The sequence below is a fragment of the Olea europaea genome, chromosome 10 (assembly GCF_002742605.1).
Source record: "Olea europaea var. sylvestris chromosome 10, O_europaea_v1, whole genome shotgun sequence".
NCBI classification, from domain to species: domain Eukaryota; kingdom Viridiplantae; phylum Streptophyta; class Magnoliopsida; order Lamiales; family Oleaceae; genus Olea; species Olea europaea.
The window spans coordinates 34,360,652-34,413,140 of record NC_036246.1 but is presented as its reverse complement, the minus strand read 5'-3'; the positions used below and the strand labels follow the sequence as shown (position 1 = coordinate 34,413,140).

The 52,489-nt window shown below is 36.3% G+C and overlaps 3 protein-coding genes across 4 annotated transcripts; 2 read left to right on the top strand and 1 right to left on the bottom strand.

Moving 5' to 3' along the window:
* The first annotated feature begins 8,065 nt into the window (after positions 1–8,065).
* LOC111401952 (thioredoxin H-type) lies at positions 8,066–9,369 on the top strand. Its single transcript, XM_023029943.1, has 3 exons — positions 8,066–8,251; positions 8,873–8,995; positions 9,083–9,369. The coding sequence occupies exons 1-3, from the start codon at positions 8,159–8,161 to the stop codon at positions 9,218–9,220; spliced, it is 354 nt and encodes a 117-aa protein (XP_022885711.1). The 5' UTR covers positions 8,066–8,158; the 3' UTR covers positions 9,221–9,369.
* Positions 9,370–9,977: 608 nt separating this feature from the next.
* On the bottom strand, positions 9,978–16,883 carry LOC111400572 (beta-galactosidase 3-like). The gene is made up of 16 exons (XM_023027981.1): positions 16,548–16,883; positions 16,345–16,440; positions 16,112–16,224; positions 15,947–16,013; positions 15,681–15,773; positions 15,268–15,411; positions 14,515–14,603; positions 14,324–14,429; positions 14,143–14,230; positions 13,152–13,270; positions 12,903–13,067; positions 12,250–12,428; positions 11,784–11,893; positions 11,578–11,687; positions 10,244–10,354; positions 9,978–10,166 (listed from the first exon to the last, which is right to left on the bottom strand). The coding sequence occupies exons 1-16, from the start codon at positions 16,716–16,718 to the stop codon at positions 9,978–9,980; spliced, it is 1,950 nt and encodes a 649-aa protein (XP_022883749.1). The 5' UTR covers positions 16,719–16,883.
* Positions 16,884–30,345: 13,462 nt separating this feature from the next.
* On the top strand, positions 30,346–33,328 carry LOC111401951 (ribosomal RNA small subunit methyltransferase, mitochondrial). 2 transcript variants are annotated; one of them, XM_023029942.1, is made up of 3 exons: positions 30,346–30,885; positions 31,256–32,052; positions 33,054–33,328. In XM_023029942.1, the coding sequence occupies exons 1-2, from the start codon at positions 30,355–30,357 to the stop codon at positions 32,018–32,020; spliced, it is 1,296 nt and encodes a 431-aa protein (XP_022885710.1). In that variant the 5' UTR covers positions 30,346–30,354; the 3' UTR covers positions 32,021–32,052; positions 33,054–33,328. The 2 variants fall into 2 exon arrangements, with proteins under 2 accessions (XP_022885710.1, XP_022885709.1); XM_023029941.1 differs by lacking the exon at positions 33,054–33,328 and having other exon boundaries at positions 31,256–33,053.
* The last annotated feature ends 19,161 nt before the right edge of the window (positions 33,329–52,489 follow it).

Here is a 52,489-nt window from a genome sequence, read left to right as displayed (position 1 = left end):
AGTGAAGATGAAATTCTATTTTATTCTCATCAAAATGGTGACTTTGAATCCAAGAATCAATGGTATTTGGATAGCGGTGCCAGCAATCACATGACAGAAAATAAATATATCTTTGTAGAGATCAATCCAAATATCACCTTACAAATTATTCTTGGAGATGGAATACAAAGAAGCACAGAAGAAAAAGGTATCATTGCAGTCCAAACTAAGGGAGGTAACAGAGAACTTGTTACTGATGTTCTTTGTGGGCCAAATCTTTCATATAATTTCTTAAGTATTGGACAATTTTTACAAAAGAATTTTTCGGTGCACTTTGATGATGAAAGATGCAAGATCTTTGATAAAAAGAAAAATGTTATAGTGGCAAATGTTGAAATGAAGAACAAAACCTTTTGTCTTCAATGGCAAAGTGTGTGAAGGCTGTGTATATGGGAAAATGCATAAGCTTCCATTTCCTAAAACTTCATGGCGAGCACAAATGCCATTGGAGCTTGTCCAATCAAATATTTGCGGACCAATGCAAACTCCCAATCATGGAAACAAGAGTTATTCATTATCTTTGTTGATGAATACACTATGATGATGTGGATTTTCTTTCTCAGTAAAAAATCTGAGGCATTCTCTACTTTTCTCCAGTTTAAAGCACTTGCAAAAAGACAAAGTGGATCTCTAATAAAGACGTTGAGTACCGATCATGGAAGAGAATTTCTCTACAACAAAATGGAGTTACTGAGAGAAAGAATCGCATCATTGTTGAAATGGCAAGAAGCATGCTAAAAGGCAAAGGAATTCCAAATCTTTATTGGGCAGAAGCTGTAAACACGGCAGTATATATTCTCAATCGATCTCCTACAAAAGTTGTAAGAAATAAAACTCCTTTCGAGACATGGCACAAAAAGAAGGCAAAGATAGATCACTTAAAGTTTTTTGGTAGCATTGCCCATGCCTTCATTCCATCACAAAACGGAGAAAAGTTTGATGAGAAAGGACAAAAACTTCTATTCATTGGAAAGAGTGACGAGTTTAAAGGATATTGTTTGCTAAATCCAAAGACAAATAAAATAATAGTTTCTTGAGATGTTGTGTTCAATGAAAGTGCAGCTTATGCTTGGAAAGGAAAGCAAGTCATAGATTCCAGACCCTATCAATTTGATTATCCATCGACATCTCAAATCTCCAACACTGAACAATATACAACTCCAAATATTCCAACAATTGAAGAAGAATCAGAAACCCCTCCAAGAAAAACACCTTCACTAAGAGAAATTTTTGAATCACGGGAACTCAGATTATTCTCTTGTAAACCTCAATCATATGAAGAAGTTTCAAAAGACAAAAGTTGGACAAAAGCAATGAATGAAGAAATATCCGCCATTGAAAAAAATAAAACTTGGGAACTCGTTGAGCTACCAGAAAGAAAGAGGACCATTGGTTTGAAATGAGTCTATAAAATCAAATACAATGAAGACAGGTCAATTCAAAAATATAAAGCTCGACTCGTGGCCAAAGGATATTCTCAACAACTAGGAGTCGACTTCATAGAGACATTTGCTCCAGTTACAAGAATGGAGACAATACGTACAGTTTTGACATTAGCAGCTCAATTGCAGTTAAAAGTTTTTCAACTCGATGTAAAATCAGCATTCTTAAATGGTGAAATTCAAGAAGAAGTGTATGTTGAATAGCCTGAATGATTCAAAATCAAAGGCAAAGAAGATAAAGCTTATTGTCTTTGAAAAGCATTATATGGGTTAAAACAAGCACCCCGAGCATAGATAGCAAAATCAATAGCTATTTCATTCAAAATGACTTCAATCGAAACGCAAGTGAATCATCACTCTATGTGAAAAACGTAGAAAAAGATTTTCTTATCATATGCCTCTCGTGGATGATTTTATCTATTTTGAAACAAATGAACACATGGTCGATGAATTCAAAAAGAAAATGATGAAAGATCTTGAAATGTCTGACTTGGGACTTATGAGATATTTTCTTGGGATTCTAGTAAAGCAAAGGCCAGGAAGAATTCTTCTTTCTCAGGAAAAGTATATTGATGATCTTCTAAAAAAATTCAAAATGAGTGAGTGCAAGCCAGTCTCTACTTCGATGGCCTTAAATGAAAAATTGTTAGTTTATGATGATGCAGAAAAAGTTGATGCCACACTCTATAGAAAAATTGATTGGTTCATTGATTTATCTTAATACAAGGCCAGATGTTACATATTCAGTCAACTTATTATCCAGATTTATAAATGAACCAAGTAGACTACATTTTGCAGCAACAAAAAGGATTTTGAGATTCTTTAAAGGAACCAAGAGTCATGGCATAAAGTTTAAAAAGGAGAATAATTGCAAACTTGTTGGTTATACAGATAGTGATTGGGTTGGATCAGCTGATGATTGGAAGAGCACTTCTGGATACATTTTTTGTCTTGGATCGAATGTGATTTCTGGAGCTCAAAAAAGCAGAAGTTTGTTGCTTTATCATCAGCAGAAGCAGAGTACATCGCTGTTATAGATTCAACTAGCGAAGCTGTTTAGCTCAGAAGAATTTTAAAAATTTTGAAATTTGAGCAGGAAGGACTAACAACAATTTATTGCGACAATATGTCGACAATTGAGATGACAAAAAATTCAGTCTTCCATGCTAGGTCAAAGCATATTGAACTTCGACATCACTTTATAAGAGATTTGGTAAATCAAGAAGAAATTTGCATGGAGTTTATAAATACCAACTCTCAATGGGCCGATATGATGACAAAGCAATAGCGATTGATAAGTTTGAGAAATTCAAGAAGCATTTGAAGATTACAAATTAAAAGTTCTAGAGTAATTTGTAATCTTCATCCATTCCAAATCCAAATTGGAAACTTCAACAACAAAATAAGATTCAAAGAGTTCAAATCCAAATTGAACACTACAACCAACAAAGACTTTATTCATTGAATGGTCAAAGGATAAGATTTTCAATCCAAGTTGTATACTAAATTTATGCAAGCTGGAAATTAATATAGACAGCAATCAATTTACATTCTGATGTTCTGCAATCTGGAAATTACATCGGGCAGCAGCCATTTGACACTTACGATGTTCAAACACATCTGCAAATACATATGTTCCAGCTGTAAATGATGAAGAAAAAACAACTTTTACCTAGTTGTAATTGTAGAGAATTACTAAGACTAGTTTGCTCGATGTTTTCTATAAATAGGGAGGTATCCATCTAGTGTTATGTATGTAGAAGAAGTGAGAAAAATCTCTCAAAAAATTAGAGAAAGAGTGTGTTGTAGCAACTCCTTTATAATTTCTCAAATTCTGCTTTTGGCCACTTTCTGCTTTCTCCTTCTCCCACCTGTATATTTATACGGATCTCATATTCATATAACAGTAGTGGTTACTTGTGCTTCGGGATTTCATTTACATTGTTATAAATTCTATGCAGTCTTACTCATTTGGTGGTATCTTTATTATTTTATCTTTTTTGTTCTTTTTCTTCTTTCCAGTAAATTGAGTTTCTAGTCTTCTCAGTGCTGCGCAAGTTGTCTGTTTGGAATACAATCGAGATTTATCACCTTTTTTATCTAATGATAAATATCCCTTCTGTGTTTTTTGAATATACATTCGTGCATTTTTTTTAAAATAACAAATATTATCCACCTAAATCTACGTTAATACTACATACATAGCATTTTTACTCTTTAACTTTATTCTTTATACGGTTTAATTTGGTTTATCAAACGCAACTTGATATTGTAATTTATAATAGAACATTTTTACCAGATGACTAAAAATAAATACAAGAAAAACATCAATGTGACATGATGCAAAGCTTCAAGCTTGTTTGATTTTAACATTGTTATTATTGGCCTGTGTATTCATTGCAAGTTTAGTTTTTCTTGCTTTAATATTAATTGACACGTGGCATGATATGTATTGCCACATTTTACTCTGTTTGCTTTTTCTAAAAATCGTATCTTAAAGTATTTTCAAGAGATTTTTTATTTTTAAAGAGTATATTTTATCATTTAAAGGACATCCATAAATTTAGAGAGTAAAAATTTTGAAACTCTCCAGCAGGCTCATATTTAACATTTAATTTTACTACTCGCAAATTTTTTTTTTATCTTTTATTTTAACTAACTTTTCTCTAAATTATTATATTTATTTTTCTGCATTGAAGACTGAAATACTTTAAATGCATTTAATTATAGAGAGCGAGTCGCTAAATTAAAATGTTAATTTAAAGAGTCATTTGGAGTATGACTTTAAATGTTCAATTTTTTAAAATAGAGAGCATCTCTTGTTTAAAGAGCTACTTGGAGATGCTCTTAGTAGATTTTAAAAAAAGTTAATGAAAAATATGATTAAAAAGTTGATAAAAAATTATTGATTCATAAAATACGTAATTAAAATGAGTTTGAGAAAAAATTGAGTTTTAGAAAATGGTCTCAAACATGAATTTTATAAGTTGGAGTCAAGATGTTTATGTCACATTTGTGTTGTGTGTGGACTATGAATGGAATTTTCAGATGATGCACAATTGTTCTTGTTTTCTCTTTTCGACTTTCTCCACAATAAACTACCTTTATGATACAATATTTTAAATTCAATTATGTTAATATATTTTTTTTTCTATTCAATTTTATTTAAGAATTTGAAGATTTTCACAAATTATTTGTATTTTCTTAATCTCTTGATTTTCTAATTAAAAACTTAGGGAGTTGAGCATGTAGAGTGCTAGCGTAAATGTGGGTTGTAAAATTGGAGCTATCTTCTTATCCTCAAAATCTCTACATCATAACACTAAAAATAAGAATTAAAAATAAAATTAAATTGCTTTATTCTTAATCAACACATACTAGCATAGAATATAGGTCTGTTTGACATGATTTTCTTTTGCTTCTATTTATTGTATGTGAGCTTTTTGAGGGAATTACATCAGATCAACTTTCTCAATAAGCTCTTCTAATTAGACAAAATATTTTTAGAAAATTATTTAAATGCGTTCGAAAATAATTTTTTAATTTTAGAAGTAGCTTTTGATTTTTCAACAATCTTGTCATACAGCCCTATGTTTTTTGGTTTACCTTTTGTGGAAGATGCTTCCTTTAATTGAATGTCATTTTTGAGTGTAAAATGAGTTTCATAAAAAGTAATATTCCAATATAAATAGATAATGAAGCTGGCTGTCCCCCACTCTTGACCCTCTCTCTCTCTCTCGGCTCTCTCTTCCACATGCACACACATACCATAAACAACTGTTGGGAGGAGATGGATATATAATGGTTATTAGGTTACTTAATTGGATCAATAATAGTTAAATGGGCTACTTAAGAATCAAGACAAAATGACAATTGGGTCAAGACTTACATATCCATCGACAACAAAATCAACCCCAATTTGGACCTTCAAAAAGTGTCAGTCGTATTTGAGTCGAACTAATCGTATTTGAGTCGAACTAAGTCCATGATGTCTATAAATTATCCCATAACTGTTTTAAATCATCGCTGAAATTTATTGGGTATCAAAACCCAACAGTACTATTTTTCTTATTCGGCTTAAGTTCATCTCATTGCTCCATATAAAGTTAATCTGATTAGCTTAAGAAAGATGGTGCAAATAATTTTTTTTAAATAAAAAATTAAAAAATATTATCCACCTAAATCTATGTTAGCATTTTTACTCTTTAACTTTATTCTTTATCCTGTTTAATTTGGTGTATCAAACGCAACTTGAAATTGTAATTTATAATAGAACATTTTTATCAGATGACTAAATATAAATACAAGAAAAACATCAATGTGACGTGATGCAAAGCTTCAAGCTTGTTTGACTTTAACTAAAATTATATTTTAGAGTATTTTTCAAGATGTTCTTTATTTTTAAAGAATATATTTTATCATTTAGATAGTATTAATAAATTTAGAGAGTAAATATTTTGAAACACTCCAACAGACTCTTTATATTTAACATTTAATCCATCAATTGAATCACTCTTTTGAGAAATACGAGACATCTAAGTCATACAAGTAAAGAGATTTTAATACTTGCAAAAAATATTTATTATTTTTCTCTATTTTTTTTTTATTTTAGCTAACTTTTCTCTATATTATTATATTATTTTTCTACACTGAAAATTGAAATACTTTAAATGAATTTAATTATAGAGAGCAAGTCTCTAAATTAAAATGTTAATTTAAAGAATTTTTTGGAATATGATTTTAAATGTTGACTTTTTAAAATAGAGAGTATTTCTTGTTTAAAGAGTCACTTGGAGATACTCTTAGTAGATTTTAATAAAAGTCGATGAAATGTACAATTAAAAAGTTGATAAAAAATTATTGATCCACAAAATGTGTGATTAAAACGTGTTCGAGAAAAAATTAAAATTTTAGAAAATGGGTATCAAACATTAATTTTATAAGTTGGAGTCAACATGTTTATGTCACATCTCGTCAACTAGAATTGAGCATTAGATTCACATCATCTTTTCTTTTATGGTTCTTTGTGTCGTGTGGTCTATGAATGGAATTTTCAGATGATGCACAATTGCTCTTGTTTTCTCTTTTCGACTTTCTCCGCAATAAACTACCTTTATAATACAGTAATTTAAATTCAATTATGTTAATTTTTTTTTCTAGTCAATTTTATTTAATAACTTGAAGATTTTCACAAATTATTTGTATTTTCTTAATCTCTTGATTTTCTAATTAAAAACTTAGGGAGTTGAGCATGTTGAGTACTAGCGTAAAAATGGGTTGTAAAATTGGAGCTATCTTCTTATTCTCAAAATCTCTACAAAGCACATCGTAACATTAAAAATGAAAATAAAAAATGGATTGCTTTATTCTTCATCAACACATACTAGCATATAATATAGGCCCGTTTGGTATGACTTTTTCTTTTGCTTCTATTTATTGTATATGAGCTTTTTGAGGAAATTACATCAGATCAATTTTCTCAATAAACTCTTCTAATCAGACAAAATATTTTTTGAAAATTATTTAAATATGTTCGAAAATAACTTTTTAATTTTAGAAGTAACTTTTGATTTTTCAAAAATCTTATCATACGAACTATATGTTTTTTGGTTTACCTTTTGTGGAAGATGCTTCCTTGAATTGGAAGTCATTTTTGAGTGTGAAATCAGTTTCATAAAAAGTAATATTCCAATATAAATAGATAATGAAGTGGGTACATTTAATATTATTTTTATTTTTTTGGGAAGGTTTGGGTATACAAGTTGAATACATTCTCACATTTTTTATAGTAAAAACCAATAATCAGTCGTGCTTTATAAAAAAAGATTGAACCCCAACCTTGAGGGCTCTCACCGCCCCGCCCTTAGATCTTTATGAGGGAGGTAAATCGCGGAATGTGCCTCAACAGGTCAGAGAACAAAAACTAGCCGTGCTTTATAAAAAGACAATTAAGTCGTTCTTGGTGATTTAGAGTAGTTGAGCATGAAGTAATTACAAGGATTTTTAATAACAAAAAAATTGCAAAGATTAATCGAACAATTTAAATAAGTAAATAAAATAGTGGAATTTAGGTAGGCTCTTTAACCTTTTAATTAGTGTGGTTTTGAGTTTTGACTTCTCTCGCCCTAAAAGTGAAGTTTTGAATTCTCATTTCTCAATATATTCAAACATGTGATGGAAACCGTCAATGCATGTTAAAATTCCTTGCAACTTCCACGTTCATTTTAACTATGCAAAATCGTCGAAGATTTAACTTTGAGTCCTAAATTCACAGCCTTTACGTGAATCGAGTAATATTACGTATTATAATATTCCTTCAATTCTTGCATATATTTAAAAAAAGATTTCAATTTTAAATAAGTCCTGCCCGTGCTAAATTAAAATCTTGGTTCCGGCCATGCTTTTACATGCATTTTTCGTTGCATGTCCACATTCATATATATTCGTGCAGCTGGTTACTGGTACCACCTAAAAATGAAAAATAACCTAGTTTGATCTGATGGTAAATTTGTAATTAAATGACAATTGAAGCCTATTTCCTATATTGCTCTCCTATATATTTGGAGGCCCCTGCTAACAAGAAAATCATTGAGGCGTTTCTTGTGTGACAAGTTTCCATATATTTTATTTTCCGTAGAATCATTATTTTTTTTCCCCTTAACGTAAAAAGAGAAGAAATGGCAACGGAGGTAGAGGGACAAGTGATCGGCTGCCACACCATTGAGGCCTGGAATGAACAGATTGCGAAGGGGAATGATTCCAAGAGTTTGGTAAATTTGTTTCCTTATTTTTAATTTTTTAGGTAATTTTTTCAGATTCATTGTGGGTGGATTTCGACTTTTATTTTATGGGTTTGCTTTATTGGTGGATTTCAGATTCATAATTTATTTGCGTTTTTGCATTACTGTATACGATCTTTTCTAATTTCTTCTTCTTCATTTATTTTTAATTTTATTTTTTATTTTTGCATTGGTTTGAATAAACGGTAACGTTTTTTCTTTGATCTGATTGGAGTTTCGTTGGATCAGCTTGTTGCATTTGCCTGACGTGCAATTTTTTCTGATTGAGGCGATATTAGATGTAATCGAATTCGTAAACATTTTTGAACTATATTATATTGGTGATTGAACTTGGTTTCAATTAAACCTGATATATTTGAAGCATGAATTTTTCCTTTCTGTTTTATATTTGAGGGTGAATGTCATTTCATTTTTCCTGGATATTTGATTTCCATTTGTAGTTCGATTTGGGTTGATTTTATTCTGAACAAAAAATTAAATAGAATATATTCGAACTGCAGATTCAGTGTATTTCTTTTTGTTTTATTCAATAGTGACCTTAAACTTCAAATTAGTCTCTCCCCGGCACTTGCTCAATTGCTTCTGTTGCAGATAGTTGTAGATTTCACTGCTTCATGGTGTGGACCTTGTCGTTTCATTGCTCCATTCTTTGCAGAGCTGGCTAAGAAATTGCCCACCGTTACCTTTTTGAAGGTGGATGTGGACGAGTTGAAGGTCAAAACATTAAAATCTTGTTTATTATGCCGTTTGATACTATTCAATATCGCAAAAATCAAACATGTTTTTGCTATTGTATTGCAGTCGGTTGCTACTGATTGGGCAGTAGAGGCGATGCCAACCTTTATGTTTCTCAAAGAAGGTAAGATTGTGGACAAGGTTGTTGGGGCCAAGAAAGAAGAACTGCAGCAGGCTATTGCTAAACACATAAAAACTGCATAATGTCTATCTTATAACCAGTAGGCTATAAACCTATATTATGTTTTTAATTTGTCTTCTTTAGACCAAAGTTTTAACCAAGTCTTCTACTCTTGGTTTGAATAAATATTGAAGTACTATATAGCTTGCCTCTCTACCAGTTTTGCTGTTTCTCCCTCGTCCAAAATTCATGCATGTATAACTCTGTTCTGAGATTCTGCTTTTAGTCGTGGTTAACATTCAATATCAAATATTGATGGGCCTAATACTTTGGATCTTTCAATAAATCATTAATTTTCAATAAGAATTACAATCCTTTGAAGATACAGAAATTACTGGGGATGAAATACAGAAATTCTAGTTAATCTTCACCAACTGCACAAAACAGAGATAATCAAGGGGAAACTTCACACTAGGATCCATTCCTACCATGAAACCTATTCAGGGTTTTTACATCCCTTGACAACACAATCAAGCTAACATTCAAACAATCAACTCAACAATAGAAATTGCAGCAATCCCGTTTCACATTTCCTGTTAAAATGGAAAACAGACCCAGGTCGAGATCCATAATGGAACTCCGTTTGGGATCCCTTGAATCTACAAACTGAACTATCTAAAGCATAACAATGTAGGGGGGTATCCTTGGGCACCCCTATAACTTAGCAATACCTAAACTTTGCTCAATAAGTGCACTCGTAAATCTAACATACTTTCCTGTCTTTACAGTTTATTCTCTTTCTCACTTCTTTTCGTCTTTCTTTAGCTTTTAGTGTGCATGTTAAGTCAAAGGAGCGCATATTGCTTCTACTGATAACCGTTTTAACACGTTGGGGCATGGATCTTGCCCAAAGTTACTATTTGATATGGCTACTGTGCANTTCTGTGCAATCAGTGAACCCTGCATCCAGTCAACTGCAGAAATACCATTTGGAGAGTTGAGGTTCATGGCCTCTCCCTTAAGACCAACCTGCTTAGGACATTTTCATGAGAATATTTTCGAAACCAATATTGATCTCTTGGTAATAGAAATGTATGATAAACAACCTGGTAGTTCCATTTTGCCCAGGACAGGTCCCATTTTCCCTGGTCAAGTCCATGCAGCGCAACTGGACCCAATACGCCAGTGTTCCATTGCTCGTAATGCCCTCCAACATTCTTTAATGAAGATCAATAAAGAATATCAGAAAGAATTTTTAGCCAAAGTACCAAGGGAAAGGACATTCTGAATTCTGAATGAATTTATGAACTCAGATGTTCAGGTGGAATTTTTTTCCGAGGAAACCACATTTAAATGCATTTCCCATTCGTATCTTTTAAAGTTTCATAAGGCGATGCTAAAATATACAAGACTGGAACTGAGTTCAAGTAAGAAGAAACTTCCGCATACTAGATAAATAAATTTCAGTAATATACAATAAATGCCTTTGTTACCGATGCTGACACCACCACCCCGCACTACACACACACACAAAAAAAGGGAAATAGTTTATTCTCAGGAAATTTCGCGAAGTAACTAATTTCTGTCACTCTGTTTGGTTGCGCTGTACAATTCCTCTGGAAGATAGCAACAGTAACAATGCAATTACATTTTTTGCAATCACAATAGACGATGTCGATTTTGATATCTCCACATTCTAACTTATTCTAATGGGACTTGCTTTATATATATATATATATATATAACCATCAAAGTCCTCCATCCCTTAATTTATCCTCCATTGTCACTTCCTCCAAATATATCTCATTGCATAACTTATCTGTTCTAGTCTGGCATCACACTATTCTTAAAATCCTGTTTTTTCTTTATTCATCTTATATTTTGTCCTTCAGTGGCCTGCGGAGAAATACTAGGCATCCCAAAAAAAAAAGGACTAAATAATCATTATGAAGAAATTGCCTTTTCACATTATCAATATCTTTCTATCATCCCTGTATTGTTTCTCCATTTTATCCAACTTGCTTCAATTCTAACCCTTTTGAAGTCCTTCCTCTTATATAATTGAACTTAAATACCAAAACTGTAACTTTTTGGGATAACATGATATCCTCTAAAGTGACTTCGAAAGCTTGATTTTATATTTTAAAGGCATTAAAAGCTACTTAAACATTGATTATCCATAAGCTTTTGTAGAGCTCTTCAAAATACAACTTCAGACTTGCCCAGTTAGAATTATACACCTCTCGCTGTAGGTGTCCTATTTTCATCTTTTGCTTGTTTCAGTTCATAATTTTTGCTTTGACTGCTCTTCCTTCGAATTGTTTTAAATTTGAATTTTCTAGGTTCCATGTAATCAAATCATTTTCAATATATATGATCAATTTGTCATACATATATCCACAAACTATAAACAAGATTAGAGAAAGGGGTCGGAACTAACTGGCAGTCCAACAGCAACACTGAGTAATGCAATTTTATTTGATCCAGCACGTAGGTCGACCTTCCCTTTAAATGCAAACCTCCTGCTTTGCCTGGTCCCATAAGCAGAACCTAGACAACATATGAGTAGCAGTAGACATTAGCTTAAACAAGAAAATGGGCAATCCATTATCATCTTAAACCCTGAGAATAGATTGGACTGGCAACCTGAAAGTTGTCCATTGACAAACACATGCAGAGCATGTCCTGTTGATTGAACAATAATTGTTGGATGATCCCCTCCATGCAGGAAGGACTCGGATGAACCAATATCAACACTGTTAACTCATTGAAAAACATGTGATGACTGTTATATAATGCTATAATTTTTGCAGTAGCATATCAATGTCATGCAGATAAATCCAGGTCAAGTAATCTCGATAAATTTTGCTTTAACCACCTTATGGTGATTGTGATAGAAGACAAGCAGACTGTTGAATAGTGCTAGGACAACGATAAATGTATTCTAGGCAAATTAGTTGCAAAGTTTAGAGATAATTTGCACAGAGAGTAAACAAAGTCGCAAGAAGAGAAAATTTATGAAAAAGCAGGAGATTCAATCCATGGAGACAAAATAATTGGGATCAAATGCATAGCAAGTTGAAAGACACACAGCTGGCTCGGTTCAACTCACCTAGTTGTGTACCATAGATAATCACTAGTATCTCTCGTGACATTTATCTGCTCCAAGAGGCCGTGAACAGAGAATGATGAGCTGTCATCAGAAGACGACAAATCTTCGTTAAATGTTTCCCATGAGAACATCTTGGCATTACTTGGTAGCATTTCCATTTGTGATGTTTGAACTCCAACCTGTTGAAGAGAAATGCAAACTAATTATTGTTTCAGGGAGAGAGATAATATTAAAGAACAGTGGCATGACGTGTTGAGGAATCCTGCTTTTGAAAATTTGCCTAAACTATAGGGTTTTAGACAGTATACTCAACCGGTTAAATACACAGTGGTAACTTAACTTTTATTAGTGACATTTCATACTAATCATTGAACACCAATGTTTTCAAATAAGTCACTAATATTAAACTATTGCAATTTAGTGACTCCGTCAATGTAGTTGACTAGCGGAGGAGTTGACCTGGCAGTCTACTTGTTTTACAAACTAATCTGTCACGTCAGCCTTTCCAGTCAAACTAATGGACATGAAAAGAATGATCAAATTGTAATAAAACTCCAAGTTCAGTGACCGGCATGAAATTTCACTAAAAGTTCAGTGAACATCAGTTTTGTGCTTTTAACCCATAATCAATTTATTTGCTAACATTTACATACTTTGGCTGTATTGAAGACTACGTTCCTGCAGTCTGGAAGGATGCTGATTGACCAAGGAGGAAGATTGTAGTGCATGTTATTGAACAACACTCTCACTGCAGATTTTGTATCATAATTTGCAAGAAATGCTGCACAACCTCCTGATTCTGAAGAGTATACATGAGCCTGGGAAATGTCGGGCGTTCAAGTAAGAAAGTGCTATAAAATCTAACTGCATTAGCTAATAATTTCAAGGGCAAAAGCAGAAACCTGTTGAAGGCTTCCTAAAGAAGTCACAGTAGGATCAGCTGAAACTAGAGCTTTCTCACATAGTTTAATAGATCTGTGGAGCTCTTTCAAGTGCCCATATTTTGGTTGCCGGACCAAACCTATCGAGTCAAAAAGGCATAGCGTGTAGTCAGTTATTAGGTAAAAAACAATTTAATAGTGGAGACGTGATCTTATATTTAAGTTATTATTAATTACCTTTCTTCAACATCAGAAAGTCGCTATCTCCTGTATCTAATAACTATGACTTTTTTCGAAAGAGAAAGTCTCGTACAAAATGCTATACACACACACTCACATTTATAGCAGTATAGGCCTATCGTTCATTTCGAAGTTTTACTGCATTTCATCAAATCATTTCGAATACACATTTTAGTTAGGTGTCTCTCCCTTCATCCCTTCTACACCTTAAAAATAGTCTCTTTGTTCCCTCTAAGTGCATAGTTGCTATTTAATTGAAAACATGAGAAAATGTTGAAACCCATATTTCTGTACATAGACAAGAAGATTCTTTTAGTGTATAGTGGCTAATTAATTAAAAAGATGAAATAATGTTGTCTAACAAAGAATTGCTTGGTCTTGGAAGTGAGACTAAAGTTGGAGATTTTGATCATAATGACACGTGGCTTATGAACTTAACAGCAAAAGGACAATTGATGGAAATAAACACATTTGTTGTTCTGCTATGTGATGAAGATGCTTAAGAAATTTATCTTTCTTATCAATTACGGAAAATTTGAAGGAAAATTTCCAAAAGATACCGTGTAAAACTCAAATCCTTTACAATTTGAAGTATTTATAATCGAGTGTACGATCCACTTTCAAACTACGTATTTTCCATGTTTGAATGTATGTGATTTGTTATAGATATTTCCATATATTGGCCTCAGAGAAAGAATGTTTTCCATACATTCAGACTAATAACATTTTACAACAGTGAGTGCAAAATAAAGCAGTATAGATTAATAATCACCATATTCATCAAGTGGGGCATCATAATCATAGCTTGTAGTAATGAAAGGGCCTCCAGCAGAGCGACCAAAATTGGTGCCTCCATGATACTGTATCAATAGCCACATTAAACATGTTTTTTTTTTTTTAAATATGAAATATGTATACAAAATAATAAAAAATGATTGAAATTGGAAACAAACCATGTAGTAATTTACAAATGAGCCTCCCTTTTGTATGAATCTGGCCACAGCAAATGCTAAATCCTGAACTGGCCTCTGGTGAATTGGACCACCAAACTCTGTGAACCTAATTGTTTGGTTAAGGATATGATTAGAAGGCACCCAGTAACTAATTTTACCGCAGTAATTAGAGAAACCCAAAGTTCACTTACCAACCACTCCAAGCCTCAGTCCAAATTATTGGTTTATATGGTTTGTTGGGGGAGAACGAGTCACAATAGAAGCCATTGCATGTGTTAATCTGGCAGCAGTGAAGAGTTATCAAGGGCAATAGAACATATTCTCACACTCAAGTTAAATTTAAAGTCCAACTTTTCAAGACAGAATTAGTTTTCTCTCAGGTTTTGGTTCTTAGCAATGAAACGTTGAAGCAATTGTTCCTAACCACAATTAATGCTAGTCTAAATCTTGTTATATATGAACAATAGGATACTGAATTTGAAAGGCTTAAGAAATTCCAATGAAACAATACTAAGGGCCCGTTTGGGATGGCTTTTGAAAAATCAAAAGGAGCTTTTGAGAGCCAAAAGCCGCTTTTGGACCGTTTGGCTATTTTTGTACACTTCCGGAATGGGAAGTGATTTTAAATATTAATTTTCAAACAAAAATTAAAATAGCTTTCTCCAAAAGCTCTTCTACAAGAAGCAAAAGCCAAAGTAAAAGCCGTGCCAAACGGGCCCTAAGTGAAACAATGTAAGAGCTTGTTTGGTAGAGGTTTTAATCCAATTAAAATCAATTTTTTGACCGTTATTTCACTATTAAAGCCATCATTTTTGAATTATTCTCTCACAGGTAGGATACACTTTATCTCTAACGATTAAAAAATCAATTATCATAATCCTACCAAACAAGTACTAAGGCAGCAAATGTATACTCTTGATCTACTGAGTGTAAAATGTGCTCACCACGGGATCTGGGGCATCATCTTCCTTGCACATCACCCATGGCACCCCAGTATCCAATCCAACTGCCATGTTTGCAGCCCAAGTTACGTACTGATGGCCAGGAGCACCAAGAGCCTTGGCTTGTGACCCATACTCATTCTCGATCTGTGCAACAATATTTATGGCAGGTTTTGTAAGGAGGAATGGCTAGGATAGTAGAAGCTAAAATTTTATTGCTCTTACTAGCCGGTCTTGTTGAGTACTACATACCAAACATACACTTGGTGGACAGTAATACATAATTAAGTTAATTCAGAGCAGGAGAGATGCTAAAACAAATACATTCGCGTGTGATTCGACAGTAGCCCAAAGCAGCAGATAATGAAATTGTAGAATGCAACAAAATGTAAGTGCCCAAGGCCCCAAAATCACACCTGGGAGAGTATAATGGGGCCACCCTGAGACTCAAATAGATGTTTGCTCTTCATCAGACTAACAATTTTCTCAGTGAACCCTTTCATAGCGATCTGCAAACCATAAAATAAAATAAAATTTTCACAGATAGGTTATACTAACCAAAAAACACAACTCAGAACAAAGATTTGTTCAATTGTAGAGCAATTCCATTAAGTGGATTTCTTAAGTTGCTTAAAGCAGATGCATTTGCTGAAGGAACTAGAAAAGGGAGGGAAATTTTTACCTTGAAAGGCTCATTGTCTGTCCTGAAGCTAATTCCTGGTACATATTTCAGCCAAACTGGAAATCCTCTACAAATAATAAAAGTGGAGAAAAAAAAGTTGAATTTTTTTTTCATATCATATAACTTTTTGCGATTAGACACTGGCAAAAGCACAGAAATTATTACCCAAAATTCCACTCTGCACAAACATAAGGCCCAATTCGAAGATGAGCATATAGACCTGCTTTCTGGATGGTCTTTATGAATCTCACAATATCATATTTCCCTTCAAAATTGTACTGAAGAACCCACAAAGAGCATACCCAAAAATACAGACATTCAGCTCAAAAAAGGCGATAAAAAAGAAGGAAGCAAAAAACAGTTTAATTGAAAAGTAAATCCAAGAGAAAGTGAAGTACATTGCCAGGAGAAGGCTCATGAACATTCCAAAATACATAAGTTTCAATCACATCTACGCCTCCTTCTTTGGCCTTGTTTATCAGATCTTCCCACATCTAAAAGACACAACATTTCATTGACAAAATGAAGTCAAATTCTTCAAGAAAAAGCAAGTAAAAAGACAGATTTCTCTTTTAAAAAATAAAATAAATAAATTTAGTACCTCAGGAGTGCTTCTTGGGTAATGTATGGAACCAGAAATGAGAATTCTTCTTTGCCCATTGATAACTATAGCCTTTCTATCATATGTCACACGACATTGTACCAGTCCACATCCAACAGACACCGACAAGAAGATGAACAAAACCCACTTAGAAACTGAGTTCATTTTCATATTTCTCTCTCAAATTTGCCTTAAGAACATATATAAATCGTCAAATTGAAAACCCAAATTCAGATGAATGTGTGTGTGTGTGTGTGTGTGTCGGCTAGTTGGCGTGTGGGAAAACTGAACAAGTGTGCATTTCTACTTTGGAGTAAGAGCAGCAGTTTTCGAGAAAAATATGTGAGTATATATACACACACAATTGTATGTATAGCTTTGAATTACCGCTTGACTTAAGTACAAACAAGAAAAGCAACATGGTGCAAGTAATTTTTTTTTTTTAATTCTTTTTGTTGAGTACAGAAAATAAAATTAAGAAAGACACAAACAGATAAACAAACGAGTGTAAATCTAAGGAGCTTCACCTTTATTAAAAAATAGGGTTGAACCACAACCTTAAGGGTCCTCATCGTCTCGTCCCTAAAGTTTTGTGAGGGAGGTAAATCTCGAAATGTGTCCCAACAGACCACGGAACCAAAGCTGTCTGTACACTGCGCCTACAAGGAGTCCAATTTCATATCTCGGGAATCGAATTCTCATACTGCGACTACCAGCAAGGCGTGAAATAACCCCACTCTTATCATTTACACCACTAGACTATGCCTCGAGGGGCGAAGCTTCACCTTTATTAGTAATATGTGCGATTACTCATTGTTTAATGTTAAGCTCCCGTTTAGTACCTTTTTTTTTTAAAATGCATTTTTCTCTCTCTTCATTTCAACCACACATTCTTTATTAAAATAATATAACATGTAAATCAAAAATTTTTCTTTATTTTTCAATCACATATTTCCCATCAATTTATCATTCAAAAATATATTTTTACATAAAAATATCTCCCAAACGGGCTCTAAGTCTGTTTGAAGTCTCAATTCCAGGATTCTTGCTCAGTTGCGAGGTATAAATCTAGCTGTGTTTAAAAGTAATTAGGTCCACTTTTGATAGAAGTTTTTCAAAATAGATTTTGTGAAAATATTTTTTTTTTTTAAATATGTGGTTAAAAGTAGAGAAAAATTATGGACGTACAAAATATTTTAGAAAAATAATGTATGATTAAAAATAAAATTTAAAAAATGAGGATCAAATAAGGCAGTGGAAGAAAAAGTTAAAACTAGTACATTTAGGTCATCTTCCCCTATCTAACATCTACATAGGACTTAATAATAACAAATTCTTTTGCCTTTTACAATTAATTTAAAGTTAAGGTCAATAATTAATTTTTAATTATTAATTTTACGAGATTAAAATTTTTATCGACTTTTCAAGCATATATTTCATTCATTTTTATCAAAATTTACTAAAAATTCATGGTTTTTAAGCAAAACCAAACATTGGAATTTGGATTAATGTGGTTTTGTATTTGTGTTTTGAAGTTGACAGGGAGTTGGTGAGACTAGATTAGGATTTCTTAGCTGTCACTACGATTGGTCAAAACTTCACACGTGGTTTTCTGATAATGAAGAATCTCCCAAGAATGGAAAAAAACAATTATTTTTGCATTTTAATCACTTAATTTTGTGTAATATCTTAGGCTAAATAAACTAGTTGTAGTCATGTAAATTTTATTTAACAGTGAGATTAACTTAATTAGGGGTTCTTAAGTTTTAAAAAAATTGCATGTTACCTTTATATTTTGATTTAAACATATTAAATCTTCATATTCAGTGTCTACGTGACTAATTTAAATGTATATCAGTTAACTATTTATCAAATGTTTAGTACAAATACTAAATGGAAAATATGAATTTTCAAGTTACAATGAAGAAATTAATTTTTGTAAATTCTATTTTTAAACAAATATGAAATCTTGTCGGCCATATTAGCTCAGCTCCACAGGACTAGAGTCATGGACTGAGCGAGGTTCGTCCAACAAGCCTAACCAAGCTTGAGTGGCCAGTTAACTTTATTTTTTGCCACCCTACAAGCACATAATCTCCCCTATTAGGGATGGACATTTTTATATTGGAATTGAACCTTCCGAATCGGAGGTTATGGTTCGGTTCCTGAAAAAAAAAGGAATCGAAAATGGATTGGGTCCAATTATTTTGTTCTTGAATTGTAATCGTGGATACTCAACTCTGAAATCGAATTTGTTCGATTTATTTACCTTGAAGCAATGACTCGATGAGATAGTAGGAGGGAATGAAATTGTGTTGTTTTTTAGTTTTTGATTTGCTCTTTAGTGATGCAACTTAGTGTTTATACCCAGTTCAATACTGGATGCTATTTGATGGTATATTTACTCGGCTAGATATTGGATGCTATTTGATGTCATATTTCGTGACATATTGAAAAGATAATTAGTATTTTCAACTCACGATTTAATAAAAATAAAATAAGTATAGAATGGTACATTCAAAAAATACCTAAAGTATGATGGGTGATTTCGTATATTAAAATATTCGGACAAACTCACCCGACCATGAGGTCTATACCCCTATGGCCAATTTAATGTATTAAGCACTCCGACGACACGCATAAAATTTGTTTGATTAATGAGAGAGATATTTGCCTAATAAAATGTATGATGTACCCTATATATGTACTAATTTAATCAATCTAAAACTGAAAAGTAGTAATACATTTGGTGCTTTTATGTAGAGTGGAAATGCTTTTGGGCAAAAAAACAAGACACTCCCACTACGACTTCCATTCCATGTGAACTTTGGCCTTCTCTTTTATGTCTGTCCCTTTCTTTTCTTATTTTTTTCATAAATCTTGTGTCCTGCCTACTTCTACGTCTCAGAATTAATGTCATCTTCCACTTTTGCCATACTCTTCACGGGTCTACGTTAAATCTCCCACCCATTCTTACATGGCTTTAGTAACCACTCGATGCTCAGATCTAAAAATACGTATATCTATACTTGTGTCTAGAGAAGAGCAAGTATGATCTCTTATCTTCAGTGGAAAGAATAAAAACTTATCACTGTTGATATGGCAATAAAATTTCAATAGTAGAAAGTGTTTATCATATTCAATGGAGACGTGAAATCAATTTCATAGTAAAAAAAAACTATTAACCGGGCCAATTTTTGCTAATAATATATACCATACAAATGCTACAAAGATAAGTGGACAAGAAAAATATTGTGCTACATGTACATCACCACTTACAGATTTGTTTATCATGAGAAAACGTAACAAATATGATTGAATCAAAATTTCACAAACCAGCTCGAAATATAAATTGCACCTACTTTCTTTTTGCCACATCACCGGTCGATAAAAAAATTTGTAAATAATAATGTAATGCAATCATTAGTTTGTAGTTGAAAAAAGAAAACAAGAACACAAGTCAAGTTTTACATAATTAATAATTTATATGAAAAGGAGGATTATATTAGTTCACTTTAACATAATTAATTATCCGTTGAAAGGGCATTTCATCAGTGAAGAAAACGGTCATTTAATTTACTTTAAAAATTGTCTAAATTGGGCCTTTTTCTTTCCCCCCTTACGCCTTTTAAGGGTTCAACGGCGCGATAGACGGGGAATTGGTGGCAGCCATTATTGTTATCTTAACAACTCCCACAAAAACGGATCTTGTAGTTTAAATGGCCTACTAAACTATATTTTCTACCCTATCTTCAAATTAAAAAAAAAAAAAATCATTTTGATAAGAATAATGTTATTCGCAGTGAAGACTATCGACAGTCGCCCTATGTGACGTACATTTGGCAGTTTTTCATTTGATGTATAATTCAAAAAATAACTACCTTATCAATGTATCAAATACCAAATTGTCAAGTGTATGCCACATAGGACGATTACTGACAATTTTCACTACAAATGGCATTACTCTTTTGATAAATAACTATTAATAAACAAAAACAAGTTACAATCTTATATTGTTGATATATACATCAATAATATTTAAATATCACTTAGCTTCTTAGTTGAAATCCAAATATCGAATAATTACTTTATTTAAGAATTTAAGTTAAGACAACCGAGATATTATATTTTAAATTGATTCGGGGGCTCGATTTATTTATATTCTATTCAATTACGTAAAAGAAAATTTAAATATTGAATAGTATGGATCGGCAACATTGACAACATTATCGATTAGGTGAGTCCATTATGACCCTGTGTTAGTCTACAAAAAAGTGCATAATAATTAACTTCTGTAAATTCATGTTTTGTGTTTGCCTTAACGAAATTATATAAATTTTTCTTCGTTTTTCTTATTCATATATTATTTATATAAATAACAAGATAAATTAAATATATTTAATTCTATGATCTTTTCTCGTGGCAAAGAAAAATTAAAAGTTGAAATTCTAAAAATGCATGATATCAAATTAAAATCTCATAAAAATATAAATGCGTCTTACTTTGTTATGTGTTATTATTATACATATCAAATTAGATGTATGACACGTATTTTGTCCACGTGGCATGGATGATTCATGAATATACATTAAAACGGTCATTTCTTTTGAAAATGAAATCGTTTAAAACGTACGAACTTGTTCAAACGAACAAAAATTCAAAAAGCATGGTCGTAGTCCCTTCAAATAAAAAGGAATATATTTTGATAGAGAAAGTTGATGAGGCCATATTTTGGACAAGATGGAAAGATTTTAGGTTAATTTTAAATAATATTTATACATTGGATCTTTTTCGGTGTCATCATTTTGTGAAGGTGAAGTGTCTTTGGCAACATAATAGAATAGCCACCACTATCTTTCGCATTCATTGTGTTTGTTGTGATTAGTCCTTTGCATGAGACAAGTATAACTTGCATCATTGCATATGCAAATTAATACTCTCTTCACACACCTCCACATCACCATATTAACACACACGTATATTTATATATCAAGCACTTGTTTAATACCCTTTAATTTATTTTAAATTTTGTTACGAGATTATTTTCAATAACATATTTACACAATCGAATATTCTATCCATAAACTTAACTTTTTTTCTACTTTTTAATCACATTTTCTCCTAAAAATACTATTCAAAACTCTCTCTCTCTCTCTCTCTCTCTCTCTCGTTTAATGGGAACTAAACAGGGGCCAAATTACCTTATCATGATTGATTAAGAATTGTTACTTTCACAATCAGGATGAAGGATTCAAATATTGACACATCCCCTCTATCATGAAAAAACACAATATATATAGTAATTAGTAAAAATATTTAAAGTTTTGATTCAGCATATCACGACAAAGTAATTTTCGACTAATATTATAGGTGGGTACACTATAAAAACTATCATATATGAATATATTAAAATGAGTTACGGAGTCTTTAATTGAATGGTGATGATTAAAATCAAATTTATAATAAATTTTGGTAAAAGTTGATAAAATATGTGGTCGAAAAGTTGTGAATTCCAAAAAATATGTGATTAAAATTAATTGTTGACTTTAACTTGAATTAAAATCTCGATTTTTGTCCCTACCAAATAGAAGCTTAGCTATACTATACCAAAAGGGTAAAAAGAAGAAGATAAATATCATTGTAATTTTACACTTTTAAGGATATCATTAGGAAGTGGAAGAGTTGGTCAAAAATAGAAAATTATGGTTCAATATCAATTTTGAATCTTGCTTGGTGTATAGGAAAATTCTACCAAGCTTTTTACTGGGGATTAATTGTCATTTTTACATTGGTTATTTGACCAAAAAAAAAAAATCACCATAAAGGCACTACCATGAATCTGTGACAACTTGATTGCGCGATGTATTATCCCATGTGTAGATTCACTCTTTTACTATTCCTTTTTATCCAACGTGTAGATTCACTCTTTTTACTATTCCTTTTCTATCCGTTGTGTTTTCCTTTAAGCATTTGTTGGGTGAAAATTCGTTCAAAAGTATGCTTATTAAAAAAATTTCAAATTTATCAATTGATCAAATATTATTTTTATTGATTTTAGTCACACATTTCATAAAATTTATAACTTATAATATACAATAATAAAAAATAAAAAAATTATCAAATATACAAGTAAAAATTTAAAGGGAAAATAGCAAAATTTCTTTTATTCATATTAACAGTGTTAGGCTTAAAAGTGAAGCGACCAACCAAACTAACTTTAGCTGGAAAAGCGTGATTGGCTCTTTGGTAGTGACTGGCGGTGAGTCTGACGCACGTGATTAGGCCAGATTCAGATACAGGTAGGGTTGTTGTCAAGTCTCTATTGGGCTCCACTTGAAAAGCCCGTCGCACGTGTCAAACATAATTGCCGCCAATTATTAACGCCGTCAACGGTCACATTAATTTCTAGGTGGACGTTACTCTCCCTTTAAAATACTGTTTTGCTTTATTGCTCTCGAGATCCCAATTCCGTTAATGTCGGTGCGGAGCAAATATTCGTCTTTTACTTTCACTCAGGCCTTTTACGGGGTTGAAATTATTCCTTACGATGTATGTATAAGAATTGAAAAACAATACCCTCATCTAAGGAGCGTTCACCAATTCGCTCCCTTAAAATTAGGGATGACGAACTAAACTTGCTCAATTAAAATTAAGGATTACAATGAATTGAACTGCTCGTGGATTCACTCAGCTCATGAATGACTCAGGGCTCGTTGAGACAAGCCATGAATCAAATTGGACACTCTTCTTTACGAGTTGGCTTGTGGACCGACTCATTTTTTAATTTATTTTATTAATTCTTCTTTTTTTAATAAAAAAAAAAAACTTACTCGACACACGAGGCCCTCATGCCAAAGGTTTGAATAAGCCTAATTTGTTGACACAATTCGAGCTTGGTGTCTACGGATTGAACTGACTCATTGTCATCCTAGTTGTAATGTCGTATTAATCTTTTCTATACTGTTTCAATTTTATCATAGTTTTTTAAAAGATCTAAAGAGCTTTTGAGTTGAAAATTAATTATCAAATTCAGTTGAATAAAAAAAAATTGAACTTTGTCGGCTGCTCAATCTCTGGATACGATTAATGGGAAGACAACTGTCACTCTTCAAAGTTTATTGTCAAAATTGTGTAATGGATGAAAATTGTGAATCTCAAGATTTTTACTACTCTGGGTCAAGTTAGTCTTGTCTTGTCCAAGTTGTCAAAGTTTTAGCACTATTTCTAGCTCCAACATACTATGAACTCGGTTCGAGCTTTGAATGTTAAGCACATTCTCTACTCGGACTTAGAATTTTTACGATATGCACCGTATGTCAAGAAAAATTCACTATGTATCGTAGTAATGAGACAAGTGAGCACGCAAATAATATAGTCTTGAATTTGAACATTGAGTTTCGGTGGCTTTTATTTGTTCAAACCTTTTTGCATTTCAAATAAAAAAAAGTCGCATCTCCTAATTAGCTAATACGAATTAAATTAGCAAGGAGTCTCCTCTCATTGGGCAGTATCCAAAAAATGCAATATTGGCGGCCAATGCAATGTTATCAACATTGCATTTGGCACTTGTACAGGGTGAAGCAAAATCCAATTAGCAAACCATCAATCTTATAATTAGTACCATTAGAAAGATTTTTGAAAAGTTAAATATATATTTTTAGTCTAGAAATCAATTTTTGTATATATTTGGATAATTTTTTAGAAGTGTTTTGTCTACTTAAAAGAACTTTTAAAAGGAAGTTGATTTAAAATAACTTTCTCATGAATTTTTTTTTTGCAAAAAGCAAAAACAAACTCTACCAAACGAGTCCTTAGTGAAAAATTTTTAAATCAAATAATTACAAGGGTCTTGCTGCTCTGCCAGGCCCACTGACTACTCACATACAAGGAGGGTGGTGCATTTTTTGGTGTATTATTTTAATGATGTTAGGACCCACCTCATGTGAGTAACCTGTACAAAATTTGGTAGAATGACCATGGTAGAGTAGTTTTAATCTAATTATAACTTCGTAAAGTCAACTATGGAGTAGTTGATAGAGCTTAAAAAATAAAAAAGGGAAAAATAAAATTTCGTTGCAAAAATATTACTAGTTTTCTTTTTAATTAAGCAAGCTTGTTTTTGGCAAGTTAAATTACACAGTAGTTAATATTACTATTAATAAAATAATTTGTCTATTAAAATTTAATATTATATATCCAATGTTACTCATAATTTTCTAATTAATTAAGCATGCTTAAAACAAACAATTACATTTAGAACAATCATAAGAGAGTGGCATTAAACCATATAAATAAAATGAGCCCCCAATTTTTTATTTTTTATTTTTCTTTATTATTATTATTTTTTAATGAGCTCCCAATTGTTAAAAGAAAATAGTAGACGGATAATTCATTGGTCTTTGCACGCCAGCTCTTGTCATTCCTTAATTCCTAAGATATATTCATGCCTTGAACATATTTTAACCTTTTTATGCATTCTTCCCACATCCACATGCAAGCGAATGTTCCAAAAATCTTGTGGGCCAAAAACTTATCACTTCTATAAATTTTATTTACAATATTCTTTATACAGACAAAATAATTTGTCTAGCAAATGAAAGAGAGCATCTATTATTTTTTAAGTATAAATACAAGTAAAGGCAATATGATAGTCTTGTATATCAATACTAGATCATTAAGGGTCAAGCAATAAATACTGATACACAAGCCTTTGTTCTACGTTTAGAAGGAAAGCGAATATTAATAAACATAAAAATATTTAGAAAATAATTTCACTCGATAATCTGAATCCAACATGTCAATAATTATGCCTAGAAAGCGGTTGTGGAAGTTAAAGTATTAAACTTGTGTACGATTAGGGCAAAACTAACATGACTTTGAGTTTATTCTTTCTATTCTTTGTTATAACTTTAGAAGGAAAGCGAATATAAATAAATAACAATAAAAATACTTAAGACAATAATTTCACTCGATAATCTAAATCCAACATTTCAATGATTATGCCTAGAATGAAGTTGTGGAAGTTAAAGTATTGAGCTTGTGTACGATTAGGGAAAACTAACATGACTTTGAGTTTATACTTTCTATTCTTTGTTACAACTTTAGAAGGAAAGCGAATATAAATAAATAACAATAGAAATACTTAAGACAATAATTCCACTCGATAATCTAAATCCAACATTTCAATGATTATGCCTAGAATGCGGTTGTGGAAGTTAAAGTATTAAACTTGTGTACGATTAGGGCAAAAACTAACATGACTTTGAGTTTATACTTTCTATTCTTTGTTATAACTTTAGAAGGAAAGCGAATATAAATAAATAACAATAAAAATACTTAAGACAATAATTTCACTCGATAATCTAAATCCAACATTTCAATGATTATGCCTAGAATGCGGTTGTGGAGGTTAAAGTATTAAGCTTGTGTACAATTAGGGCAAAAGTAACATGAGTTTCAATTAATATTCTCTAGTTAATATGAAATGTGTTGTGGAAAAGCTTAAAATATAATCAGAATCGAGCTTTGAACATGATTAATTATTGTAGGCTCCCTGAAACCAACTCCATAACGACAGAGATTAGTACTATTGTATAATTAGTTTGCAACTTGTGTATTCCTTAAAGGCAGCGGACCATACAACTTGCCCAAGGAGGGGGGTTCATGTCCTGGTTTGGAGCCGACAAGAAATAAAAGCTTCAATTACTTGTTTTCTAAGTGTTGCCATAAAATCTCAAAAAATGTACAACATCATGAACAAGTAATAGAGTAGTGAAAAAATATCGTTCACAAAGGATTGAGAATTTAAAATAGATTTAGTTGAATCTAAATCTAGTCAAGTCATATAGAATTCGAAGTTTTGGATGATTTTGTTATCTATTCTATGAAAGTAAGCAAAAAGCGTACAAATGATTTTTGGAGAAAAATTCAAAGTTAAAATACACTAGGAATCCGACTACACCTAGTAATCCATCATAATTCTCCAATTTCGTTATTAAACTATTGATTCTAATGTTGACAATCCATGATCTTATAATACCTAACAATCTCTCTCGAGTAAGTTATACCTATCTTTACATACTATCCTTAAGTATATTGTAATGAATTTATCCCTCAAGGATACATATCGTAAACAAGTAATGAATGATTAGTAGAGTATCATTCACAAAATTGATTGTAATTTTCACTTTTGTTAAAAAATAATCCTAACATTACCACACAAATTCAACAAATTAGTTTTGAATTTAAGTTTTTTTAATTAACAATTAAAATAAGCAATTTGAAATGTATGAGTCTTAAGGTGAAACACAATCGAGTAAAACACTAGGATCCCAAATCCATTGCTGTAATCATATTTAAATCCTCAATTATCTGTTGACGATTAAGTCTTATTTAAGTTAAAAATTAATGATCCATTTTTAATTAATAGTCTTCTCAAGATGAAAATAATTCTATCCTTAAACATAATAATCTCAAATCAAATTATAAACATATAAGCATGTATTTAATCGCAAAGATCATTATTTTACGATATAAATGGTGCTTAATAGTCAGGGTCGAACCTGAGGAGAGGCCCAAGAGGCTACTGCCTCAGGCCAGAGAGTTATGCATAAGTCATGGAAGATGAACATAAGATAGAGTGGGTTGAGGCCATACAAGATGAAATGCAGTCATTTTATGATAACCATACCTTCTAGTTAGTGAAGCTACCTAATGGTAAAAGAGCTTTAAAGAGCAGATAGATCTATAGGGCAAAGCAAAATGAGTCTACTTCACGGCCATGATATAAAGTTAGATTGGTTGTAAAAGGGCTTGGTCAGAGAAAATGTGTTGATTTTGATGAGATCTTCTCTCTACTTGTAAAGATGTTATCTATTCATATTGTTCTCGACCTAGCAGCTAGTCTTGACTTAGAAGTTGAGCAAATAGATGTAAAAAATGTCTTCCTTCATGATAAATTGGAGGAGGAAATTTACATAGAATAACCAAACAAAGTGAGAGGGAAAGATGATTATGTATACAAGCTTAAGAAAAGTCTTTATGGTCTGAAGCAAGTACCGAGACAGCGGTCCAAGAAGTTTGAGTTTGTTATGAGATCATTTTATTACTCTACATTGACGATATGTTGATTGTTGGTAGGAATGCTTGAAGAATTGAAATGTTTAAGAAGCAACTTAGTAAGTCTTTTGCTATGAAGGACTTGGGACAATCAAAGAAAATCCTTGGCATAAGAATCAGTCGTGATAGGCACATTAAGAAAGTGCTTGAGAGGTTCAATATAGACAAGACTAAAGTCGTTAGCTCTGATCTTGCTACCCACTTCAAATTGAGTATTGAGCAATGTCCTTCTATATATAAGGGAAAGGAAGATGTGAAAAGAATTCCTTAGCCTCAACAAAAGGAAGTTTAATGTATGCAATGGTTTGCACAAAGCATGATACAATTCATGCAGTTGGTGTAGTTAGCCGTTTTCTATAAAATCCATGAGGAGAACATTGGAATATAGTTAAGTGGATCATGAGGATAACTTCAAGGCGCTTCCAATTTGAGTCTTAGTTTTAGAAATGGACAACCATTGTTAGTAGTTGGCTACACATATATAGATATGGCATGAGATTTGGATACTCGTAAGTTTACTTCGGGTTATCGGATTACTTTTGCAAGTAGGCTTGTAGCTTGGCAATCGAAACTTCGAAAGTGCAGCAATAAAGGCGACTAAAAATTGCTGAGTGCTACTTATCTTGCTAGAAATTCTAGTTTTGATGCAAGATCGAAGCACATTAATATACGGTACCATTAGGTTAGAGATGTGTTGAATGATGACGAACTTGAGAAAGTTCATACCGATCATAATAGTTTTGATATGTTGACGAAGATACTACCAAAGAAAAGCTTGAAGATTGTTGTTCAATTATTGGGATGGCGAACGCCTCCCCATAGTTGGAAAGGGGAGATATGCTGGATTATTTTCCTCTTATGCGGAGGAAAGCCCATGTTTGGGGTCTTATATTATAGCTCAAAGCCCATTAAGATGCTAACCCTAATGATGAATATAAATACAAGAAAATTGAAGAAAGTAGAAGTCCAACCCATTTTTGAAAAAAGAGGAAATACGATATTTTTTCCCTATGCCCAAATCTCATCAAAGCTACGATCACTAGTCGTCTGTAGTTCGATCATTTGGAGAGGTTCACAAGATATAGAGCTACAAAATCTGAATGGTGAAGATCGAATTTTGAGTTCGGGAACATTGGTTAGTGTGCATGAATAGTAACCAATTTTTATTATTATATATTTTTCTATTTTTATATTGTTCTGTCAAGATTGTTGTTATTTGAAAAAATGTACATTGTAACATATAGTTGAGAGTAGAGAAGACTTAATATACCCATTATTTGATTTATAATGAAAATTTTGACTAGACGAGGTCCGGTAGGTTTTATTCCTCACATTGAGAAAATTTTTTACGTAAAATAATTGCTTGTATTCTTGTAATTTGGTGTGATTGATTTTTTTTAGAATATTTTTCAGCATATATAATTGTCAAAAATGATATTTTACTTATTTTCTGTTGGGAGAATAATTATTCCACTTCAAACAAATTGCACCATCTTCGTTTTCAATTTGCGCTAAATATGGAGAGAAAATATGCAAACGATGATGTAAAAATTAAAATACAATTTTTGGGGCCTAGCCCAAATGGTGCAAAATATAGAACGCGCTTGAGATTTGCACACACGAGGCGACGGACTAGCGCTTATGCGTCTGGTCCCAACTGCTAGGATTTTGCACTCCATGAATTACTACAATATTCAGGCCCTGAACTTTTGGTCCTCCAAATTTTGATCCTTCAACTTCTGATTTCTTTGATCTTGGTCTTTGAACTTTTCCAAGTGTCAATTTTGATCTCAAAATTTTATGAATTCTTTCAATTAACTTTTAGATTCTTCCAAATGCGTCCTAATACTTCTGGGCACTTGTACAATTCCATCATGTTACAGAGATTGACAAAGCAGAATAATGGAATAACTAAGAATTCAAATATATATTTTTTATTTTGAAAAAGATATGGGTTCATCTGGCTTCGTCAACATGGGTTAGATGGATTGGGCAAGTGGGTAATGTAATATTTAGCCCAACTTGCTTGCAAGGTCTACTTTATATCTAATACACTCTAGTGTCTATCCATATCCACTTCCAAGTTTATCCAAAATTCAAATGTTTAGTAAAATAATTAACAAAAACGGATATTACCTATTTATTTTCCAAAAAATAATTCACTAAAACATTGGAACATATTTTGATAAGCTAAGCCCTCACCTTTTTCCCATTCTTTCATCATTAAAATAAAAAATATGATCGTTATTTATCACATCTAGTCATCAATTTTGAAATTCTATCTCTTATGTGGACTTGTAAATATATATATATATTTATTTATTTATTTATTTATTTACTATCACTCATTCTGCCCTTTTTCCCATTCTTTCATCATTAAAATAAAAAATATGATCGTTATTTATCACATCTAGTCATCAATTTTGAAATTCTATCTCTTATGTGGACTTGTAAATATATATATATATTTATTTATTTATTTATTTATTTACTATCACTCATTCTGCCCTTTTTCCCATTCTTTCATCATTAAAATAAAAAATATGATCGTTATTTATCACATCTAGTCATCAATTTTGAAATTCTATCTTTTATGTGGACTTGTAACGACTATATTTTTCATTCTAATTCTTTAAAAAATGATAAACAAAAGAGGCTAAATTTAATGAATGAGTGGTACCGGCGGTGCATGGGTTTGGGAGAAGTAGACGTAACTTCGGCAATGTATCTTCCCGCGCCTCTCTTTTGTAAGAAAACCATAAAAAATAAGTTCCTTGCAATTTCAACTGAATTCCGTAAAAGTTTCATTCAATTCCCAGAAAACCCAATGATCCGTTGTCATAATTCGCTCTCAAAGGATCTTTGCAATTCCAAATTTATCGAAATTTTTTTCTCACGACGCCTTCGGACAAAGTCCAGTCATGAGGACTACTCTCAAATACGAAAGAACGGTGGAGAAGGAGAAGAAAAAGGGCACTTACACCTTCTCAAAAGCAGAGGACAGCACCTATTAACAAACCCTCGAGTCCTGGATTCCATTGTCCGAACGTCTAGCATAAAACCAGACGATACTGTTTTGGAAATAGGGCCTGGAACCGGAAATCTCACTCTCAAGCTCCTTGAAGTAGCCAAGAAAGTCGTAGCTGTCGAGATTGACAAGCGCATGGTGGAGATTCTTTGTAAACGCGTCGCTGAAGGAGGGCTCCAGGATCGCTTGAATGTGAGAATTTATACATTATATGGCGTCCGCTTAAATGTATGATGAAATGTATCACCGAAATTTCTAATTTCAAAACGCGATCCTAAATGTTCTGCTGGCTAAAGAATTGTAGAAAAGGTTTAATGCAAACCTATTACATGGAATTCCTTTGAGATTCTATAATTATTTGAATTTTAAATGGTGTTCATTGGTAATAGACTTTCAATTAATAAACTGTCCATCTGAATGGAAGGGAAATCATTCAGAGGACTTAAGGTTTCAGCATAGAGGAATGGATTTCTGTCCATTTGTGTGGACTCTAATACCAAATTGAACATTCAATGGACTCATTGATGTTAGGGATCAAATTTACACCTTTTTTTCTTCTCAGGTTATCTGCAGTGATGCATTGAAGACTGAGTTTCCAGAGTTCAATCTTGTTGTGGCAAACATTCCATATGGCATATCTTCACCCCTGTTGGCTAAGTTGGTTTTTGGGGCGAAGCTGAACCCATTTAGGAGTGCAACACTTTTGCTTCAAAAAGAGTTTGCAAGGAGGCTATTGGCAAAGCCAGGTGATTCTGAATTTAATAGATTAGCCGTGAATGTGAGGCTGCTGGCTGAAGTGGAATTCGTAATGGATGTGAGCAAGAACGATTTTCTACCACGTCCAAAGGTAGATTCTTCGGTGGTAAAAGTCTATCCAAAAAATGTGATTCCAGACGTCAATCTTGAGGAATGGTGGGCATTTACGAGGACTTGCTTTAGTAAGAAGAACAAAACGCTAGGTGCGACGTTTAAGCAAAAGAGGAAGTTAATGGAATTAATGAAGTTGTCAAAGGCACAAGGGCTTTGTCAAGGTAGTAGGCACTGCCATAATTGTGATGCCCATGAAAATGCAGATGAAGAGAGGGTGAGTGGTGAAGGGAACTCTGATTTGTCTTCTGCATCTGGAGTGTGCATGAGCTTGTTCAGAGAGAAAATAATTACCATTTTGGAATCTGGTGGATTTGCAAATAAAAGGCCTTCAAAATTGTCTAACAACGAACTCATGCAAATATTGTGTTCATTCAATCAATCTGGGATATATTTTCATGATAAGACAAAGCCCGAGGTTGCACTTGCAAGTGATGCTGCTTATGACAACCTGTTATAACAAAAATTCTCTAGTGTAAGCCTGTATTGGTGGTAAGTTTTTTCTATTTTGATCAATCATATATGTTATTGCTGCAAATCCTGCTCATGAAGCCATATAAAATGATCTTGTGCAGTTAAAGAATATATCTACACTGGCGAGTCAATGAAGTTAGTACAATCACTATGTTGAAATTAAGGGTAACATAGATTTAATCTGCTGATTTCATAGCCTAATCGAATTAAAGAAAATTATATTGGAGAATTTCCTTTTTTGCATGATGGCTGTTTTACAGCTAATGGTAGCTTGCAAACTCGCTACTCTTCTAAAGCTATTGCTAGTAAATTTTGTCAACTAACGATCATGGCTTTAAGAACGTGTTCCTGCAAGTTAAAGAATTTTGCGGCTAATATCTGTTTGGGGATTAAAGGTAAGATAATTCTAACCCAGTGATAGATTTTTTTGGTGCTTTTTGGGCATTAATCTGTGCTACGTACAAAGAAAACTTTTCCCTCTTCCAGTGAAATGCTGATTCTAGGAGAACCATATCGAGGACAAGTGGACCACAGACCCACCATGATTGACTAAAAGGGAAGTAGAACGGTAGCATTAGATCTTAATTTGATTTTTAGGAATACTTTCAACACAATCAAGTTAGATGAGACCTCGATGTTTTGACGGTATTCATATCTAGCAATCCTTTATTATGAATGAGATTTTTTACTGAAGAGTTGGGAATTCTTTGCTGTCAGCGAATCTTGAATGAGTATAAATCAGTAATCATGTCATACTTTTCATAGGAAGTATGCTGCTAGCTGAGATATATTTTTATGCACTTAGAAATTGTTATGATTCTATAAATAAATAATTAGTTGTACGTGTTCAATACAATTTACCATTGAGCAATTATTAAAGGTTTCAAGGTTAAATGTAAATTAATGAAATATGCACAGATGCATGGAACACCTGATTCATAATATATAAACAAAATACTTGTCTATAACTATTCGATAGGGTTGAACATTTTATTCTAATTGTTTGAGAGGAAAACCAGGATGCAGACGCTCTTGCCGCAGCAGGCTGGGATCATCGGCGACATCAAACGTATGGATGAGTTGACCTTCCACGTCATATTCGAGCACTCACACAAATTGATAGACATGGACGGCCGAACTTCAGAATAAGAATTGTAATTCTATTTTAATTTTTAGTTTTAGTTGTTTTTGCTTTTTGTCATTAATTGTATCAAATCTTATTGTAAGGGAAGTAGTACTTCCTATTTTACTGCTTAACATATTTTCATAAGCATTTTCATTAATGCAAGGGAAGTAGTCTTTCTAATTTACCGCTTTCATTTTTTCAAATGTAACCACAGTATTCTTCTGTCATAAGTGAGCAAATTAATAAAATTTCGGAGGTACTAATAAGTGTATTCTATACACTTATATAGACCTAAAAATATAGACATTTAATAGTTCTTTAAAGCAATTATAGCCTAATTTATTGTATATTTCATTTATTAGATAAAATTTGATGTTGGAAGTTAAATTGAAAGAAAGAAGCGAAAAATGACGAAATACAAATTTGAGGACTAAATTGCAAATATCCAGTGGTTGAATTGGACCATAAGAGATATTTTAAAGATTGATAGGAGTCAATTGGATGCAATTAGAAGTAAAAAAAAGGAATGGAATATCATCACAATATTACCATAAATCGACTTCCAATTACATTATATATTTTCCAGATTTTTTGTCAAGGATTGCGACCAAATTTAGGCATAGTAAACGTCTGAATTAGAAAATATCTATCTCTAGGAAAACTGTAGCCCTTTTAGTTAACTTTCCAATGCATTTTGAATCAACTCAACCGATTATCGGGAGACAAAGTTATGATCAAAATACCGACTGTTGTGCAAAGACAAAAAATCCGCACGCAAGTGTAACTTTCCTTATTCGATTGGAACTCTTTTGGAAACCAATTTGGGCTTGATTTTTTACCAATTTTCGACCGCTACAGATATCCAACAGGAGAATACATGAAGGGGGCTTTCATACATATCTCTTTTACATAATATACTCCAATATTTGTCAATTATCATCATTAAATGAGGAGAATTCATTGTTTTTGTGAGAGAATTGAAAGGGACTTGCAAGAATTTAATCAAGTAAAGATTCAAACTTGGTATTGGACAAAGAAGAGAGAGCGCAAGTGAAGATTTATTAAGAAACCATTGAAAAGATTCAAGATTTCAAGATTTATCTTCATCTTCTCAATTTATCAAAAATCCGGGTTATGTCTTTCCACTAATATATGATTTCTTGTAATTTCAATATATTAGGCTAGTTTTATACATTGTTAGGATGAGATGAACCCTTGTTATGATATTTTTAGCTTTTAATTAATCATTTTGACTTTAGTTTGATTTTATTTGTGGATGTTTATTATCGTTTTTATCGTTCTTTTTAATTGTTTGATCACCAATTGAATTGTTAGTGAATTTTATTGTCATCGAGAGAGACAATAGGATTTAAGCACAATATAATAAACATTGTAAGGTTTGATAAAGGATAGAGATATACATTTATGCTTTATATGGTTTCAATAGGTGTTCTAATACTTATTAATGCATTTATCATGTTTGCATCTTTCATCGAGAGATAAGAGGATCACATGAGGGGAATATATTTGATTGTTATCGAGAGAGCTTTCAATTAAATTAGGAACATTGACCAACATGAATGATTTCAAATTGTCAATTTAATTGTTACACTAAAAATGGAATAACAAGGGGATTCTACATCTTAGCAATATCTCTTGCAAATTTGATAAACTTTCTTACATTACTTTTAGGTTAGTTGATAGATTTAATAGTTTTTAATTACAACTCGATTTTGCTATTCGATTAAGGGTAGTGTTAGCTTTAACTTGATCAAACATATAGTTCTCGTAGGTTCGACACTCTACACACCACTTTATTACTTATTCACGATCCCGTTCACTTATGAGTAATCAAACGATTAAGTTTTTGGCGCCGTTATCGGGGAAGTAGTACTTCCTATTTTACTGCTTAGCATATTTTCTTAAGCATTTTCATTAATGTAAGGGAAGTAGTCTGCCTAATTTACTGCTTTCATTTTTTCACATGTAACCACGATATTCCTCTGCCATAAGTGGGCGAATTAATAAAATTTCGAAGGTACCGCCATCCTTTAACAAATAAAATAAAATAAAAAAATCTTAACAAGTGAATTTGGAATACATTGAAAAAGACCAAGTGAAATTTATCATACGATTAAGTCAATTCACTCGACCAATAAAATAGTCCATCTTAATCGTGATTTGGTAGTGAATCCTAATTCGTAACTTGCACTTTTTGTGGTATTAGTAAATTAGATTATAATGTCATAATTACTGTTACGGTCCGATCTTATACACCTCGGAACTCGTAGCACCACATATTTCGACCTGATAACGACCCATCCGAAGTGTTTCCGAAGTGATATAGCGATTCCCACTACTGACCTGCCGAAGCACCTCGCCTCCGAGGTCGAGGTCAAGTAGACCCTGGTTAGAAGATCCGCCGCCAATTTCAAAAAGAGATTTATGCCAAGATCCTTCCTGCACCTAGGGTTTAAATTGATTTGACGCCTCCATGAGGCTAGTTGATGTGACTTATCAACTTTATGTCAATTCAACTCAAAAGAAACAAACTGTCCACCCACTCTACAGACGCGGCTGATTGACGCCTATGAGCGGACGCTTCATACCGTCAGATGTATACACGCGTCCCACATCCAACGGTTCATACCACCTATAAATACCCAAGGTTTGGCAAGAGGCAAGGGTAAAGAAACTCTTATTACATAGCACTCCATAGCAAGCTTATATATTTTCTCCTCCCCCTTTATCATTGATTTGTATAGCCTCTGGGTACTGTTCCGACTACTTAAACCTGACTTGGCCGTCGGAGTGTATACGGCCGACACCACCTCTGTTGGTTCCGGTCGTGTACGTCTGACTATTCGCTGATTGTGCGCAGGGAGAAACACGTGGAGTAGCTTTCAGTTGGCCACGTGGAAAGACCAATTTTCGAGGTCAACAGATTGGCGCCGTCTGTGGGAAACACTCCCCATTCGAAGTTTTGCGTTCTCCATTGGAGAAGTTACCTGAAAACTAGCGACTAACCCTGAAAAGGGGGCATTCTTGAAAAAGAACAAAGTCGAGTTACAATCCAAGTTCTCACTATCCTTGAAAAAAGAGGTGAGATGAGCTACAGCCACCCCATGAGAGAGGCCTCTGAAGAAGAGGTACTTCATAACAATGTTACTCATCAGAGACCACATCACCGGCGTCGCCGAGGTGGAAAAACAACCATACTCACTGAAGGAATGGCTCAGATAGCTGCAGGTATGAGAGACATAGCAGCTCAGAATATGGCGATGTAGGAACTCCTCATGCAAGCCCAGGGTCATCAAGGCTATCAAATGCCCCAAGGATCTTATCAGGTGCGGGAAGCCCCTTTATCTCACTTCCAAGACCACATGAGCCGGCACACAAAACGCCCCCTCGAAAGGGAGATGAACGCCGAAGCAACATCTTATGTGCAAGGAAGTCAGCCATCAAAACCACGCTTGGGGGACAATTTTCCTCAGGAACACGAGGACCAAAGGTCGGTAAACGTCTTTGACCTGATAGGGGAGGATCCTAGCAATAGGGTCCGCCCAGCAAGAGGATTAGTTCGTCCGGATCATGAACAAGAACATGCTCCCCCTCCTCCTCCTAGAAATAGGAGAGAGAGGAGGAACCTAGTCGATTGGGGAAGTCGAGGAGAAGCACCTCCACCTTCCCAGGACATCTAAGATGATGAAGGGTCAGATGGGCCTTGTCGATCTTATGAGATTGACGGTAATGATGATAACCTCCCTTTCTCAAGGGAGATCCGAAGCTTCCCAATGCCAACGAATTTCATGCCCCCTAAGATCCCCAAGTATGAGGGAAAGAGGGATTCGGAGAAGCACCTCACCAAGTACATGACACAGATGAGCCTAAGGGGAGCCTCGCCTGCTCTAAAATGCAAGGCCTTCCATTTAACACTAGGCGGGGCCGTCGAGGTATGGTACAGCAGGCTTCCTCCCCTAAGTATCAGAAGTTGGCCAGATTTAAAGAAAGCATTTTTGGACCAGTACTTCTCATGCAGGGAAGGAGAGGCACCAGTTCAACGCCTGCAAGACATGGGACAGGCCCCTGGGGAGACGCTGAAAAGCAATCTCGTCAGGTTTACAGACGAAATTACTTACTGCGAATAGGTCACTGACAGAGAAGCCCTTTCAGCCCTGAAAGGTGGGCTCAACATGAACACTTTTGTTCTGAAGGGACGTGTGCAGCAAGAATCCCTCCACATATGACGAGCTGGTGGAAATTGTTAGTGAAGAAATGATTGATCATCGCAACCGTGCTGCGCAGGGACTCCCTCCTCCTCAGAGGCAAGTAGGTCGACGACCCGCAGCACACCTTGTTACTTAGCAATGGACCCAAGTAGGACATACCATAGCTCCCACATCCGGACAAGCCCTAGCTTCTGCCACATTGAATGCAGTACCGATGCTGGCATATGATAATGCCCCTGCCGAAGCGGGACCATCTGGAAGAACTGATAACAATAAGAAGAAGAAGAAGAGGTCAAGCAGACCCTTGGCAGGAGCAAGGTTTTATACATTCTATCAACTATATGGACATGACACTAGTGAGTGTTGTGACGCCAATCGACGCCCTGATCGAAACAACCCGCACACTTCCAGCAGAAACGAACACCCTCGTAGATCCACCTCCCCGATGAGGAAAGGGAGAGGTCACCGAGAACAATCTCCTCAGAGAAGAGAATCGAGGGACCGAGGCCAATCCAGACAGGGAAACCAAGCCCAATTTTCTGGAAGCCAAGTCATCAAGGAAATCGATACTATCATTGGGGGACCCCACGTCGGTGGCAACACCAGGAATGTCCAGAGAAATTACACAAGAGAAGCAAAGGATCCCCCAATGATCACTTACATTGTCAACGAATCGAAATCAGCAAACAAGATGGCCCCAATCACCTTCTCCCAGGAAGACTCAGAGGGAGTTCACCACCCCCATTTTGATGCATTGGTTGTAAGAGCCGTAGTAGCTAGAAACGGATTAAAATGCATGCTCGTTGACAATGGCAGTTCCGTGAACATATTGTTCGGCTCCACTTTTGACAAAATGCAGATTGAACATGGGTTGATCCCCATGACCGACCCACTATTCGGATTCACTGGGGATGGCATCATCCCACGAGGGCGGATCACCCTGCCTTTCGAAATGGGTTCGGCACCCCTAGTGGCCCAGCACTTCATGAAATTTCTGGTGGTAGATCATAGATCGGCTTATCATGGAGTATTGGGCAGACCCGCTCTGAAAGATCTTTGGGCTGTGACGTCCATTCACTATTTGTGCACGAAATTTCCAACCGAACATGGGATTGCTACGGTCCGAGGCGATCAGATGGGCTCCAGGGCATGCTACCTAAACTCGCTGCGAAAGTCCGAGCCCTGAACTGTTAATGTAATCCTAACTGAGGTACCCGCTGAAGTTGGTACGGACGTGGAAATGGTCGACGCCCCTGAACAAAGGCATACCTCTGAACAAGAGGGAGACGTCGACATGGAAGAGACCCCTGAACAAGGACACCCTCTTGATGAGTTAGACCCTCGAATAATTGACTCTGAACCAAATGCGACCCCAATGGAAGAATTAGAGACTTTCCCCGTCAACTCGGAAGACCCCAGTCAGGTCTTGCGTATAGGGAAGTCATTCTCACCTGAAGCAAAAGCTGAGATGATACGCTTCCTGAAAGGGAACCTGGACGTCTTCGCATGGAAACATGAAGATATGGTGGGAATAGATCCTAGGATCAGTTGCCATCACCGTAACATCAACTCCTCTTATGCCCCCTATAGACAGAAGAGGCGTGTCCTAAATCCGGAACGGTACGAGGCACTGAAAGATGAAGTAAGCAAACTTAGCCGCAGTGGTTTCATAAGAGAGGTCATCTATCCAAGGTGGATATCCAACCCGGTTCTGGTAAAAAAGCCCAGCGAAAAGTGGAGGTTATGCGTGGACTTCACAAACCTAAATAAGGCGTGCCCCAAAGACAGCTTCCCACTTCCAAGAATAGATCAACTTGTGGACTCTACTGCTGAGCATGAACTACTGAGTTTCATGGATGCATACTCAGGGTATAACCAGATACCCATGTTCCGACCTGATGAGGAAGCTACATCATTCATTACAGACAGGGGTCTGTATTGCTATAAAGTCATGCCCTTCGGATTGAAAAATGTCGGAGCCACATACCAGAGGTTAGTCAACATGATGTTTGCCGAACTCATTGGCAAAACCATGGAAGTCTACGTAGACAACATGTTGGTCAAAAGCCTCCAGGCAACCGAACACGTGAGTCACATCGACCAAACTTTTCAGATACTTAGAAAGTATAATATGAAATTGAATCCCCTCAAGTGCACCTTTGGAGTGGCATCGGGCTAGTTCTTGGGGTATATTGTAAATCAGAGAGGAATTGAGGCGAATCCAGTGAAAGTAACGGCCTTGCTAGAAATGAGGTCACCTTAGAAACCGAAGGAGGTCCAAAGTCTCAACGGTCGGATAGCCGCACTCAGTCGCTTCATCTCCAAAGCCACAGATAAAAGTTTGCCTTTCTTCAATGTGCTGAAGCAAGGAAAGAAATTCCAATGGACTTCGGAGTGTGAAGAAGCCTTCGAGGCTCTGAAAAAGCACCTTGGGGAAGCGCCCCTCTTGTCGAAACCTCAACCAGACGAATCTCTACTACTGTATCTAGCGGTTTCGAACGTGGCAGTCAGCGCAGTCCTAATCAGGGAAGAAAATGAGCGCCAATTGCCAGTGTACTACATCAGCAAAGCACTTCTCCCAACTGAAACACGCTACCAGACATGAAAAAATTGGCACTCGCCCTTATCACAACCTCAAGAAAGCTGAGGCCATATTTCCAAGCCCACTCAATACAAGTTCTCACCAATTTCTCTTTAAAGCAGGTAATGCAGAAAACAGACGCATCAGGATACCAGCTAAAATGGGCAATCGAGCTCAGTGAGTTCGATCTAACATTCCGACCTTGACACGCCATCAAGGACCAGGCCCTTGCTGATTTTATGGTTGAGTTTGCCAAAACTCCAGAAATGGAGGCGATAATGGAACCAGCCGAGCCCCCCACATGGAAACTATTCGTAGATGGGTCCTCAGGAGAGGCTGGCGCAGGGGCAGGGATCGTATTGGAGAGCCTGGAAGGTCACAAGCTAAATTGTGCAGTAAGATTCGGCTTCAAAGCCTCGAACAACGCCGCCGAATACGAGGCCCTTCTGGCAGGTCTTAGACTCGCTAAGGAGATGCGGGTCAGGAAGCTCCTGGCGAGCAGTGACTCTCAGCTCATGAGAAAAAATCGGGTCAATGGAAATTTCGCAGCCAAAGATGGTAACATGATTGCGTACTTAAAGTTGGTTCTGGACATAAATCCTTATTTTGAAATGTTCGAACTGACTCAAGTCCCCCGTCTAGAGAATGCACATGCAGACGCCCTCTCAAAATTAGCCATCAGCATGGACTCGCAGCTGCTAAACATCGTCCCTATTGAGCACTTATCGAAGCCCTCCACCTCCGAAGGTGAAGGGGTACTGTGGATAGAAGGCACCCCATTATGGATGCAGCCCATCATCATTTACCTGAAGGAGCAAACACTGCCTGCTTCCAGAGGCGAGGCGAGGAAATTAAGGAGAAGGGCTGCACACTTCGTCCTACAAGAAGATACCCTTTACAAGAGAGGCTTCGCTTCGCCTCTTCTTCGATGCGTAGGCGGCGAAGAGGTCACATACATACTCAAGGAAATCCATGAAGGAATCTGTGGAAACCACTCCGGCGGAACGGCTCTGGCACACAAGGTTCTCTGTCAAGGCTATTTCTGGCCGACCCTGAAAAGGGATGCTTGCCAATTTGTCCAGAAATGCGACAAGTGCCAGCGCTTCTCGAACATACAAAGACAACCTGCTCAGAGCCTCTCTGTAGTAACCAGCCCTTGGCCGTTCGCCAAGTGGGGCATTGACTTCATTGGTCCACTCCCAAAAGGAAGAGGAAGTGCAACCTTCGCTATTGTCGCCATTGACTTCTTCACTAAGTGGGTCGAGGCTGAACCCCTTGCCCGAATTACCGAGGCTAATACTACCAAGTTCGTTTGGAAAAACATTATTTGTAGATTCGGCATTCCCCACACCTTAGTGTCTGATAACGGACGGCAGTTCGACAATAGGAAGATGCGAGACTTATGCGACGAATTGAGCATAAAGAAGGACTTCTCGACACCTCATCACCCCCAGGCAAATGGGCAAGTTGAAGCAGTGAACAAGACTATCAAACACACCCTGAAAAGGAAACTTGATACCTCAAAAGGGGCCTGGGTTGACAAACTCCCCCACGTCCTCTGGGCTATCAGGACTTCTTACCGGACTGCAACCGGTGAAATCCCATTTTCCATGACCTAGGGAGCCGAGGCAATGAGTCCGGTCGAAGTTGGGGTCCCATCACATCGACGGATAGATTTCAATGAGATCAGCAACGACGAGGCCCGAATAAGCGAACTACACCTCCTTCAGGAAAAGAGAGATACCTCCTAAGTGATCTTGGCAAAATATCATCGAAAGATGACCCGCTATTACAACTCCAAGGTCAGAAATAGAACTCTCCGCTTGGGCGACCTCGTCCTCAGAAGAGTTTTCCAATCTTCAAAACCAATCGAGTCAGGAGTGTTTGGCCCAAACTGGGAAGGCCCTTACCGCATCCGTTGGGAATCCCGGCCTGGTACCTTCGAAATCGAAGATATGTCAGGAAAGGCGCTGCCTCATCAGTGGAACATCGAACACTTGAGGAAGTACTACCAATAATGAGACTTTGTTCCGATCCGATCTCAATATGTTATAGTGAATCGATCCGATCTCAATATGTTATAGTGAATCGACTGTTCTGATTTGATCTCAGTTGTAAAATTCCCTAAGTGATGGAATCAGCTTTGTAAAGGGTGATGTAAGTAGTGAATCTTCGGTTTCAAGCCACATCAGTTAGTGAATAGTTTCCTCAGTCCTTCAGAAGGTTCATTTAAGCGATCCAATCGTCAATTATTTGCCGATTAACGTTAAGGCGCTCTTCATGTTTGCTTAAGTGGTCCGATCTCAAATTATTAACAAGTTGGCATTAAAAGTCACTTCATACTCACTTAAGTGCTAAAACTTGTGTTAACTTGAGTGGTCCGATCCGCAGTTATTAACCGGTTATTGTCGCGAGACAATTAGTCTGACGTTTGCATTCATACAAGTATAAACAGATAGAAAATACAAAGAAGCAGAAGCCCAAATACTTAGCAAAAATTTTCATTTCATTTAATAAATTTAAGTACAAGGGGGCCGAAGCCATTACAAAAGGTAACCCTAATCTGCTGGAGGGACTTCTACATTGGCCGCCTCCTGGGCCTCCTGAGCCCCCTCGACAAACCTATCAGGCCGACCTCCAGTTGGCCCCCCGGACTTTGCCTCTAATGAAGAGATGTCCAGAGTGGGATGCACCTCCTTCAGTCGACCCAGTAAGCTTTGGGCACTCCATGAGGCCCAGAAGTTGGCGAAGTCGTCATACAGGGGATGGTCTTCGAAGTGGTCAATGAAGTTCTGGACTGTCACCTCCCCCGCAGACTTCAACTCCTCCTTCAAAGAGGCAATCTCTTCTGATTGAGCCTCTGCCTTCTGCCTCAGCTCCGCCTTTTCTTTGTTGGAGGCCTCCAGAGCATCGGTGGCGAGCTTGTGGTGCTCATTGGCGTGATCAAGTCGTCGAGTCACAGCAGCCACTTGGCATTCCACCTTATACAACTCCTTCTTCAGCCGTTGCACTTCTGCTTTGGCAGCAGTAAGCTGGGCCTCAGCATCTTTCTTCCCCTCCTCTGCCTGCGTGGCTTTGGCCTAAGCTGCCCACACGGCATTCCCGTAGTGCATCGCCTCCTCGAGGCGCTTGGCGAGATCCTCCCTCTTAGAGTTCAGATCCTTCACCAAGCCCTCAAGCTGGATGCTTGTACTCAGGGCCCGAGCCACACAGGTGCTGTTCGCAGCAACCAAATCCTCAACCGTGCAGGAAGCGGTATGGTCCCTCCACTCCTCTGTCCAGTATTTATTGTGGACCACCGCCTTCGCAGCTGTTTCTAGAGGAAGAGCCTCCAACACTTTCCTTACGGGCTCTTCAGGATTGGTGCCCAGAAAGTCGACATCCTTAGAGAGACGGGGCCTTTTTCTCTTCTGCTGCCCCGACACTTGGTCAATTGGCACTGCAGCGAGGGGTGTTGTGGCCGGGGCAGCGACGGGCTCAGTTGGAGGGGGCCTTCTCTCTGGGAGGGCCACCCCAGTGGGAATTGTGGTCTGCCTCAGAGCTGGGGGTGGCCTCGCCACAGTTGGGCGTCTTGGAGAGGCGGCACTCTTCTTGCCCTTCCTTCGAAGGTCAGCCTCTGGTACCTCCTCCTCCGTCGGAGGCTGGAGCCTCTTACTGGCCTCCACTAACTCCTCCATTTGCTTTTTGTACGAGGAGGAGGAGGCCTTCAACGCTCGTGCCTCTGCCATCATCTTCTGGATGGTCTTGAAGTCGGGGCGCACTGGCATCTTCTTATTAAAATTGTATGCAAAAAAGAAAATAAGGAATTAATACAAGTCTTGGGAGTTCGGAATAAAAAGTAAAGACTTCCGTCCAGTTACCTTGGGATGCCATTAAATCGTGAGTAATGAAGTGGATGTTCTTTCGGATCAGCCTGTGGTAAGACTTCTTCTTTTGAGGCAGCTGATAAATGACACAGATGGTGTCAAAGTCCTCGGTTGACAGCTCGCACTGAGGAAGAGCACCTACAAAGGAACTGTAACTGTTAGACACAATTTGAACCGAAGAAAAATATAAGGAAAAACTACTACTATACTCACTAAGTGTTGAATACTTCATTGGAACCGTAAGAGGCGCCAGGGGGTCCCCCTCCATCGTGTCCCATCTCCCTGCGGCCCAGCACCATGAGCTCTTCCATTCTTTGATAGAGCTCGGCAGACCGACCATGAATGGAGTGTGGGAACCCCATGATGTAAGGTAATACCATCCCCGGGTCTTATCCCCCTCGGCAGTAACCTTAGGAATATAAAGGGTTTGGAAAACGGAAAGGGGCATCTCCACCCCTAATGACGCCTCTTTCCACAACATCCAGGAGCCCACCATTTGGCTCTAGGAGTTCGGATTGAGCTGCGTCGGGGCTAGCCCATAGGACCTAAGCACCATCCTAAAGAATGGTTGAACGGACGATCTAAGTCCGACCCTAAGGATCGCCTCACTAATGGCCACACAGCCCGACTTAGGGTAGTAGGCTCTCTCTTCCGGCCCGGGGAGGATCAAATCTACGCTATCAGGGATCCTATACTCTGTCCTAAGTCTCCCCAGGTCGGCCTCTCTTAATTTTGATGGGTAGTCGGACACCCCTCAATGCACAGAGGTATCTGCTGGACTATCCGGTCGTTTCCATATATACCCCCCCCCATTATTGCCTCGGCTATTTCTGAGGAGGTCGCCACAATGGGCTCGTCCACCCTCACCAGTTCTAAACCCCTCCCCGAACCAGAACTCCCCTCTGAGGCCATTCTTTCAAAATTTAAAAGTCTAGATAGGTACTGAAACTTACGAGTTTGGAGGTTTTCCTAGCCGGAGATGGTGTAAGGTCGTCGGAAGTCTAGTTTTCTCAACGGAATTGCTTACAAAACGCCGAAAATTGCCAATAACTCGAGAGCAAAATATAGTGTTAGTTTCGCAAGGGTAGAAAGCCTGAGAAAACCTCAGAGTTCTCCTTTTATAGAAAAACAAATCCGATCTTCACCGTCGAATTCAAATGCAATCAATCTAAACCGTTCATCGCATCTTCAATCTAGGCCGTTGAAATGAAACGCCAGATTTGATCTACGCCCAAGATGTCGCTGTGACTTTCACGCTTGCTTGAAACGCGTCACCTCGGTTACAACCAGCCGTCAATAATAATTAGTAGCCACAGTAGCCTTTTAGGAAAATGGGCATGGCACCCAACTGTCACCTTGAAAACACGCAACAGTTGTCAAATCATTTGACGTTTGAATCACCTCGGATCGAGCTCCTCACTCAACTTTACAAAGTTTGGACGCACCTGACGCGAAGGCCCCTTTGGGTCATCACCTCGGACGCTGCGTTACCTTCCATGCTTTACAAAATTTTAGCCATCTCCCAATGCGTCGGCCTTGTGGGTCAGCGCACCGGTGACAGATAAGCTCCTCACTCAACTTTACAAAGCTTGGACGCACCTGATGCGAAGGCCCCTTTGGGTCATCACCTCGGACGCTGCGTTACCTCCCATGCTTTACAAAATTTTAGTCATCTCCCAACGCGTCGGCCTTGTGGGTCAGCGCACTGGTGGCAGATGAGCTCCTCCCTCAACTTTACAAAACCTGGACGCACCTGACGTGAAGGCCCCTTTGGGTCATCGCCTCGGACGCCGCGTTCCCTCCCACGCTTTACAAAGTTTCAGCCATCTCCCAACGCGTCGGTCTGTGGGGTCAGCGCACCATATTCACGAAGTTTTGACGCACCTTACGCGAAGTTCCATGCTGGTTGACCGCCTCGTACGTTATCCACAGTAACGAAACTTTGGCACATCTGCCTGGGATCATAACCTCGATTACTGCAACAGATCAACCCCCAAAACTCCCATGACTCGCGATCCGGTCAAGAAAGCAAGTCCACGCATGATATAAATATTTATTCCTCGACTTGGGGGACCACTGTTACGCTCCGATCTTATACACCTCGGAACTCGCAGCACCACATATTCCGACCTGATAACGACCCGTCCGAAGTGTTTCCGAAGTGATATAGCGATTCCCACTACTAACCTGTCGAAGCACCTCGCCTCCGAGGTCGAGGTCAAGTGGACCCCGGTTAGAAGATCCGCCGCCAATTTCAGAAAGAAATTTGTGCCAAGATCCTTCCTGCACCTAGGGTTTAAATTGATTTGACGCCTCCATGAGGCTAGTTGATGTGACTTATCAACTTTATGTCAATTCAACTCAGAAAAAACAAACTGTCCGCCCACTCTACAGACGCGGCTGATTGACGCCTATGAGCGGACGCCTCATACCGTCAGATGTATACATGCGTCCCACATCCAACGGTTCATACCACCTATAAATACCCAAGGTTTGGCAAGAGGCAAGGGTAAGAAAACTCTTATTACATAGCATTTCATAGCAAGCTTATATATTTTCTCCTCCCCCTTTATCATTGATTTGCATGGCCCCTGGGTACTGTTCCGACCACTTAAACCTGACTTGGCTGTCAGAGTGTATAGGCCGACACCACCCCCGCTAGTTCCGGCCGTGTGCGTCTGACTATTCGCTGATTGTGCGCAGGAAGGAACACGTGGAGTAGCTTTCAGTTGGCCACGTGGAATGACCAATTTTCGAGGTCAACAAATACCTCAGTATTCTTGGAGGTTAAAATATTCCATTGGAGAAAAATGCGATCTTGAAAGAAAGATATAGGAGAGGTAAATATGTAATTATCCTCATTCCACTTATGGGCATTTGGCGTGTATTTATCCTTGAGCTTTTGATCTTAGGGCCTAACTCTAATAATTGATAATGGTTCTGAGGAGCTTCTTTAGGCCCTGTTTGAGCCCCATTTTTACATCATTAAAATGAAAAATATGACTGTTATCCATTACATCAAGCTACCATTTTTGAAATTATATCTCTTGTGTGGAATCCATAACGGCTCTATTTTTCATTCTCATTCTACAAATAATGTGGCTCAAACGGGCTCTTAATTAGATATGTAATCAAAAGTGCAGTAGTGGGTCTTTAGTCTACTAAGTTATTAATGACTTAAATTAGTTGCACAAGAGTTGGCTACGAGTCGGTTCAGGCCATTGAAGCTTGAACTACTTGGGCTGTTGAGTTCTCTGAATAATTCTATTGAAATTATAAATAATACCAGTGTATATCAAATAAGCTTTACATTGGAATAAGTGGAATGAGTGATCGGCGGAGGTGAAGGACAAGATTGCTTTTATATTTGCTGTCTAAACAAAATTGAGGTTACAATTACCATTTTAAAAAATAAGTTCGTTAGCTTGAGGTGCATGTGACATTGTAATGAACTTTTTGGTTGGTTGAACCCAATCATTAGGATCTACTAGCTACAAAAATTGAAAATTGAAAGTTGAAGAATTCTATTGCGCCCTTTGGTAATTTGGCGGGAAAAAATGAGAGCCCTTTTACTCAAAGTGTTAACTTCCATGGCATTTGGAAGATATAATTACCATTTCTCACAGTCACAGCGAGCAAAAAGTTTGTCTAAGTTCTGACTCATGGCAATTTTCAGTAGACTCGTTACATATTTTTGTAAACCGGTTAGTATCAACACGGATCTACAATTGATAATTCTAGCTTGGGTAGTCTATGTATGCATAGAAGACCTTGATTTTAAATACACAACGATTATGTGAACAAAGCAAATTAGATGGCATAATGTATTGAACTAAAGTTTTAGTTTGGTTGAATGTTATTTTTTATACAAGATTATTGTTCAATAACACGTTTTTTAGATTAAATGTTAATCATTATATTCTCATAGATATGCAATTACATTTTTTGTTGTTAAGATTCTCGAGGCATTCGGACTTGATTTTTAATGATATTTTGAATTATTTATTTACTGTATTTTGTCTCGGTTTTGGGTATTAATAGTTCTTTAATCAATTTATAAAATAGCTAGGAGGTATTAGAACTTGTCAGTTTAGTATTTAGCCCCTGTTTAACATTCATTTTAATGAATTTATTATTATTATTATTTTTTATTATTATTATTTTTTTTTGGAATAGTGATTGTTTGGAGAATGAGTAGTCAAAAAGTAGAAAAAAGTTTTTAGTTTCCGGACAAAATATTTTATTGTGTGAATATGTGTAGTTGAAAATTGAGTTTGACAAAAAAAGAGTTTTGATTTAATGGATGTAAAACACGGGCTTAGTACCTTTTATTTTAGTCCCTTATAGCAGAAATGAGTTACTCAATTTATTGCCGAAAATATGTCACAGATTCGTTCGTCTTCTTTGAATTTGAATTCTTCTCATTTCCTTTGTAGATTCAACCATTCTCTACCATATTGAGTAATCCTTCTCTTGTCTATTTATAAATCAGCCACCAATGTTCTCTTGGGATATGTTGCAAAATCAATGTGTCACTGGTGATCTTGCATCTGGATATCAGATTAGAAGTTGTCTACATTGCATGATTCAAGAGCCTGGTTGACTTATAAGAGTTTTTCAATGCTCAAATGATATCTCTTTGGGATCACTATACTCTTTTTGAACCTGTTTGGGAGCATCGGACGCTCAAAAATTTTACTTCTGTAGGAATGAGGATTTTTCTGATTCAGTTTTTAATGGCACTTCGAGATGAATTTAAAACCACGCGCATCTCTTTGCTTCACATTGTTCCTTTGCCTTCTTTTGATCAAGCTATGTCAATATTGATTTTTGAGGAAGTTCAACTTTTACCTATGCAGTCTCAGCATACCAACATTATGAATACTTCATCAGTTTCTCAGCCTATCATTACTAAATCCAGTCCTATCGTGGTTACTGCTACTCACACTACTAATTTTCAGTCTTCAATAGAATGTTGACACTGTACAATGCCAGGACATCACATTTCTAAGTGTCAAAGATTAGCCCACAAGAATGCTCTGAATGCTAAATTGCCTAGTTGTCAATCCCCCTGGGATTCTCATAGGCTAATCTGCAACACTTCTGCTATTGATACTCTTGCCATGAAGGACTCGTTTATTCCAATACAATCCTTATCTCTCCACGTCCTGCACGCCTTCCTTCAGCATCACTTTTTTTAACCTCTGGTAACTATGTTCCTCTTGCCGTCTACCATCTCAAGTTCACCTTCTTAGCTTCTAAATACAGCTTGTTGCAATCATGTGACTTTTGATTCATTTTTATATGGTTCTAAGACACCTGATCCACACGTCTCTTATTCATATAGCTTATAGATCTATTATGTCTATTAATTGTGTTGTCCATCTTAATACCTCTCATTTTTCCTATCTTGTAACTTATCTAGTTCCTTTTCTCACTTTAATATCTTGTCTGCTTGTCAACTTTGTGATACAGGATTTGACTTACACTTTTCTCAACATGGTTTCGATATGCAGGATTCTCGTGCAAAGCAAACTATTGGGACTAGCCGTAAAATTGGGCTTCTATTTGAGCTCACTCATGTAAATGTTTCTTCTTCAACTTCAGATTCGGTGCAATCTTATTTCTCTCCTACGAACTTGTGGCATTCTAGATTAGGATTTAGGACGTACCATGGTAGACTGTTTCTAATCTCTAGTGGCAATTAGGTTGTGTTCATACTAACATTATAACATATTGGTGAATTTGTTTTGTCTTTGACTGTTTGATTTAGTACATTATGATATTCCTGGTCCTTCTGTTGCCATAAAGAGAGGGAAACTTCATGAACTACTTTAATTCGAATTTGCTCCTTTTTTTTTTTTTTTTTTTTTTTTTTTTTTTTTTTTTTTTTGGTGATTTTTCTCATTATACTTTGCTATATCTTATGCGTGCTTGTTCTGAATTTATTCCAACTTTGCCAAGATGGTTGAACCACGATTTCAGTTCAAATTAGAAATTCTGTTGCACAGATAATGCTTTAGAATATTAAGAACTCTCATGACTGACATTTCTTCGAACCAAATGTGCCTATCCTTCAACATTCTTGGTTGGCACTTCTCAGTGTAATCGTGCCAAATGTAAACTTAGACACATCGTAGAGATTGAGTGTTAACTTGTTTTTTTTCAGTGTCCCGAGCATTTCTAGATAGTAGCTATTTATCACGTAACGTCTTTTGTCACAAACAACTGCACTCATCATGAATGTCTTTATGGCATTACTCCCAACTACTCTCTATTCAATGTTTTTTTGCTATTAGTTGTCTCCATGATTCTCACTTTTCTTGAGGTCAATTCTAATGGTTTTTTGGCAGCAAGCAATGGCACAAGAATTGCAAGCCATGGAGAAAAATGGTTGCTGGAACGTGGTTGATTTACCTCCCAAAAGCCACAGGTGATTGTAACTGCATCTGCAAAATCAAGACTCGATTGAATGGTACAATTGAGCACTATAAAGACTGACTTGTTGCTAATGGTTTTACACATGAATATAGTATTGATTACGTGTAGAGTTTTGTTCCAATTGCCTAATTGACTTCTGTTCGTATCTTGATTGCTTCAACTTCAAATTTAGCTCTATTGTGTCCAAATTTGGATTTACTTCTAGTTCTTATGATTTAGCAATTTTCATTTGCAAAATAACGCAAGGTATTACACTCATGCTCCTTTATGTAGATGATATGCTTATCATTGCTGATCATCGTATTGTATCCACGCGTTTCTTTTGTATCTCTTGAAGCCAATGCTAGAGTCACATGGGTTGATAAGAGCCATCTTTCTAATTTTGCCCTTTATAAGCAATTTGTTGGTAGTTTTGTGTATGGGGTTAATTTCACAAACGGTCACTGAACTTATCTAAAAATTAAAAAAGGTCACTGAAGTTATGAACTTGCAAAAGCGGTCACTTAACTTACGACCGTTATAAACTTTCAGAAACGGTCACCACTATGACCGTTATGATTTTAATTCAAACTTAAAGGACCAAAACATGTGAACATAGAATCTTGAGGACCTCAAATGCAAAATTAAAACCCAAGTGGATTTTTTTTTTCGAAATTTATACTAAAAAAAAGAAACTCTTTCTAGTTTTATACTAAAAAATATTCTTTCCAAAAATAATTAGTTTTCTAAATTTTATAAAATAAAAAATAATGTTTAGTCAAATAATTTTATTTTTTTTAAAGGTAATCAAGTATTTTATTAATCAAACCATAATACATAGGAAGTGTATTATCAATACAAATCCGAAAGAAACGACATAAAATTGGGTAGTCCAACTATATGCCTAATAGCCACCGCATTAAATCAAGTGTACAATGTGAAATAAAACAATTCTCTAAATTGCTCTATTGTTCTTGTTTGATCGTCAAAACATCAACTGTTCCTTTCTCTCCACACTCACCAAACTATGCAGCCCGGAATAAGCTCCCATGCAAGTTTGCTATCATTGTCGCGAAATTTTCTCCTCCATGTCTTCAACACGTCTTTCATATGTTTTGGCATCGCCCAATCTATGTGTTGCGATGTGAAAATCTCATTCCACAGTAAACTAGCAGCATCACAATGGAGGAACAAATGATCAATCGTCTCCCCATCCCTCCTACACATAAAGCACCACTCTGTAACACAAAAACCCCTTGTCCGTAGGTTTTCCGCCGTTAGCACCTGTCCTCTGACCACTGTCTATGGTAAAAATGCTACTCGTGGAGGCAATTTACTCTTCCACACCACCTTCCGGGGGAAAGAGCTCTTCTCAGATCCCAATAAAGATTTAAAGAAAGTGCCGACAGAAAACATGTCATCCTGTGCCAACCTCCACCTACTGCGATCACCATCTCTTACCCTGATTTGTACCTCATATAAAGATATCAAAAATAGAGCATAGTCATCTACCTCCCAGTCCTGCAAACCCTGTGCAAAAACAATGTTCCAACTGATACTCTTATTATGAATATCTAAAACATCATTCACTATGACAGACGGCAACAACGCAATACGATACAAGGAAGGAAATTTCAATCTTAGTGGTTGATCTCCACACCAACAATCATCCCAAAAACTGATAGTATTACCATTCCCCACTACAAAAGTCAATCTATCCCGAAAATCGCTCCACCTTCGCCAGATATACTGCCAAAGACTCATCCCATAAGAACCTCGACTCTCGACTGAGCACCATCCCCCTCCATAACACCATATTTTGCTCTTATAATTTCTCTCCAAAAACTCTCCCTCTCCGTTCCGAATCGCCACAACCACTTACCCAACAAAGCTTTATTAGACAGTACAAGACTCCTCAATCCGAGACCACCCATCCTCATGGAAGAACATACGACACCTCAATTTACCAAATGTAATTTCCTCTCCTCTTAATCCTCCCCAAAGAAACTTCCTTTGAATCCTTTCCAATCTTTTTGCCGCTGCAACAGGAATAGGAAACAATGACATGAAGTAAGTAGGGAGGTTCGACAATATAGACCTTATGAGAGTAAGACGACCTCCCTTTGAGAGGTACATATGCTTCCACCCCGCTAGCATTCTCTCCACCCTTTCAAAAATATTATTCCAGATATGTGTGCTTTTAAACCAAGCGCCTAAAGGTAGCCCAAGATAT

Bases quoted from the DNA above. Each gene is read 5' to 3' on its own strand.
- LOC111401952 (XM_023029943.1), top strand. From the start codon at position 8,159: ATGGCAACGGAGGTAGAGGGACAAGTGATCGGCTGCCACACCATTGAG. The intron at 8,252-8,872 runs GTAAATTTGTTT...CTTCTGTTGCAG, and splicing joins GGAATGATTCCAAGAGTTTG to ATAGTTGTAGATTTCACTGC. The intron at 8,996-9,082 runs GTCAAAACATTA...ATTGTATTGCAG, and splicing joins TGGATGTGGACGAGTTGAAG to TCGGTTGCTACTGATTGGGC.
- LOC111401951 (XM_023029942.1), top strand. From the start codon at position 30,355: ATGGGTTTGGGAGAAGTAGACGTAACTTCGGCAATGTATCTTCCCGCG. The intron at 30,886-31,255 runs GTGAGAATTTAT...TTTTCTTCTCAG, and splicing joins GGCTCCAGGATCGCTTGAAT to GTTATCTGCAGTGATGCATT.